The sequence below is a fragment of the Bos indicus genome, chromosome 16 (assembly GCF_029378745.1).
Source record: "Bos indicus isolate NIAB-ARS_2022 breed Sahiwal x Tharparkar chromosome 16, NIAB-ARS_B.indTharparkar_mat_pri_1.0, whole genome shotgun sequence".
Lineage (NCBI taxonomy): Eukaryota > Metazoa > Chordata > Mammalia > Artiodactyla > Bovidae > Bos > Bos indicus.
The window spans coordinates 10287401-10359489 of record NC_091775.1 but is presented as its reverse complement, the minus strand read 5'-3'; the positions used below and the strand labels follow the sequence as shown (position 1 = coordinate 10359489).

At 36.3% G+C, this 72089-nt stretch overlaps 1 pseudogene; it reads left to right on the top strand.

Annotated features, from left to right (window-relative positions):
* Nucleotides 1-16095: 16095 nt before the first annotated feature.
* Nucleotides 16096-52723, top strand: LOC109570111 (large ribosomal subunit protein uL24 pseudogene; annotated as a pseudogene).
* The last annotated feature ends 19366 nt before the right edge of the window (nucleotides 52724-72089 follow it).

The following is a 72089-nucleotide window of genomic DNA, read 5'->3' as shown; positions in this document are numbered from 1 at the left end:
GGCTCTCACAGATAGAATATATGGCTTTGACTGCTTTCCACCCAAGCCATTTCTTGGAATTTGCAAAGAACCTTGAGGAAGGAAGTAATGTCTCTTTCTAGAGCAAAGAGCAGTTCACATGCTGTTTAGTAATGAAAGACAGAGTATTCCAAGCTCAGCAATGTTCTCATATAATATAGCCCACTGGGTGTGCAGACATCCGTCATGTCCACACAGGGCACAAATAGTACCAATGCAGATGTGACAGTCATGGTGCTTCCTTTCCTCTTAGTAACAAAGTCATCTGACTCTCACCCATAAGTTTTGGGTCTTCTGCTGCCACGGATGACACAGCAAGAGGCTAACTTGATGCCTTTTGTGTGGGATAAAATCAAAATTCACATTCAACACAATACTATTCAAAAGTAATTTCAAACATTTGATCATTGGGACATAAATACACAGTCTGCATTTAATTAATGATTTAATAATTAGTGTGTAAAATAATTGGGAAACGATTATTACATGTCCTAAAAATACTTGATAAAGTTAAGAAAGGTCCTTAATCTTACAGAGCTTGCCTGCTGCCCAGACCCCCTCATAGCTTCATCTCCTCCATCTGCTACATCTCCTTGTTTGGGCCTTTCTCCCCAGTATTTGATAAATCAGCTTTAACCACTGCAGCTTTTATTCTACCACTTCATGTTAGGTTCTCATTATGTTTCCAATTACTATCTTACTAGACTTTTTCTGACTAGACTATCTGCTCATTATGGTTCTACATACAACTACATCTGCAGGCTCTCTCCTAGAGTCATTTTCTTAAAATTAAAGCTTGTCTGTGTTTACTAACAGAGGATAACACCCAAAGAAATATTATGATTTCAATCTGATCACTTTTATGTCTCAAGTGATGGCTACAATTTTGACAAAAAATGACGAGAAGACATCAGCAGATAATACACGAAACTGAAAGTTCCCTTAATGTAATAATATTGATAATTGATAACAGTAGTAATATCTAACATATCTTGTTTAGTCTGCATAATTCCTGTTCTAAGCATTTTTAATGATTAAGATATTTATATCTTAAAATCATTCTGCACAGTATTATTTGTAGTAGTAGAAGTGGTGGTGGTGATAGTAATTTTATTTCCTAGAAGAAAAATACTGAGAAGCAATGTGATTTATATGGGTAAATGGTTACATTGTTCAGTAGACACAGTATATTCTTTGTTGGAGGCAAATTTTCCTTTGCCTTAAATTCATTCCACAGCCCACAGACACACTGAGGGGGATGAGAACTCCATTGGGTGTTTATAAGAACCCCCAACCCCATAGTCTTAAAACCTTGGACAGGAGGGACTTTGTGTTCCCCGGACTATTCCTGTGAGAGTCTTTAGGGATTCTCACTGCTCACTAGCCCCTGTGAGGATGTGTGAGGATGACCTTAATAAGGGTCATCATCAGGTCATGATCATCATCATGAGGTCATTATCAGGAGCCTGATTCTCCATCACAAGTGCATCGTGCCCTGTGGACATTCACATCTATCATTCTAGTGTGAATGATCATCCACACCAGTCCCAGGTTACTCAAAAGCAAAGGCTTCAGCCTGGAATGCTGCAGGTCATCTCAAAATGTCCACCAGGGATCTGACATCTTAAAACCAGGAGGGCCCTCAACCTGCCTGATATTCTTATTCCCACAGAACTGAAGTCTTGTCCAGGTGCACCACTCTGAGGCTTCCTCCAACTCTCCTGAGCTTCCCCAGCAAAGGCAGAACCATCATGGTGTGTATTTAAATTCCCTGCTCTTCATTTGGACTTCTGTCTCCTCTTGTCTCCCTAAGAGAGATCTAATTATATTAAGAAGATAGTGCATCCATAATGAGTCAGGCAATTCCTTCTTTGTCTTCCCATAGAATGTTTTCTTTTTAATTAATCATGCCCTTTAACATGATGAATTGTAATTAGTACTTCAAGTGTCTTTCTCAAGAACTCAAATAGAATCTCTCCCAGGCAATGGTGATTTCTAATTGGTCTTAGTCCTCTTAATTCTTAGTAGAGCTTCTGGCATATTTTAACTTTTTCCTAAATATTTGACTAGTCATTTCATTAATGGATTATTAAACATGATAGAAAATCTGCTAATTATAAATTCAACCATCATGAGCCAGAATATAATTCTGTACATTTTGGCTGAGATTTGGAGGGTTTTTATTTTTTGTTTTTTGTTTTAACCATATTTGTGCCTATATGATTTTTATGATGGTAAAGAGAATTATCAGCAGTGAGGAATCTGCCTACCAATGTAGGAGATGTAGGTTTGATCCCTGGGTCAGAAAGATCCCCTGGAGAAGGAAATGACAACCTGCTCCAGGATTTTTGCCTGGGAAATCCCATGGTCAGAGTATTCTGACAGATAACAGTCCATGAGATTGCAAAGAGTCAGATACAACTTAGCAACAAAACAATAGCAAAAGATAATTAAATAAAAGAAAATTTTAATAAATTATAAAGTATAAATAAACAACATAATTAAAAATATAATGCCTTTAAATGTAGTATGCATTATTTAAAATTACTTAATCTGTGGAAAGTTGGTTGCAGTTTTAAATTTTTTAAGTAAAACAGTTAACCTTAAAAATGTAGGAAGAGAGCATTCCTGACTGTGACTTAAATCGGTTTGACTCTAGATCCATTCATCCTGACAGCATAAAGTTTCATAAGTATAAATATCCTTTGAAAATTAAAAATTTGTGCAACAACTTCTGTTATAAACCTCTAATCATATTGGATAACAAAGTCTATCAGGAATATTTTCCTATTTTAATCAACCTCTTCCCCTGAATTTTTTCTCACACCAGTCTCAAGATAATATATCTAACTAAAGTCATCTTATCTATTTGGAAAGAGAGGAATTTGAAAGATTAACTGGAGTGGCTGGAATTTGACACAGGATTGGATGGAAATTAGTTTACTTTTAAAAAGATGCCATCGGGGGGTCTGTTTCTGAATAACAGATCTAAACACTGCTCTCTGAATTATGTTAGGTGTTTCAGCCTGCCTGTTCTGACATGATAACTTCATAGCATTAGAAAGTACCCTTTTGATCAGGATTAGTAGTTTAACATCCATGGAGTACCTGACCTGATTGGAGAAGGGGTATGATTCAATGGTTAAGAACTTGGGCTCAGGCATAACATAAATTGAGTTCAAATACTGAGCTCTGAAGAACCTTTTGAAAGATACATATTTCTGTAAATGTTTTCCTATTTGCAGAAACAATATTCTTCTTAGTATTTTATTAGCAATGGTGATTAATATTAATTGAGGACTAATTGAATCTCAATTTCATTTTAATCATGTGAAGTTGGCACTATTAGAGTTTTGCCAACAGAACACACTGGTCATTGCAAACACCCTTTTCCAATAACACAAAAGAAGACTCTACACATGAATATCAACAGGTGGTCATACCAAAATCAGATTGATTGTATTCTTTGCAGCCAAAGATGGAGAAGTTCTGTATAGTCAGCAAAGAAAAAAAGACAGGGAACTGACTGTGGCTCAGATCATGAGCTCCTTATTGCCAAATTCAGACTTAAATAGAAGAAAGTAGGGAAAAACACTAGACCATTCATGTATGGCCTAAATCAAACCCTTACAATTAAACAGTGAAGGTGACAAATAGATTCAAGGGATTAGATCTGATAGACGAGCGCTGGAAGAACTATGGATGAAGGTTCGTGACACTGTAAAAGAGGTAGTGATCAAGACCACCCCAAGAAAAAGAAATACAAGAAGACAAAATGATTGTCTGAGGAGGCCTTACAAATAGCTATGAAAAGAAGAGAAGCAAAAGGCAAAGGAGAAAAGGAAAGATATACCCACTTGAATGCAGAGTTCCAAAGAATAGCAAGGATAGATAAGAAAGCCTTCCTCAGTGATCAGTGCAAAGATATAGTGGAAAACAATAGAATGGGAATGACTAGAGATCTCTTCAAGAAAGCATTGGGATGATCCAGAGGGATGGGATGAGGAAGGAGGTGGGAGGGAGGTTCAGGATGGGGAACACACGTAAACCCATGGCTTATTCATGTCAATGTATGGCAAAAGCCACTACAATATTGTAAAGTAATTAGCCTCCAATTAAAATAAACAAATTAAAAAAAATAGAGATACCAAGGGAAATTTTCATGCAAAGATGGGCATAATAATAGACAGAAATGGTATGGACCTAATAGAAGCAGAAGATATTAAGAAGAGGTGGCAAGAATACACAGAAGAACTGTACAAAAAAGATCTTCATGACCCAGATAATGGTGTGGTCACTCACCTAGAGCCAGACATCCTGGAATGCAAAGTCAAGTGGGTCTTAGAAAGCATCACTGCGAACAAAGCTAGTGAAAGTGATGGAATTCCAGTTGAGGTACTTCAAATCCTAAAAGATGATGCTGTGAAAGTGCTGCACTCAATATGCCAGCAAATTTGGAAAAGTCAGCAGTGGCCACAGGACTGGAAAAGGTCAGTTTTCACTCCAATCCCAAAGAAGGCAATGCCAAAGAAAGCTCAAACTACCTCACAATTGCACTCATCTCACAAGCTAGCAAAGTAATGCTCAAAATTCTTCAAGCCAGGTTTCAACAGTATATGAACTGTAAACTTCCGGATGCTCAAACTAGATTTAGAAAAGGCAGAGGAACCAGAGATCAAATTGCCAACATCTATCGGTTTATCAAATAAGCAAGAGAGTTCCAGAAAAATGTCTATTTCTGCTTTATTGACTTTGTCAACACTTTTGACTATGTAGATCACAGCAAATTGTGGAAAATTCTTCCAGAGATGGGAATACCAGACCACCTGACATGCCTCCTGAGAAATCTGTATGCAGGTCAAGAAGCAACAGTTAGAACTGGACATGGAACAACAGGCTGGTTCCAAATTGGGAAAGGAGTATGTCAAGGCTGTATATTGTCACCCTACTTATTTAACTTATATGTAGAATACATTATGAGAAATGCTGGTCTGGATGGAGCACAAGCTGGAATCAAGATTGCAGGGAGAAATATCAATAACCTTAGATATGCAGATGGCATCACCCTTATGGCAGAAAGTGAAGAAGCACTAACGAGCCTCTTGATGAAAGTGAAAGAGGAGAGTGAAGAAGTTGGCTTTAAGCTCAACATTCAGAAAACTAAGATCATGTCATCTAGTCCCATCACTTCATGGCAATAGATGGGGAAACAGTGGCGGACTTTATTTTGGGGGGGCTCTAAGGCAATGGCACCCCACTCCAGTTCTCTCGCCTGGAAAATCCCACGGACAGAGGAGCCTGGTGGGCTGCAGTCCATGGGGTCGCACAGAGTCGGACACGACTGAGCGACTTCACTTTGACTTTTCCTTTCATGCATTGGAGAAGGAAATGGCAACCCACTCCAGTGTTCTTGCCTGGAGAATCCCAGGGACGGGGGAGCCTGGTGGGCTGCCATCTATGGAGTCACACAGAGTCGGACACGACTGAAGTGACTTAGCAGCAGCAGCGGCAGCAGCAAAATCAATACAGGTGGTGACTACAGCCATGAAATTAAAAGATGCTTGCTCCTTAGAAAAAAAGTTATGACCAAACTTTAGACAGCATATTAAAAGGCAGAGACATTACATTGCCAACAAAGTCTGTCTAGTCAAAGCTATGTTTTTCCCAGTAATCATGTACACATTTCAAAGTTGGACCATAAAGAAACCTGAGTGTTGAGGAATTAATGCTTTTTAACTGTAGCATTGGAGAAGACTCTTGAGAGTCCCTTGGACAACAAGGAGATCCAACCAGTCCTTCCTAAAGGAAATCAATCCTGAATATTCATTTGAAGGACTGATGCTGAAGCTGAAACTCCAATCCTTTGACCACCAGATGCAAAGAATTGACTCATTTGAAAAGACCCTGATGCTATGAAAGATTGAAGGTGGGAGGAGAAGGAGGACGTCAGAGAATGAGATGGTGGGATGTCATCACCGCCTCAGTGGACTTGAGTTGGAGTAAACTCCAGGAGTTGGTGACAGACAGGGACGCCTGGTGTGCCGCAGTCCATGGTGTCCCACAGAGTTGGACATGACTGAACAACTGAACTGAACTATTGGCATTATTAATATTCTCATTTAGAGAAGAGTAAGCTGAGGAATTTATACATTTAAAGCCATCTGTTTAAGGTTATGTAACTGATAACAAAATGAATGGGATGGGAACCTAGAGCATTTGCATATAACACATTTTAAAAATTGAAGACATTTGTCTAGTAAGCATTCAAAGTAATATATTTTTTACTTAGTATTTGGCTTCCATTATAGCTCAGATGGTAATGAATCTACCTGAGATGCAAAAGACCCAGGTTCAATCCCTGGGTCAGGAATATCTCCTGGAGAAGGGAATGGGAACTCACTCCAGTATTCTTGTCTGGAGAATCCGATGGACAAAGGAGCCAGGCAGACTACAGTTCATGGGGTTACACAAAGTTGGACACAACTGAACATGCATGCATAATTCATGTCTATTGTTCTCGTGTTACTCCAGTAACCAGTCTGTTTAAATTGACTAAACTCAGTAAGACAAAATATAAAGCGATCTTTCTTTCCTACTACTGTTTTCAGTTTTGGGACAGAGGCACTTGGCCACTTCATAGACGATCTCTGCTCTGGCATCTGTGTCTCAAAAAGGCTACCTGTGACCAGATCCAGCACATGACACCGTGCTGTGGCCAGAACTCTTTTAAGCCTTGTCTGGCAGACAGGCTGCAGGAGACACTCTGGATTCGAATTCCTCCTCCTAGCACACTGAGAGCCAACAAATATTGTCAACACCACTTGAGATGCTCTGAGCTCAAACCATGTTTGCATTCAATCTGTGTCTCCATCAGTTTTAAAAGTCTACCATGAAGAAGTAAAACTCACTGTTTGCAGATGACATGATCCTCTCCATACAAAACCCTGAAGACTCCACCAAAAAATTACTAGAGCTAATCAATGAATATAGTAAATAATGAGAAAATAGAGAAATTAAGGAAGCAATTCCATTCACCATTGCAATGCAAGGAATAAAATACTTAGGAATATGTCTACCTAAAGAAACTAAAGACCTATATATAGAAAACTATAAACCACTGGTGAAAGAAATCAAAGAGAACACTAATAGATGGAGAAATATGCCATGTTCATGGATCAGAAGAATCAATATAGTGAAAATGAATATACTACCCAAAGCAATCTATAGATTCAATGCAATCTCTATCAAGCTACCAACGGTATTTTTCACAGAGCTAGAACAAATAACTTCACAATTTGTATGGAAATAGAAAAAAAAGTCAAATAGCCAAAGCAATCTTGAGAAAGAAGAATGGAACTGGAGGAATCAACCTGCCTGACTTCAGGCTCTACTACAAAACCACCATCATCAAGACAGTATAGTACTGGCACAAAGACAGAAATATAGATCAATGGAACAAAATAGAAAGCCTAGAGATAAGTCCACACACCTATGGACACCTTATCTTTCACAAAGGAGGCAAGAATATACAATGGAGAAAATACAATCTCTTTAACAAGTGGTGCTGGGAAAACTGGTCAGCCACTTGTAAAAGAATGAAACTAGAACACTTTCTAACACCATACACAAAAATAAACTCAAAATGGATTAAAGAGCTAAATGTAAGACCGGAAACTATAAAACTCCTAGAGGAGAACATAGGCAAAACACTCTCCAACATACATCACAGCAGGATCCTCTATGACCCACCTCACAAAATATTGTAAATAAAAGCAAAAATAAACAAATGTGACCTAAGCTTCTCCACAACAAAGGAAACTATAAGCAAGGTGAAAATACAGCCTTCAGAATGGGAGAAAATAAGAGCAAGTGAAGCAACTGACAAAGAATTAATCTTTGTCAGCTCAATTCCAGAAAAATAAACGACTCAGTCAAAAAAATGGGCCAAAGAACTAAACAGACATTTCTCCAAAGAAGACATACAGATGGCTAACAAACACATGAAAAGATGCTAAACATCACTCATTATCAGAGAAATGCAAATCAAAACCACAGTGAGGTACCATTTCACGCCAGTCAGATGGCTGCTATCCAAAAATCTACAAGCAATAAATGCTGGAGAGGGTGTGGAGAAAAGGGAACCTTCTTATACTGTTTGTGGGAATGCAAACTAGTACAGCCACTATAGAGAACAGTGTGGAGTTTTCTTAAAAAATTGAAAATAGAACTGCCTTATAACCCAGCAATCCCACTACTGGGCATACACACCAAGGAAACCAGAATTGAAAGAGACACATGTACCCCAATGTTCATCACAGCACTGTTTATAATAGCCAGGACATGGAAGCAACCTAGATGTCCATCAGCAGATGAATGGATAAGAAAGCAGTGGTACATATACACAATGGAATATTACTCAGCCATTAAAAAGAATACATTTGAATCAGTTCTAATGAGGTGGATGAAACTGGAGCCTATTATACAGAGTGAAGTAAGCCAGAAAGAAAAACACCAATACAGTATAATAACACATATATATGGAATTAAGAAAGATGGTAACAATAACCTTGTATGTGAGACAGCAAAAGTGACACAGATGTATAGAACAGTCTTTTGGACTCTGTGGGAGACAGAGAGGGTGGGATGATTTGGGAGAATGGCATTGAAACATGTATATTATCATATGTGAAATGAATCGCCAGTCCAGTTTCAATGCATGATACAGGGTTCTTGGGGCAGGTGCAATGGGATGACCCAGAGGGATGAGATGGGGAGGGAGGTAGGAGGGGGTTCAGGATGGGGAACACATGTACACCCATGGTGGAGTTATGTCAATGTATGGCAAAAACCACTATAATATTGTAAAGTAATTAGCCTCCAATTAAAATAAATAAATTTATATTTAAATAAAAAGTCCACCATGCAAAGAAGCATCTTTACTGAAGCTATAGATACCAAATGAAAGCAAGAATTCATATAGGGAGGGAAGTAGAGATAGATGCAGAGATGAGAGAGAGATCGAGATCGATCTGGACCTCTGTCAAAGAGAAGTAAATCAAAATGAAGTTCTACAGGAAGCTATGAAGATTTCTCTAGGACTATGCAACTTGTAGCTGATAGATTCCATTATTACCCATACTCGGTCTCCAAGTCATTGGGTTTGAAAACATCCCAGTGGAAGATGGTAATAAAAAGATGGTGTATCTGTTATCCTGTTTCCATCAGTTACTCACTCGTTAGTAGTTACTGCTCAAATTGGGTCAACTTGAGCTTGAAAGCAAGTCTCAAACACACATAGTTCTTTCTTCCAACGGACATTCTAGCATTAGTCTTTGCCCTAGTGATTTTTTATTTCAAATCTTTGAAACAGATGTCACAGGGGTCCTTGTTCCTAAGGCTCAAAAATCTGGTGTCTGACAAGGTTGAAGTGTTGGCACAACAGCTTTAGTGAGCTCTTTGCTTACATTTTCTGAGATGATTTTTGAAAAATGTGTGTTTGGGTTGGTGGGATATGTATCACCAAATCTATATATACTCTTGAAAGTAATGACATCCCTGTGGCTTGAAAATAGAAGCAACTGATTCAGTTTTATTGGGTCATTTTCATTTGTCACATGATACAAGATATTATATCAAAGTATTTAATATGAAAATAATAAAGAAAAGAACAAAGCACAGTTCTCTAGGAATATAGTTTGTTGTTAGGATGGAAGAAGTGGATCAGAATTTTGAAGTGAGAAAACAGCTGAGTTCCATTGGCCAATGAAACTTCTACCAGCTTGTTTGCCTACATAGTCATGTCACAGTATTTACAGACTCACTGGTTATACTGCAAGAACCACTTCTGGGATCCACAAGAAATATATGATACTTCCCTATACTTTGCCATGGGGCTTCCCAGGTGGCCCAGTGGTAAAGAATCTGCCTGATAATGCAGGAAACACAAAGGATGCAAGTTCAATCCCCAGATGAGGAAGATCCCTTGGAGAAGGAAATGGATACCCATCCCAGTATTCTTCCCTGGGAAATCTTATGGACATAGAAGCCTAGTAGGGTATGAGTTTGCATCAGATTGCAAGAGTCAGACATGACTGAGCACAAACACGCTATTCTTTGCCAGAGTAGAAATTACACTAAATCATCAAGAAAGCCTCCTTCAGATATTTATCTCTATCCTTATGTAATTTTTCCATGGATGAAAAGATACAGGGCAAAATAATCTTTATTTTACAACTTTATTTTTAATTGTGGATTTTTAATTGTGGATTTTGAGAAGAGCATATTATTATTTATTTATTTAAAATATTTGTCAAATTTTGCCAAGTTTTTCTGCATCTACTGAGATTATCATATGACTTATTCCTCGATTTGTTGGTATAGTGTATCACATTAATTGATTTGAAGGTTTTGAAAAATCCTTGCCTCACTAAGATAAATCCCACTTGACCATGGTATATGACCCTTTAATGTATTGTTGGATTCTGTTTGCTATAATTTTGTTGAGGATTTTTGCATTTATGCTCATCAATGATATTTTCCTGTACTTTATATTTTTGTGCTACCTTTGTCTGGCATTGTTATCAGGGTGATGGTGGCTTCATAGAATAGACTAGGAAGTGTTCCTTACTCAGCAATTTTTGGAATAGTTTCAGAAATATAGGATTAATTTTCAAAATATATAATGACTCATTCAACTAAATATAAAAACAGACATCCCAAACAAAAATGGGCAGATCTAAATAGACATTTCTCCAAAGAAGACATACAGATGGCCAACTGGCACATAAAAAGATGCTCAACATTGCTAATTACCAGAAAAGTGAAAATCAAAACTGCAATGGGGTAGAGTTATATTTAATATGCTATTTAGACTATTATTAACAAAAAACTGTGTTCTAGTTTATTTTGTCTATATCTTATTCAAACAATTGCTTAAATATGTAATGAATTACTGCTGTGTACTCTGTAGCAAATAAAAAAAAAGTCTGTCATTAATTTACATCATGCAATTTGTAATTTGCATTTGCATCCCTGCAAATTCAGTGGCTGTTAAAACTGTGCCAAAATGTCTTGTACTTACACATAAAATAACATTTTATTATACTGGTCTGGAAGGTTCCCTGAGTAGTTGCCAGTTATTTAAATATTATGTGGGAACTACAACAAATCTTTGATTTGGAGAGAGTTTCCATAGCTTGGAAATTTTCTAGCTTCCCTATACACAGATGTGTAAACCAAGAGATGTCTCCCAAAAATATCTATACAAATTTCTGAAGTGTTTGTTATAAGGCAGTTTTCTGCTGAGGTCCATTATGCTGTAGAATATCTACTTCTCTTCTAATCATGATGGTTGCTTATGTTCTGTAAACACATTTTACTAGAAAATGTTCCTAATCAGAGCCTCAGGTCTGTCAATTCACCTCCAGGTTTCACGATCAAAAAAAGGAAGCTGCTTCTGGTGATATGAGATACCCCAGATAATCAGTAGTTTCTGGAGATCCCACTAAGTATAGGTTTTCACGTATAATCTTTCTTTCTGCATACGTTCAATTTGCTCTAAGTTTGAAATTTGGGGTTATTTCAACATTTTAGGTGAAGTCAAATATAGGTTACTTTCAGGAGAAACTTTATTTTTGTAAATAATGCATAAGCTTTATTTACTCTCCCTGCATGCTCCCTCCACACACACACCAAGATCCTTCACCCCAGAAGTAACCCTAAAGTGCCTCTAATTTTCTGAGACTGTGTAGACAAACTTGTCTCTTGTCAGAAACCAGTAGTATTGTAGGGTGTTGGGGCAGATTGGATTTACTACTATGTATGTACGTATATATAACTAAAATTTTGATATAAGGAGAATTTAGGATTCTATTAAAATTTCTCCAACTATTTGGTAGAACATTAGCAGTTCTGTGCAATGTCTTCATCTTTTCAAAAGAAAATCAGAGCACTATGACGTGGTTTTGCTCTAAAATTTAGAATATTTTACAATTACACATACAGTGAATTTTTACACCACTGGAGATTCATATTTGTAATTTAAGGGTTCTTAGTAGTAACTAGGAGAAGGAAATGGCAACCCACTCCAGGTTGTTCTTGCCTGGAGAATCCCAGGGATGGGGGAGCCTTGTGGGCTGCCATCTATGGGGTCGCACAGAGTCGGATACGACTGAAGCGACTTAGCAGCAGCGCCAGAAGCAGTAGTAACTTAGCATGTTTAAAATAAAACTTATTTTCATAAACTAGAAGATCATAAAATACAATTTAGGTCATACACCATTAATATTTTACTTAACCTATAGAGAAAGATGTTTAGAGGTCAAATATAATTTCTAAAGAGAATTGACTCATTCCCAACATATAACTTGTTAATAATGGAAACTAAAGGTTGTGATTTCCTGAAAGGAAGATTTTTTTTTTTTTTTTTGCACAATTGAAAAGCAGAATTGTTTTCATGTATCTTGTTGCCTCTTTGTGATTCTACTGTGAAAATAATATAATATACTGGTTCACAGGTATATATTCATGTAAGTACTTTCATTAAAAGTAAAGTTATCTTCAAATAAATGAGGTAATTGTACAACTAGTGTATTCTGTTGGTAAACCACTTTACCGATTGTTATGTATGCTTGGTATTGGAGAAGGAAATGGCAACCCACTCCAGTGTTCTTGCCTAGAGAATCCCAGGGATGAGGGAGCCTGGTGGGCTGCCGTCTACGGGGTCAGACAGAGTCGGACACTACTGAAGCGATTTAGCAGCAGCAGCAGCAGCAGCAGATATATGGAACCAAATTTATTTATGCTAAGAATAACCTTGGTTTTTTAAATCATTTTATATCTTAACAAGTATTTGACTTACAGTAATGAATGTAGTATGTTAGATTTACATTTAATATATTTAAGGTGAAATAGTCAAATTAGTGGTTAAACACAGTAATATACTTTAATAATTTCCTCAATTCAAATGTCTTTAATTGATTTGCATGTTAAACATCCAATGTAAATATAATAATACAAAATAGTAAAGCTATTTATATAATTGCTGATTTAAACTAAAATCCACCTAAAATAATACATAAATAAAAATTATTTCAATAATCCTGTAAATATAAAAAATGCCTGAAGTTACTTATTTTCCTAAAAACAATGCATCACACCTAAAATGAATTCATGTTGTGACAATAGATACATGAAGAATTGCAAAAAGATAAAATGTTTTTTCTTTTCTAATTTCTGCTTCCATTCATTTTATTTAGAATGACCAAAATAACTCATTACTTGAGAGGGTGGTGTCTTTCGCCTCAGCTCATTCACTCCGTCATGTCTGACTCTGATCCCATGGACTGCAGCGTGCCAGGCTTCATTCACTCCGTCATGACTGACTCTGATCCCATGGACTGCAGCATGCCAGGCTTCCCTGTCCATCACCACTCCCTCAGCTTGCTCAAACTCACGTCCATCGAGTTGGTGATGTCATCCAACCATCTCATCCTCTTTCATCCCCTTTTCCTCTTGCCTTCAATCTTCCCAGCATCAGGATCTTTTCCAAAGTGTCAGTTCTTCTCATCAGGTGGCCAAAATATTGGAGTTTCAGCTTCAGCATCAGTCCTTCCAATGAATATTCAGGACTGATTTCATTTAGAACTGACTGGTTCGATCTCCTTGCAGTCCAAGGGACTCTCAAGAGTTTTCTCCAACACCATAGTTCAAAAGCATCAATTCTTCGGTGCTCAGTTAAGGTCCAACTCTCACATCCATTCATGACTACTGGAAAAACCATACCTTTGAGTGGACGGACCTTTGTTGGCAAAGTAATGTCTCTGCTTTTTAACATGCTGTCTAGGTTTGTCATAGCCTTTCTTCCAAAGAGCAAGCATGTTTTAATTTCATGGCTGCAGTCACCATCTGCATTGATTTTGGAGCCCCCCAAAGTAAAGTCTGTCACAGTTTCCATTGTTTCCCCATCTATTTGCCATGAAGTGACGGGACTGGATGCCATGATCTTAGTTTTCTGAATGTTGAGTTTTAAGCCAGCTTCTTCACTATCCTCTTTCACTTCAAGAGACTTCACTTCAAGAGACTCTTTAGTTCTTCTTTGCTTTCTTCCATAAGGGTGGTGTCATATTGTGCCACTATAAAGGCGGTCTCTCTCCTAGAGGGGTTTATTAATATTTTTTATAACACAGTGGCTGAAAGTGCAAGAGAATTTATATATCAACTACTGTTGTGAAACCTGAACAAGTTATTTAAACTCTATGGGGTTTCCACTTTATTCACACTGTCATTGATGTGGATTTTATCAGTGAATATCAAAAATATATCCACTGACACAATAACAGGTTTCTTGTGCTGAAAACATGAGACAAATTACCAAATTTTGTTGAAATTACCAACAGAAAACAACAGAAAAAGGTGAAGCACTGGCACTAAGAAGTTTGAAGAAAGAAAGTTTGCTTATAGTATAAGGGATAAAGGAGAAATGTATCATTTTCAGCCTTGGCTGGTAAGGTGTACTTAGGGCAGCTCAGAGATTTTGTCCATCTGTGCATGTCCAAGAATAACCCTGGAGACACTCCAAGTGTTGATTTGGTTTTACAAATAAATTTTAACAAATAGATGAATTTGCAAATATGTAATCTTCAAATAATTAAGATCCATTGTTTTTTTTTGTAGGAGCACGAGGCTTAATATTAATATATACATATGTCTAAGTTACCCTAATCTAAAAAATAAGAAAGTAGAAAAATAACTAGAAAGATTGTTCCTAGTATTATTTTATCTGCTATCTACACTTATTAATTTTCTAGTTGATGGTAATAAATCCCAATTCTGAGTTTTAGTTCTATATAGGCGCCACTCTTCTGGAGGCAAAGTTCATTGGAAACAGTATTACCTTTATGTCTTTTAACCGAAGATGCAACCAAGAACATTGGAATCTTCACTAGATGCTGCTGCTGCTGAGTTACTTCCATCATGTCTGACTCTGTGTGAACCTACAGACTGTAGGCCACCAGGCTTCTCTATCTATGGGATTCTCTAGGCATGAGTTCTAGAGTGGGTTGCCATTCCCTCCTCTAGGGGATCTTCCCACCCAGGGATCAAACCTGTGTATCCTGCATTACAGGCAGATTCTTCACTGCTGAGCCACCAGGGAATCCCCAGTCTTCACTAGAAGGCCCCTCACACCATTATAAATTGACCAAACTTCCCCTGAGCCTTTGGAAAAAGTTAATGTTGACATTGTCTGCTTATGAGGATATTTTGCACTCTGTGACAGTTGAGCAAAACTAGACCTGTGGGAGCACAGAATCTTTTTCACCTTCAAGTATGGGATGTTACTTCAATAAAAAATTTGTTTTCTTGGTTTCTTAAATGAATAATGAATTTGCCTTTTTTTTTTTTTTTCTTATTTAACTTAATGGAAGAAAAACAGGCATTCCAAAATAAGACAGCACTGAATATTTGTAGTTGGAGAAAAATAGTAGAAGCTTCAACAAAACAATTAATTTAGTTTTGTACTTTAGGGCTTCCCAGGTGGTAAAGAATCTGCCTGCAATGCAGGAAACCCAGGTTGATCCCTGGGTTGGGAAGATCCCCTATAGAAGGGCGTGGCAACCCACTCCAGTATTCTTGCATGGAGAATTTCATGGACAGAGGGGCCTAATGGACTACAGTCCATGGGGTCGCAAAGAGACACAACTGAGCAACTAACATTTTCACTTTCAATGAGATTTTAAGTGTGGCCTAATCCATAGGAAAAAAAAATGATGTTGAAATTTTGAAAGACTCTATTAAGAGAAAGATGCAGGTGACATTGGTTGAACCCCTAGGTTGGGAAGATCTCCTGGAAGAGGAAATGGCAACCCACTCCAGTGCTCTTGTTTGCCTGGAAATCCCATAGACAGAGGAGCCTATGGGCTCGCAAAGAGCTGGACATGATTGAGTGACTGATCAGAGAGCACATTAATAGAAAGGAAAGATGCAACCTAGGTAAAAATATTTGCAAGATGCCCATTTGGTAAAGAGGTAGTATTCAAAGTATTCACCAGCACCACAAGTGGCTGAGGCACTGAGACGATGGGTGTGGTGGAGCTGGGAATGTTGATAGCTGAAGATGAAGGTGGTGGCTGTTGGGATTTCAAGAGGCTTGCTGGGGCCAATCTTCCCTTTGGCACTGTCTGCCGGTAACAGGCCTGTGGAGCTCCAGGGGATGATGTTAACCTGGGTAGGTAGCTGGGTCCAGGCAGTATTGCCTGAATGGTCATCTGGTTTCTGGATCTTTCCCTCACTGCACTTCTTCCAGTTGGCTATCTCCTCTACACCAAAGATGCTCAAAAAACTGTCTCAAGCTGCTCTCAGTTTCTGGACCTGGTTCTTATATGTCATCATTCCTCTTGTCAAGGATGGAGCAGTCTCGCTGCTACAGCCAGAGGGGATCTGGAGCCCAGAGATCATTAATTTCTGCATTTTGCTGCTGGAATCTTCTCCCTCATGATGGGGACACAGTTTTTTCATCCAGAGCAGAGGCTGGAGGCAGGGGCTTGGAAGGTTTTCATTTTTCAATATTAAAAAGGCTCTGTGTACATGGTGGGCTATTCTTTTTAGTGTATGCACTTTATGTTATAATATTTCTCTCAAGACTGCTTTACCCTTGTCTCTTTGATATATTTACACTACCTTTTATTTCAAAGCATTTCATGCATAATTAATTAGTTGGTCAGTCATGTCCAAATCTTTGCAACCCCATGGACTGTAGCCTCCCAGGCTCCTCTGTCCATAGGATTCTCCAGGCAAGAATACTGGAGTGGGTAGCCATTCCCTCCTCCAGGGGATCTTCCTGACCCAGGGATCAAACCTGAGTCTCCTGAATTGCAGGTGGATTCTTTATCATCTAAGCCACCAGGAAAACCCCTAACATACTTCCCTAAATACTTTCTCTTTGATACATGAATGGATTAAGCCTGTTGTTTAGTGTTTGATATTTTCTTATTATCTTTTTGTTATGGATTAGTAACTAATTCAACTATAGGTAGAGAACACATTTTGTATGATTTCAATTTTTGTACATGTTTTGAAGTTATGTCCCAGAATACAGTGTATATCCTGTTTTAAGTTTGTCAAAACTTGAATACATCTACTGCTCCTTTTCATGGAGGGTTGTATGAATTTTGACTGAATCCTGGAGACAAATGTTCTTCTTGAGTTCTTCTGTACTTACTGAATCTCTCTCTAGTTGTCGTACCAATTTTTTGAAATAAGTATCAAAATCTTTCAGTTCAGTGCAGTTCAGGTGCTCAGTCGTGTCCTACTCTTGTGACCCCATGAATCTCAACACGCCAGGCCTCCCTGTCCATCACCAACTCCCCGAGTCTACCCAAAACCATGTCCATTGTGTCAGTGATGCCATCCAACCATCTCATTCTCTGTCATCCCCTTCTCCTCCTGCCCTCAATCTTTCCCAACATCAGAGTATTTTCAGAGGAGTCAGCTATCCACATCAGGTGGCCAAAGTATTGGAGTTTCAGCTTCAACATCAGTACCACCAATGAACACCCAAGACTAATCTCCTTTAGGATGGACTGGTTAGATCTTGCAGTCCAAGAGACTCTCAAGAGTCTTCTCCAGTACCACAGTTCAAAAGCATCAATTATTTGGCACTCAGATTTCTTTATAGTCCAACTCTCACATCCATACATGACTACTGGAAAATCCATATCCTTGACTATATAGACTTTTGTTGGCATAGTAATGTCTCTGCTTTTTAATATGCTGTCTAGGTTGGTCATAACTTTCCTTCCAAGGAGTAAGTGTCTTTTAATTTCATGGCTGCAATCACCATCTGCAGTGATTTTGGAGCCCAGAAAAATAAAGTTAGTCACTGTTTCCACTGTTTCTCCATCTATTTGCCATGAAGTGATGGGACTGGATGCCATGATCTTAGTTTTCTGAATGTTGAGTTTTAAGCCAACATTTTCATTCTCCTCTTTCAATCTCACCAAGAGGCTCTTTAGTTCTTCTTCACTTTCTGACATAAGGGCTGTGTCATCTGCATGTCTGAGGTTATTGATATTTCTCCTGGCAATCTTGATTCCAGCTTGTGCTTCTTCCAGTCCAGTGTTTCTCATGATGTACTCTGCATATAGGTTAAATAAGCAGGGTGATAATATACAGCCTTGACATACTCCTTTTCCCATTTGGAACCAGTTTGTTGTTCCATATCCAGTTCTAACTGTTGCTTCCTGACCTGCATAAAGGTTTCTCAAGAGGAAGGTCAGGTGGTGTGGTATTCCCATCTCTTTCAGAATTGTCCACAATTTATTGTGATCCACACAGTCAAAGGCTTTAGCATAGTCAATAAAGCAGAAGTAGATGTTTTTCTGGAACTCTCTTGCTTTTTTGATGATCCATCAGATGTTGGCAATTTGATCTCTGGTTCTTCTGCCTTTTCTAAAAACAGCTTGAACATCTGGAATTTCATGGTTCACATATTGCTAAAGCCTGGCTTGGAGAATTTTGAATATTACTTCACTAGTGTGTGAGATGAGTGCAATTGTGTGGTAGTTTGAGCATTCTTTGGCATTACCTTTCTTTGGGATTGGAATGAAAACTGACTTTCCTGTGGCCACTGCTGAGTTTTCCAAATTTGCTGACGTATTGAGTGCAGCAGTTTCAGAGTATCATCTTTTAAAATTTGAAATAGCTCAACTGGAATTCCATCACTTCCACTAGCTTTGTTCGTAGTGATGCTTCCTAAGGCCCACTTGACTTCACATTCCAGGATGTCCTGCTGTAGGTGAGTGTGAGTGATCACACCTTCAAGATGATCTGGGTCGTTAAGATTCTTTTATCTTTGTACTGTTCTTCTGTGTATTCTTGCCACCTCTTCTTAATATCTTCTGCTTCTGTTAGGTCCATACCATTTCTGTCCTTTATTGAGCCCATCTTTGTATGATATGTTCCCTTGGTATCTCTAATCTAAAGTTAATCAAATCTAAATCAAATCTAATCTTAAGTTAATCAAAATTTTAACTTTAACCAAATATGGATATCTGTATTTCTCCTTCAGTTTGATTAGATTTTACTTTGTATATTTTTCATCTCTATGGCTAAGTGCATGCCCACGTATGTGTTCTCTGTTTTAAGATGGATTGAGAGTTACGATGCAATCTCTCTCCCTACCTAGTGACTTTCTTTGCTCTGAAGTTGAATTTATTTGATATTAATATAGTCACTTTGGCTTTCCTTTGATTAATATTTGCATAAGATTTTTTCATTATCTTATTTCAACCTCCTATATAATTATATTTGAAGAGAGTTACTTGCCACTGTCATATTATTGGGTCATATTTTTTGATCCACCTTATTAATAGCTGTATTCTATCTGATACATTCAGATCATTTTCCATTTGATGTGATTGTTGATAAATTAGAACTTAATTCTGCATTTTTTTACATATATACAATATAATATATATAATATGTATATATATAATAACTTCTGTTATTCCTCTCTAGGCTTTCTTTTTCCTAACTTTGAACTACTTACTTGAACCAATTTTTAGAATTCTATTTTGATTTATCTATAGTGCTTCTGAGTGTTTTTCTTTGTACAGCTTTATTGATGATTTTTTATGTATTACACTATTTATATACTTCAATTTTCACAGTCTATTGCTGTCATTTCATCAGCTTGTTTGAAAAGTTGAAGGCTTTCTTCCATTTATGGGCTTTTACTCTCCTTTAAAAAAAATAATTTTCTTAACTGTATCCTGTGTATATACATAGAATCACACCAGTCAGTATTGTAATTTTTACTTCTGCCACCAAAAATAATTTAGAAGACTTATGAGAAAGTTTTCTATTGTATTCATTACTCTTTTGCTAACTGTCTTTCTCCTTTCCTGATATCCCAGTTTCTTTTTTATCATTCTTTTCCTGTTAGAAAACTTCCAGCCATTCTTTTAGGGTAAGTTTGTTGGTAACTAATTCTCTTAGTTTTCCTTATCTGAGAATATCTTGATTTCCCCTCTAGTCCAAAAGGATATTTTCACTATGCATGAGATTGTTGACAGTTCTATTATTTCAGCACTTAAATACTTTTCTTCTGGCCTCAATGTTTGGAGATGAGAAATCTACTGTCTTCTAATTTAATTCTCATTTAGGCAAAATGTCATTTTTCTTTGACTATATTCAAGACTGTTTTTCTCTTTAGTTGTTGGGAGCTTAATTATAAAGGATCTTGTTAAGTATGTTTTAGGTTTATTCTGTTTGGAATAACATAATTCATTCAACTTCTTAAACTTGTAGGTTTATAAAATTTTTTTCCCCCCAAATTGGAAAGTTTTCTTCCATTATTATTTGCAATCCTTTATTATTGCCTTTTTTCTCCTTTTCATTTGGAATATATGAAGTAAAAAGAAAACTCAGAGAACTCATCATCATGTTATTCTGTAGATCCTCAAGTTTTTTGCACCTTTTAGAGTAGTCTTATGCTTGATTTCTATATAACTGTTCAAGACTTTTCATTGTACTTATGAAGAAAGGTATAACATTTCATCTTTTCAGAAGTAGAAGTTCATCTCTTTACTTTTAGTCTATTTTAGTCTTTATATTTTAAATTAGTTTTTTTATAGACCTCACAAAGTTGTTTATATAAATTCAATCTCTTTCTTTTATTTTTTTTTCTTCTAATTTTATTTTATTTTTAAACTTTACATAATTGTATTAGTTTTGCCAAATATCTTTTAATTAGTATCTTTAGGCCATTCATATTTAATGTTGGATAAACATAAATATGTTTGTAATTGTTTTATATTTATTGACAGAGGCATTTTTTGCTCTTTTATCTAGTTTTAATTGAGCATTTTATAGGATTCCATTTAGCTCCTTTCTAGCATATCAGTTGCCTAGACTTTACAATATTCATTTTCATTTTTTAACTAATGTAACATTATTTCCTGTGTAATTGAGATACTTTACAACAGAATGTTCCCAATCTTTCCCTCCCATTCTTTGAGTCATTGTTGTCATTCATTTTATTAATACTTTCCATGTGCTATAATCACCAATTGTTTCTATTTATGATTTAGAATAATATTGTATTCATTGGAATACCTACTTAGAATCAACAGGATTTTTTGTTTGTTTGTCTGTTTGTTTTTTTACTACCTAAGCTTTGGAAATGTTCCTCCAAATTATTTTTGAATTTTATTTTGATAAGTGTTTGGGGATATTATTGACCTTTGACAAATACTATAATTGTTAATGATTTTGTTTTTATCATGCAAACTCTGAATAATTTGGGTAGTTTCTGTTGGTTCTCTCTCCTATCATTTATCCAGGAAGAATATCAACTTCATTGTTTGATCACTGTGCATGAACACAAGGATGGCAATTTATTAGCAAGATGCTATAGTTCTTAGTCTTCACTGTGGTCTCACAAATTATTTGTTAGTCACTCAGCTGCATCCGGCTCCCATGAACTGTAGCCTGCCAGGGTCCTCTATCCCTGGGATTCTCCAGACAAGAGTATTGGAGTGGGTTTCCATTCCCTTCTTCAAATTATAATCCTTAACAGAACATCTTCCTAAGGACTTCAAGCCTAAAAAGATGATTCCCCTGCAGAATCTAATGATCTGTCAATCATGGTCATTCTGCTGGCTGAGTAACACAGGAGAAAGGGAAGATGAGTGGACACTCCGAGTGCCATCTCCTCCATACCACTTTTAAAACACGTTTATTAGTAAAGATTTGTGTAAATCAAAATTATATTTGAAAGGTGAAAATTATTTATAATTTATAAAATTTCAGATACATAATTATATTCAATCATGTAATGTGTAAGTGGCATTGAAAATAATCCTCTAGTTTTATCTTCAAAGTATTTATTTTCATGTTTAAAAAGAGCCAGTTATTTGAGAGAAATTATTTAAAAAACTAATTTCATGACAGGAGAAACTATCCTAGTTATAGTATATCCTCTAATTTTGCGAGAAATCAGCCTTCAGATTTTCATTCCCTTTAGGCAATCAGGATCTCATTATTGAGACCACCTATGGATGGTGTGATTGAAATTTTGCATCTGTGCATAATCACCTCATTATGTTGATCTTTCGATGTAAATCTCTAGACCATCATGGACATTAAAAAAGCTTAGGAAGTTCTATTTTAGCCCTGAATTGTTCATATTTCGTTTTAGCCCCAAATAAATCTGAAACACTACTAAGATATCTATTTTCTCTCAAAGTTTAAAATATTGTACTCTGAAGTTCCTATGATTGACACATGAAGCTAGAGTATCAGGTAATGTCATACTTGGAAAATTTTGGTTTTAAATAATGTGTTATCTTGCTTATTGATTTTAAGGTCTTAACATTTTGCAGTTCATACCATCCTATGTTATTTTGTCAGTGTGTCATTAGTTTGCAAATTAGTGGGATTTTTCTTCATTACCCTCTGAGATGAGAATATTATTGAACATAAGAATTCAGTTTTATATCAAACAAAATTAGTTTTATAGTCAAAGAATTGAGTTCCACCACTTAACATGCTAAAATATTGTATTAAATGAGGAAAATCATCTTTAAAGGGCACCATAACTACTCTCTCATTTGTTGTAATTTCATTTAATTATTATAGATAGTATTGTAAATTTTTATATTTACATTTTTAAAAATTACTTTTAAAACAATCATCAAACCTTGGTTTGTTAAGAAGCATTTTTTAAATTGGCAATTAGATATACAAAAGATATAACTTCCCTGAACAAAAGTTCATGGAAGTTGCATTATAAGTTTAATTACATTTCAATTAAAACTCAGAATTGTTTACTATAATAAAGTCTATATTATAAATATAACATTAGTGATAGCAGTTTTAAAAATAATTATTAAGATAAAATAACTAACTCAATTTAATAAATACCTTTCCTGTTGGCTCAGTGGTAAACAATCCTCCTCCCAGTGCAGGAGAGTTGGCTTTGATCTCTGGGTTGGGAAGATCCCAAATAGTAGTAACTGCTGTTCTTCCCTAGGAATTCCCAGTATTCTTCCCTAGGAAATCCCATGGACTGAGGAGCGTACAATGTACGTGAACTGAGAACTTTCAGATGTACAAGCTGCATTTAGAAAAGGCAGGGGAAACAGAGATCAAATTCCCAACATCTGTCAGATAACACAAAAAGCAAGAGAATTCCAGAAAAAAGCATCTACTCTGCTTCACTGACTATATTAAAGCCTTTGACTGTATGGATCATAACAAACTGTGGAAAATTCTTCAAGAAATTGGAATAACAGACCACCTTTCCTGCCTCCTGAGAAAACTGGTCAAGAAGCAATAGTTAGTACCAGACAAGGAACAACAGATTGGTCCAAAATTGGGAAAGGAGTATGTCAAGGCTGTATATTGTCATCCTGCTTACTTAATTTCTGTGTAGAGTACATCATGCCAAATGCAGGGCTTGATGAAGCACAAGCTGGAATCAAGATTGCCAGGAGATATATCAGTAGGCTCAAATATGCAGAGGACACCACCCTTATGACAGAAAGCTAAGAGGCAGTAAAGAACCCTTTTGATGAAGGTGAAAAAGGAGAGTGAAAAATCTGGCTTAAAACTCCACATTCAAAAAAATAAGATCGTGACATCTAATCCCATCATTTCATTGTAATTAGATGAGGAAACAATGGAAACTGTGACAGACTTTATTTTCTTGGGATCCAAAATCACTATAGACAGTGACTGCAGCCATGAAAATAAAAGACACTTGCTCCTTGGGAAAAAAGTTATGACAAACATAGACAGGGCATTGCAAAGCAGAAACATCGCTTTGCCAACAAAGATCCATTTAGTTAAAGCTATGGTTTTTCCAGGAGTCATTATGGATGTGAAAGTTGGACCATAAAAAAGCCTGAGCACCGAAGAATGTATGCTTTGGAACTGTGGTCCTGGAAAAGACTCTTGAGAGTCCCTTGAACAGCATGAAGATCAAACCAGTCAATGCTAAAGGAAATCAGTCCAAGTGTTCATGGAAAGGACTGATGCTGAAACTGAAGCTCCAATACTTTGGCCACCTGACTCATTGGAAAATACCCTGATGCTAGGAAAAATTGAGGGCAGGAGGAGAAGGGGGGCAACAAAGTATAAAATGGTTGGATGGCATCAACAATTTAATGCACAGAAGTTTGAGCAAATTCTGGGAGATAGTTAATGAAGGACAGGGAAGCCTGATTTGCTGCAGCTCTTGGGGTCACAAAGTATGGGACACAACTGAACAACCGCAACAACATGTGAGGACTTAGCTCCCTGACCAGGGATGGAATCTACACTACTGCGTTGGAAAGGGAAGGCTTAACCACTGGAACACCAGAGAAGCCCCCATTTTGAGTTAATTTTTTGTGAAAGGCATAAGGTCTGTTTCTAAATTCATTGCTTTTCATGTGGATATCAAGTTGTCCCAATTTAAAGAAACTTTCTTTGCTCCATTTTATTGCCTTTGAAATGAAAGTGAAAGTATTACTCGCTTAGTACTGACTCTTACAGACCCCATGGACTGTAGCTCACCAAGCTCCTCTGTCCATGGAATTCTCTAGGCAAGAATATTGGAATGGGTAGCCATTCCCTTCTCCACAGGAGTTTCCTAACACAGCGACTGAACTCAAGTCTCCTATATTACAGGCAGATTCTTTACCATCTGAGCCACCAGTAAAAGATCAGTAGTCTATATTTATCAGGGTTTATTTCTGTACTTCCTATTCTGTATCATTGATCTGTTAGTCCTTTCTATTGCCAGTACCACACTGTCTTGATTACTGTAGCTTTATATTAATCCTGAAATTGGTTAGTGTCACACTTCCAACTTTATCCTTCTTTAATATTGCGTTGGCTAATCTTGGTCTTTTGCCTCTCCATACACATGTTGGTGGAGCAGTGGTAAGGAACCCACCTGCCAATGCAGGAGACACAAAAGACACTTCTATCCCTGGGCCAGAAAGATTCCCTGGAATAGGAAATGGCAACCCAGTCCAGTGTTCTGGCCCAAAAAATTCCACAGACAGGAGACTGGCAGGCTATAGTCCATGAGGTCTCAAAGAGTCAGACATGACTGAGCATGAGCACATATGTGCTATAAGTGGTATTGGACTTTTACTTAAAATTCCACTTGATGAAACATAGAAAACCATTGACTTTTGTATATTAATCTTTATTCTGCCATGTTGCTATAACTGCTTATTAGTTTCTGAAATTTTCTGTCATCCTTTCAGTTATTCTAAATCGACAATTATGTCATCTGTGACCAAAGACAGTTTTACTTCCTCCTTCCCAATCACAAAAATATTTTTTCTTCTTGTTTTATTATAATATCTAGGACTTCCATATGATGTTAAAAAGGAGTGGTGAGAAGGCAAATCCTTATCTTTATACTTGATCATATTAGAGAACTTCAAGTATCTCATGATTAAGCATGATATTAGCTATATATTTTTTGCAAATAATCTTTATCAGGTTGACAAAGTATTCCTGAATTCCTAGCTTGCTGAATGTTTTTATCATAAGTGGTGTTTGATTTTTTTTCAAATTCTTTTTTTCATCTATTATATAAGAATTTTTCTTTCTCAGCTTATTGATATAAGAGGTTATATTAATTAATATTTAAAAATGGAATTAGCCTTTAATACCTGGGATGAATCCCACTTGGTCATGGTGTATAATTATTTTTATACATCATTAGACTCTATTTCACATAGGACATTTGACACAGAGCATTGACATGAAACCACCCTTATGGCAGAAAGTGAAGAGCAACTAAAGAGCCTGTTGATAAAAGTGAAAGAGAAGAGTGAAGAAGCTGGCTTAAAACTCAACATTCAAAAAACTATGATTATGGCATCCAATCCCATCTCATCAAATCAATGGGGAAACAATGGAAACTGTGACAGACTTTATTTTCTTGGGCCCCAAAATCACTGCACATGGTGACTGCAGCCATGAAATGAAAACACCCTTGCTCCTTGGAAGAAAAGGCATGACAAACCTAAACAGCATATTAAAAAGCAGAGACATTACTTTGCCATTAAAGGTCCATATAGTCAAAGCTATGGTTTTTCTAGTAGTCATGTATATATGTGAGAGTTGGACTACTGTCACCCTGCTTATTTAACTTATATGCAGAGTACATCATGAGAAACGCTGGGCTGGAAGAAACACAAGCTGGAGTCAAGATTGCCGGGAGAAATATCAATAACCTCAGCTATGCAGATGACACCACCCTTATGGCAGAAAGTGAAGAGGAACTCAAAAGCCTCTTGATGGAAATGAAAGTGGAGAGTGAAAAAGTTGGCTTAAAACTCAACATTCAGAAAAGGAAGATCATGGCATCCGGTCCCACCACTTCATGGGAAATAGATGGGGAAACAGTGAAAACAGAGTCAGACTTTATTTTTCTGGGCTCCAAAATCACTACAGATGGTGACTGCAGCCATGAAATTAAAAGATGCTTACTCCTTGGAAGGAAAGTTATGACCAACCTAGATAGCATATTGAAAAGGAGAGACATTACTTTGCCAACAAAGGTTCATTTAGTCAAGGCTATGGTTTTTCCTGTGGTCATGTATGGATGTGAGAGTTGGACTGTGAAGAAGGCTGACTGCCGAAGAATTGATACTTTTGAACTGTGGTGTTGGAGAAGACTCTTGAGAGTCCCTTGGACTGCAAGGAGATCCAACCAGTCCATTCTGACGGAGATCAGCCCTGGGATTTCTTTGGAAGGAATGATGCTAAAGCTGAACCTCCAGTACTTTGGCCACCTCATACGAAGAGTTGATTCATTGGAAAAGACCCTGATGCTGGGAGGGATTGGGGGCAGGAGGAGAAGGGGACGACAGAGGATGACATGGCTGGATGGCATCACTGGCTTGATGGACGTGAGTCTGAGTGAACTCCGGGAGTTGGTGATGGACAGGGAGGCCTGGCGTTCTGCAACGCATGAGGTTGCAAAGAGTCGGACACGACTGAGCGACTGATCTGATCTGATCTGGACTATAAAGAAAGCTGAGCACCAAGAATTGACACTTTTGAACTGTGGTGTTGGAGAAGACTCCTGAGAGTCCCTTGGATTGCACGGAGAAAATAGTCAATCCAAAGGAAATCAACCCTGAATATTCATTGGAAGGACTGATGCTAAAGCTGAAGCTCCAACACTTTGGCCACCTGATATGAAGAGCAGATTTGTTCGAAAAGACCCTGATGCTGGAAATGACTGAAGGGAGGAGGAGAAGCGGAGGACAGGATGAGATGGTTGAAAGGCATCACCAACTCAATGGACATGAGTTTGAGCAAGCTCCAGAAGATGGCGAAGGATAGGGAAGCCTGGTGAGCTGCATTCCATGGGGTCTCAAAGAGTTGGACACAACTGAGCAATGGAACAACAGTAACAACAGATTCTATTTGCTGACAGTTGTGTTTAGAATTTTACATCTATGTTCATGAAAGACACTGGTCTGTATTTCTCTGGTAAAATTTGTAATTTTAGTGTAATGCTGACCTCATAGAATGTGCTAAAAGTAGTTTTTATGTTTCTATCCTCTGAAAAAAATGAGGTAGAATTGCTATAATTTCTTCCTTAAGTGTTTAATAGAATTCATCAATGAATCCAATTGTTTTTTGTGATCTCTGTTTTGTAAGGTTGTTAATTACCGATTCATTTTAAATGATTTAGGCCTAATTCAACACATCTACATATTCTTGGGTGTGTTATGGCAGATTGTCTTTCTAGGAATTAGTCCATTTCATCCATATTATCAACTATGTGGGCATAGTTATTTCATTTCTTTATTATCCTTTTCATTTCCATGGTATCTGCAGTAAATTTCCTTCTTTCACTTTTGATATTATCAATAGCAGTTTGTGTCTGCTTTCTTTTTTTCTTTGTTATCCTAGTTAAAAGCTAAGTTGCTTCAGTTGTGTCCGACTCTTTGCGACCCTATGGGACAGTAGCCTGCCAGGCCCCTCTGTCTATGGGATTTTCTAAGCAAAAATACTGAAATGGGTTGCCATTTCCCTCTCCAGGTTAAAAGATTATTAATTTTATCAGTTTTTTTCAAAGTATCACCTTTTTGTTCTGATGATTTTCTGTACTGATTTTTTTGTTTTCAACTTATGCTTATTTTGAATTTATTTATTTTTTAAAATTTTATTTTATTTTTTAACTTTACAATATTGTATTGGTTTTGCCATATATCAACATGAATCCACCACAGGTATACACATGTTCCCCATCCTGAACCCTCCTCCCTCCCCATTTAATTTGCTCTTATTTTGCCATGTTTTTATGGTGGAAAATGCTTCTATTGTTGGAATTTAGATCTTTCGTCTTTTATACTATGTACATTTAATGCTATAAAAGTTCCTCTAGCACTTCTTTTGCTGTATTCCTCAAATTCTGATAAATTGCTTTTACTTTTTCATTCAAAAGTATATATATTTTTAATTTTTCTTGAAATTTTATTTGACCCATGTGTCATTTGGAAGTGTGTTGTTTAATCTCCTTGTATTTGGGACTTTTCCAGTTATCTTCATATAACTATTTATTTTTGGTTTAATTTCTTGTAGTTTGAGAGCAGACATTGCATTATTTCTATTCTTTTAAATTTGCTGTGTTCTGTGGCTCACAGTGTGGTCTATCTTTGTGAATGTCTCATGTGTGCTTGAGAAAAATGTGCATTCTGCTATAGTTGGATGAAGTGCTTTCTAGATGTCAATTTTATCCATTTAATTGAGAGTGTTTGTTGTGTTAGTTTTTGCTGTACAACAAAGTGAGTCAGGTGTATGTATACATATATCCCCTCTTTTTTTTGGATTTCCATCCCATTCGGGTCACCACAGGGCATTGAATATAATTCCCTATGCTATACAATAGGCCCTCATTAGTTATCTATTTTATACTTAGTATCAATAGTGTATAGTGTTTGGTGGTTTCAGCTGTATCTTACTGATTTTCTGGCTGCTAGATCTGTGCATCTGGCAGAGGGGTGTTAACGTTTCTAACTATGACAGTGGGTTCATCTGTTTCTCTGTAAGTCCTACCTGGTTTTCACTCACATTGTTTGATACTCTGTTGTTAGGCATATGCATGTTAAGAATTGTCATGTCTTAAAAATTAATCCCTTTATCATTATGTAAGTCCTGTGTCTCTGAATTTCCTTGGTGTCAGTTCTGTCTGAAATTATAACTGAATATATAACTGAAAGCATAACTACTCTTGCTTTCTCTTTATTTGTGTTGTAGCTCAGTCGTGTCAGACTCTGTGACCCCATGGACTGCATTACGCCAGGCTTCCCTGCCCTTCACCATCTCCCGGAGTTTGCTCAAACTCATGTCCATTGAGTCAGTGTTGCCATGCAACCATCTCATCCTTTGTCATCCCTTCTCCTTCTGCCTTCAATCTTTCCCAGCATCAGCATCTTTTCTAGTGAGTGGCTCCTCACAGCAGGTGATCAGAGTATTGGGCTTCAGCATCAGTCCTTCCAATAAATATTCAGAATGGATTTCCTTTAGGATTGACTGGTTTGATCTCCTTTCATTTGTGTTAGTATGGTATTTTTTCTCCATCCATTTGCTCTTAATCTATGTATATCTGCATTTAAAGTGTGTTTCCTATAGATGACATATGGTTGAGTCATGGTTTTTGATCCTCTGTGGCAATATCTGTCTTAACTGGTACAGTTAGGCCATTGACATTCAAAGTGATTATTAACAGAGCTGGATAATACTAATTATTAACAGAGCTGGATAATACTAATACCTACTGTATTAGTCCCTGTTTCCTCTTTGTTCCCTTGTTCTTTGTCACTTTGTTCGTCACTCCTTTTGGGCCTTTTGTGATTTTATATGATTCCATTTCTCTCCTAGGGCTTCCCTGATAGCTCAGTTGGTAAAGAACCTGCCTGCAATTAAACCAAAATGTTGTCTCCTTAGTCACCTGTATTTTTGAGCATGTAATATGATTCTATTTTCTCTTTTTAGTATTTCAGTTATATTTGTTTTTTCACTTTCTTAGTGGTTGTTTTAGAGTTTTCAGGATACATTTATGACATCCCAATCTACTTTCAACTAGGACTGTACAACTTCCCAGGTAATGTGCACATCTTTTGAGACTAACCTAATTTCCTTTCATTCCTTATACCATTGTTGTCATCATTTCACTTATAATAAGGATAAATTACCATATATATGACATATACATAAGCATACATAGTTGAATATCATATTGCTGTTTTTATTTTCAACAGACTGTTATCTATGAAATCAATTAAAAATAAGAAAAATGAAAGTCTTTTTTTTTTTTAATTTTATCTTCATATATATTCCTCTTTCATGCTCTTCCTGTATGTAGATCCGGGGTTATAACTTATTTTCCTTCTTTCTTTTGAACTTATTTTAACTTTTCTCTCAAGGCAAGTCCACTAGGAACAAATTCTTTCAACTTTTGTTGGTCAGAGAAAGTCTGTTTTTCCTTCACCTTTGAAAGATAATTGCCTAGCATACAGAATCTAATTTGGTGGTTGTTGTCTACCAACACCATAAATATGTCTGTTTATTCTCTTCTTGTTTTCATGTTTTCCAAAGAGAAGTTGTATGTTATTCTTTGTTCTTCTCTAGGGAAAGTGCATTTTTCCTCTACCTTGTTTTAGAAGATTTTTGTTTGTTTTTGATTTTGTATAATTTGAAAAATATGTGCTGTGCTGAGGTTGTAATTTATTTTATTATTATTTTTAAATTTACCCTTCTTAGTATTCTCTTGTTACTGAATTGAGCCTAAGGGACCTTATTCTCAGGTCTAGCCCAGCCTCTGAGTGGGAAAGTTCTTTTCTCATTCTAGTTTGAGGAGGTAAATAACAAAACAAAAACTGAGATCAATACAGTACAAACTTTATTCAGTGGTCAAAGAATGGAGAAGTAGAAACTAAGTTCACAGATAGACTTCTCCCACCTGGAGAGAGAAATTTAATTATAAAGAGTAGAGACAAAGGGTGGAAGAGTAAGAGTGAAGCTAATGATGGGGAGACATGATAATTAGTCTGTGCGGAAGGGGCAGGGCTTTTTCTAGGAACAGGGTGTCCCTCAGTTTTTGCCTTTTTGTGGTACTTAGTGTCTGGTCCTGGCTACTGGTATGTGTGTCATTTAATATGCAAATATAGTAGCACCGTGTATAAAGAGACTCAGGATCTGTTGCAGGTCTGATTTGTTGCCATCTTGGTCCCAGCTGGTCCTATATGGTGTGGGCTTTTTGTAGATACCTTTCTTGTTTGTGTACCCCTTACTTAAAGATTTATGTTAAACTCTGGAGAAGGGTGGGGTTTTAAGCAAATAATTGGAGAAGTTCTGGCAACACTGTGAGCTTCTTGGATCTTTGGTCTTGTGTCAGATGTTAATTTGGAGAAATTATCAATTTTTGTTTCAAATATTTCTTCTGTTTTTCTTTTTGTTTTCCCCTTTTCTTCTCTTCCTGGAGTTTACATGCATATCTGTTGTAGTTGTCCCACAATCCTTGGAGTCTCTCGTCAGTTTTGTCAGTCATTGTTCTCTTTGCTGTTCAGTTTCTGAGGAGCCTAGTGATACATTCTCAAGCTCAGAGAGTCTATCCTCACCCATGCACAGTCACTGAACGAGCCCATCATAGACAGTCTTTATTTCTGTTCCCCTCTTTTTTTCTATCTCTGTCATTTATTTTGGGTCTGTTCTTATAATTTCCATTCCCCTGCTTATATATATATTTTTTTTTTATTATTTTTTTTTATTCAATTTTAATTTAAAAAATTAAATTTGTTCCCCATCCTGAACCCTCCTCCCTCCTCCCTCCCCATACCATCCCTCTGGGTCGTCCCAGTGCACCAGCCCCAAGCATCCAGCATCGTGCATTGAACCTGGACTGGCATCTCGTTTCATACATGACATTTCACATGTTTCAATGCCATTCTCCCAAATCTTCCCACCCTCTCCCTCTCCCACAGAGTCCATAAACCTGTTCTATACATCAGTGTCTCTTTTGCTGTCTCGTATACAGGGTTATCATTACCATCTTTCTAAATTCCATATATATGCATTAGTATACTGTATTGGTGTTTGTCCTTCTGGCTTACTTCACTCTGTATAATAGGCTCCAGTTTCATCCACCTCATTAGAACTGATTCAAATGAATTCTTTTTAATGGCTGAGTAATACTCCATTGTGTATATGTACCACTACTTTCTTATCCATTCATCTGCTGATGGACATCCAGGTTGTTTCCATATCCTGGCTATTATAAACAGTGCTGCGATGAACATTGGGGTACACGTGTCTCTTTCCCTTCTGGTTTCCTCAGTGTGTATGCCCAGCAGTGGGATTGCTGGATCATAAGGCAGTTCTATTTCCAGTTTTTTAAGGAATCGCCACACTGTTCTCCATAGTGGCTGTACTAGTTTGCATTCCCACCAACAGTGTAAGAGGGTTCCCTTTTCTCCACACCCTCTCCAGCATTTATTATTTGTAGACTTTTGGATCGTAGCCATTCTGACTGGTGTGAAATGGTATCTCATAGTGGTTTTGATTTGCATTTCTCTGATAATGAGTGATGTTGAGCATCTTTTCATGTGTTTGTTAGCCATCTGTATGTCTTCTTTGGAGAAATGTCTATTTAGATCTTTGGCCCATTTTTTGATTTGGTCATTTATTTTTCTAGAGTTGAGCTGTAGGAGTTGCTTGTATATTTTTGAGATTAGTTGTTTGTCAGTTGCTTCATTTGCTATTATTTTCTCCCTTTTATCTGTTTTTGCATGCATCTGCTCTATCCATTAGAGTGTTTAGCATATTCACAGTCTAATCATATCAGTACCCCTGCCATGCCTGGTTCTGATGCTTGCTCTGTCTCTTTAATTTTTTTTTTTGCCTTTTAATATGTATTGTATTTTTTTCATGATAGCCAGATGTGATGTACTGGTCAAAAGAAACTTCTGTAAATAGACCTTTAGTAAAGTGGTAATGAGGTATGAGAGGAGAGAAAGCATCCTGTAGTCCTAGTTAGTAAGTCGTGTCCGATTCTTTTTGACCCCATGGACTATAGCCTGCAGGGCTGCTTGATCCATGTGATTTCCCAGGCAAGAATACTGGACTGGGTTGCCATTTCCTTCTCTGGGGGGTCTTCCCCACCCAGAGATTGAATCTATGTCTCTAGTATTGGCAGGTGGATTCTTTACTGCTAAACCACCAGGAAAGACCCTCCAAATCAGTTTAGGTCTGATCAAACTCTCAGAGGATTAGGCTCTGGTTAACTAGTTTCTCCTGCAAACAGGCCTTATTAACCAGACAGAATGTTCTGGCATCTCTCAAAATGGTTCCTTTCCTCAGCTTCATGACAGAAACTGGAAAGGATTTTTCTCTGATACTTGCAATGAGAACCTGGCTAAGCTCCTGGAGGTAAATTTCACCATCTTGTGCTGTTTGTAGCTCTGAGACTTGTCTGCAGTCAGCCTCCAGCAATTCACCAATTACAGTACAGATTTTCCTATGTTGGCTCTGATTCCTGCAGTGGTTCATCTCCCTAGATTCTGCTCTAGTAAGACGTGCCTCATGCCTGCCTCTGTTCATTTGCCTGTCTGTCTCTCCTGTCCTGAAGGTAGTAGTTTTTCCTGTGTTTGTCTTTTTATCGAAGAAGAGTTGTTGATTTCCAGTCTGTTCAGTATTTTACCTGTTAGGGTAGTGTGATGATTTCCAAGCTATTTATAGCAGAACTGGAAACTGAAAGTCCATCTGTTGTTCTTGAAAAAAAAAAAAAATCTGTGCAACAATTGAAAAATTAATTCCATTAACGGTGTACTTCGAATGAGTTTGGGGAAAAGTAAGTATTTTTCTTAATTTATCATAGAAAACTGTCTGTAACGACAACAAAAAAAGCTTTTATTTCTTACATTGGAAACCAAAAAGACATATATACATTGACATAAAAATAGATATGGTGTTTCAAACAAGTTTACAAGAATAATAATAAATGATAATTTACTTTCAGTAGAACAAATTATGAAATTTTCTGTAAACTTCTAAGTCAAGCATAGCCAAAATGGAATAGGGAAAATGCATTGGGGATAATATTTTTTGAAGCTTATTATCCTGTTGGATTATAAACCAGAACCTCTTTAGCTAATTAAAAATTAATAATTTAATATTCAAAACACCTTGAGAGTACATGCTTTTATTTGAATTATAGGCTATGTAACAAAGGCATGATAAATTCACAGTTTATTAATATAATGTGATACAGTATCTTATCCCAGATGGTCTGATTTGAAGAGGGAAACTTTACAAAATATAAACATATTTATGAGACATGCTCCTAATAATTACTTTGCAAAACAAATATTTGTAAGTATTATTTCAGAAGATGTTAAGCCTGAATAGAGGCAGGTAGCTAGCAGTATTTCTATCACTGTATGCAAAATGAAATATATCTTTGACATCATTGACAAATATATGCTTGAGATCCAAGCATTAATTAATATTTGTTGACTTTTTTGTCCTTTAGCAAGGCTTTAATTTTCTATTCTATTATTTTGTTTTCTCAATGTGGTGTATGTATGCACTGTTAGTTTCAAATCCTTGAGCAGATATGAGTAGACCAAAATTTCCTTCTGTTTTAATATTTAATCCAGTGGACTAATATTTGAATTTTTGTAACAGTATATCACGTACAAGCATGTCCAACTCTTTGTAACCCATGGACTGTAGCCACCAGTCTCCACTGTCCATAGGGATTCTCCAGGCAAGAATATTGGAGTGGGTGGCCATGTTCTCCTCCAAGGGATCTTCCCAACCCAGGGATCGAACCCAGGTCTCCCACATTGCAGGCAGATTCTTTATTGTCTGAGCCACTAGGGAAGACCAAGAATACTGGAGTGGGTATTCTATCCCTTCACCATGGGAACTTCCCAACCCAGGATTCAAACTGGGGTCTCCTGTATTTCAGGTGGATTCTTTACCAGCTAAGCCACCCAAGAAGCCCCAACAGTATATCATAAACCATACATGACTCTCAGTTCAGTGTTTCTGACTAACGCTTACATGAAAGCATTTATATTTTGTCTCATTGTATTAATGAAATATTAATATTAACTATGTATGGACAAAAACTCTAGAATTGTATTCTAAATTCTGTTGATAACAACTGATAATTGTATGGAGCTATTTGAGAAACTAATTGTGTATCCTCAAAGGTTTGTCTGTCTTGGATGTTGTTGACTTTAAGAAAAGCATCACAGTATCATACTCTGTGTCATGATTTTTGCAACTGTGTGTATCAGAATGTATCTCCACCTTGCCTCCTATATTTAATCCATACTTTTGTCTGTGTATAGTGAGTATCACAAGACTCAAATGTGCTGAATAAAATTGTGGAGAAGAGAAAAATTAAGAGAGAAATGTAATAAATACACAAAGCAGTTGTTAAGAGCATATTGATACTAGAGAAAGCACAGTAGATTGCTTTTTGGATATACGTGTGTCTGTTTGCCTCTTTGCTATTTTAGTTGTCTTTTGGGGAAACAGATTGGAGATTTGGTGTCAGTGTTAAAATTACCTAATTTACAGAAAGTATTCTAATTAGTATTTTTATATATAAATCTGAATTGTCAGGAGCAGTTTGCTGGTGTTCATCAGGAAATGCCTGCTATGTTATTTTTAGAATCCCAGTGGGCCAGTATCTTTCTTTTTGGCTTATATTCCTCTCTTTTTTTTCAGACTAATTCATAAAAAAAATACTGTTGTTCTCTAACATCCTGTGAAATGAAATTGGTAAGTGGATAATTTGGCAATTCTATTATTTTTAAAGTGGTAAATATTTTCATATTTTTGGACCTATAGTCTATCAAATTGTCAGTGTTTACCAAAATGACTCATGCATCCCTTCATTTTTATCTATACTTGGATAGTAAAATAGTGTTTTACTTTATCATGATAAGGATAACAAGAATTAAAAAGATCTCAAAACTGATACATAAAGATATTAAATTTAATATTTGTAAGGGAATGACCTTCAAAGTCTTGCAGTCTTGTATTGTTATGTGTGTATATTTGTGTGGGGGATTTAGTATGGTATGGGCATTATAGTATAATCAATATTCTAGAAGATGACTTAGATTTTCTTATAAAGCCAAAAATATTAATAGAATGCATTGTCTTGAAATGACTATAATTTAAGTCTTTTCATGGGACTGAAATAGGCTGAAATATACTCAGCTATATTTTTTTAAAATTCATTGAAACAATTCTATATGTTGATTTTGACAAACATCTTCTGTATAATATTAAGAAAGTTTTCTATTACTACTGGGAAAAATATGCATAAATGTGTTAAGGAAAAATATATATGTTATTGCAAACAAATGCACACACGTATAGGTTTGCAGTGCTAAATGTAACTTCTGGTTTGGAAGTTTGTTGTGTTATATTTTGGTTTTATGAATTTTCATCACACTTGAGACTCAGTTCTGACTTCACATTTGTGCAATGTATGTTGACTGTTTAAACTATTAGCTTTTTTTTCTCACAACTTTTGATTATGGTACTTGAGAATAAAAAGCAACACAGTCATCTTATTTTTCTTCTTTTAGTATTGTAATTGAAAGAGTTTCACTGTAAATGTATTATCATTTTGAGATAAAGTATTTAATTATTTTTATTAGAGCATTTAAAAAGTTTTTTATATTATCTGCTATAATTCTTAATTTAATATCTGATGATATTTATTTTGCATGCTTTGTGATTTTTCTTTGGTTCAAATATTGTCAAGGTGACGAAAGTCAAAAAAGAAGTGAAAAGAATTATTTAAAAGTTATTTAGATCAAAATTTTAAAGAAGATGCCAAAGTCCAAAACTGTAATTAAAAATAAAAGTAATTTAGACTCACCAGGTGCCAAATAGAACAAGCCAAGATCACATTAAAATTTTATGTAAAGGGAAAGAAATGCATGTGGATGTTTTACATAACTCTACATGAGTTTGACTTGTCAATGAAATAAGGAAAATGAGATAATATACAGAAGAATGAAATTATGTGAAATACTAAATGGTTAATGTGTTCACATATTTAAGTGTTTTGACCACTGTTTTATTTCCTTATTCTGAAACTAGTGTTATGCCTTCTCAATTACTGACTTTTTATAATAACTCCTTTTGTAAAATACATCAATATTTTAACAGTATTGAAAATCTTGCTCTTGTGTAAGTTCCTAACCAAGTGGTGTCGTGTAAGATGATACATGGTAGACTTTGGAAGCATTCTACCCCTTCTCTAGTTCCTGCTGCTAATTTCAGTTATTCATTTAAGCCTTCCTTGACTGTTTATATACTGAAACATAGTAAAGGAAAAAAATTAGCCAAAGTTATCTAGGAGGTAGTCTGGGTAAAAGAAAAGGTAATGGTTGAAATGTGATTAACATTCAAAGATTAAGAAAACCTATCTAGTGGTTTAAGTAGGCAATCTTTCCTCATTACAGTTAATCCATGATTATTAAAAGATACAGATGTAAGATTTTGGTTTACAACTTGAACTCTGTGCAGCCCTTCTCAAAATTTGCTGTGAGACATATTGGAATGTACTCTACTTGTAGAACATAAAACTGACACAATCCGGTCTTCTCCTTGGTGTTGATAAACTTTAAAAAATGGTGGTTTAAAGACTTGGACTCTTTTCAAGGTGGTCTTAATTTTAGTTTACTACCCATTAGAGAACATGCCTGGGACTTACTTAACCCTTTTCATTCTTTAACATGAAAATATGTAACTGTGGTATAGTAGTAAATATCTTAAATGGTATGGCCCTAAGTTACTTTATGGTCTCTCATTTGGTCAGTGATATACAAAATTAAGCTTGCAAGTCTAGACTCTTCTGATTTGATAAAATGACTGATTCTGCATAGTTCAAACTGATTGACTGGTATTAGACTTAACTCTATAGGAAAATCTAAAAACTAGGAGATGATTAAAGTCTCATATAACCTAAATTCTTATAACTTATCATATGATTTTGAGCTGATTTGGGGGAGGCGAGTTGACTTTTAAGGTCGAAATACCTGTTCATATACTAGATTGTTTCTAGAGGCACATTTAAAAATTTGCTACATTCATTGATATTTATTGTATTCTAGAAGTTTTGTGAAAGTGTAAATGTACTTTGAAGAAGTCCAGGATATAGAAAATAAAGACTTTTTTTTTTTGGTGCCTGTGGTTGGTACCAAGAGTTCATAGCATTAATGTAGAAAAAAGGTCTTTTCTTTAATTCACATTAACTTTTGGAAATAATACGTACAAACCAAGAGCTCTAGGTACCAGAGACCCTAAACACCCTAAGATTGTTTCAACCTCTGTTATTGTGATGCCTTGAAACGATCTCCAGAAAACAAATGGGCCCCTGGCATCTATTTCCAACATTTAGCTACCAAAATAGCAAACAATACTAGAGATAAAATACATGTGGGTGATGTCAGTATCTATGAGTATGTTTAAATAATTTTATATTTTGGGTTAGTGAGAAAACTTGAAGAAAGTTCCTATAAAATATATTGCTCAAGTAATATCACTTGTCAGTTACATTAATGCCTAGTAAATACACAACATACATACATAAATAAAAATCAAAATTTAATACTAGAAGTATAAAATATAAGACACAATAATAAGTTAATAAAAGAAATGTACAAAATATATAACAAATAATGTTTAAATCAAAATTGAAACCTAAAGCTATGCTCAGAGATGAAGAGACCTAGTTTGTTAAATAGTCCACAAATTTTTTTTAAGTTAACTAATAATTTGCTTCAAATAAATAAAAGAAATATAGTTAAATTATATATGGAAATTAATACACAAAAAGAAAGCAAATAAAATCTGTAAAATGGATTAAATAATTCAGGAACCAATAGCTTTAAAAAAGATGAAATGATTACTGATAAATCTATACAACGTTGAAAAGAGAAAAAGAATAACTAAAATGGAATAGCTAAAATGTATGTGTGCAACTGTGGGTGTACATGTGTTCGTATGTGTATGACTAGATGTGTGATGGTGAGTCAATGAATTTGAAAGCCTTATAAGAAATTATACTCAAGCAGAGCCAGAATTTCATAAAATTAATCCAATTAAGTACAGATAACTTAATGACTCAATATTCAGAGTAAATAGTCATCAAATCAAAAATTAAGAAAACAAAAGCACAAATAATGGTTTCTAAAAGTTAGTAAAATTCAAATTAAGTTTATGGACTCTTCCTTATTTCTATGATAAATAACAATTTTTCATTTTATAAAGCAGACACATCATGGAAAAATATAGGCTGCATTAAGTTTCAGTTCAGTTCAGCCACTCAGCTGTGTCCAACCCTTTGGGACCCAGTGGACTTCAGCATGCCAGGCTTTCCTGTCCATCACCAACACTTGGAGCTTGCTCAAACTCATGTCCATAGAGTCAGTGATGTCATCCAACCATTTCATCCTCTGTCATCCCCTACTCCTCCTGCCTTCAATCTTTCCCAACATCAGGGTCTTTTCCATACAGTCAGTTCTTTGCATCAGGTGGCCAAAGTATTGGAGTTTCAGCTTCAGCATCAGTCCCAATGAATATTCAGGATTAATTTTCTTTAGGGTTGACTCGTTTGATCTCCTTGCAGTCCAAGGGACTCCCAAGAGTCTTCTCCAACATGACAGTTCAAAAGCATCAATTTTTTGGTGCTCAGCTTTTTTATGGTCCAACTCTCACATCCATACCTCACTACTAGAAAAAACAGCATTGACTAGATGGACCTTTGTTGGCAAAGTAATGTCTCTGCTTTTTAATATGCTATCTAGTTTGGTCATAGGTTTTCTTCCAAGAAGCAAGTGTCTTAATTTCATGGCTTTAGTCACCATCTGCAGTGACTTCGGAGCCCAAGAAAGTAAAGTCTGTCACAGTTTCCAATGTTTCCCCATCTATTTTTCATGATGTGATAGGACCAGATGACATGATCTTCTTTTTTTGAATGTTGAGTTTTAAACCAGCTTTTTCCCCTCATTTTTCCCTTTCATCAAGAGATTCTTTAGTTCTCTGCTTTCTGCCATAAGGGCAATGTCATCTGCATATCTGAGGTTATTGATATTTCTACGGACAATCTTGATTCCAGCTTGTGCTTCATCCAGCCTGGCATTTCACATGATGTAATCTTCATATAAGTTAAATGAGCAGGGTGACAATATACATCATTGACATACTCCTTTCCCAATTTGGAACCAGGCTGTTTTTCCATGTCCGGTTCTACCTGTTGCTTCTTGACGTGCATACAGATTTCTCAGGAGGCAGGTAAGGTGGTCTGATTTTCCCATCTTTTGAAGAATTTTCCACAGTTTGTTGTGATCCACGCAGTCAAAGGCTTTGGCATAGCCAATAAAGCAGAAGTAGATGTTTTTCTGGAACTCTATTGCTTTCTCTATGGTCCAGTGGATGTTAGCAATTTGATCTCTGGTTTTTCTGCCTTTTCTAAGTCCAGCTTGAACATTTGGAAAATCTCAGTTTACAGAATATTAAAGCCTAGCTTGGAGAATTTTGACATTACTTTGCTAGCATGTGAGATTAGTGCAATTGTGCGATAGTTTGAATATTCTTTGCCATTGCCTTTCTTTGGGACTGGAATGAAACCTCACCTTTTCCAGTCTTGTCACTGCTGAGTTTTGCAAATTTTCTGGCATATTGAGTGCAACACTTTCACAGCACCATCTTCTAGGATTTGAAACAGCTTAGCTTGAATTCCATAACCGCCACTAGCTTTGTTCATAGTGATGTTTCCTAAGGCCCACTTGACTTTGCACTCCAGGATGTCTGGCTCTAGGTGAGTGATCACATCATCATGGTTATCTGGGTCATGAAGATATTTTTTGTATAGTATTTCTGTGCATTCTTGCCACCTCTTCTTAATATCTTCTACTTCTGTTAGGTCCATACTGTTTCTATCATTTATTGTGCCCATCTTTGCATGAAATATTCCCTTCGTAACTCTAATTTTCTTGAAAAGATCTCTAGTCTTTCCCATTCTATTGTTTCCCTCTATTTCTTTGCATTGATCACTGAGGAAGTCTTTCCTATCTCTCCTTATTCTTTGAAACTCTTCATTCAGATGGGTATATCTTTCCTTTTCTCCTCTGCCTTTAGGTTCTCTTTTCTCAGATATTTTTTAAGGCCTCCTCAGACAACCATTTTGCCTTTTTGCATTTCTTTTTCTTGTGGATTGTCTTAATCACTGCCTCCTATACAATATCCTGAACCTCCATCCATAGGTCTTCAGGCACTCTGTCTATCAGATCTAATCCCTTGAATCTGTTTGTCACTTCCACTATGTTATCTCCAAGGGATTTGATTTAGGTCACACATGAATAATCTAGTGTTTTCCCCTACTTTCTTCAATTTAAGTCTGAAATTTGCAGTAAGGAGTTCATGATTTGAGTCAGAGTCAGCCCCTGGTCTTGTTTTTGCTGACAGCGTAGAGCTTCTCCATCTTTGACTGCAAATAATATAATCAATCTGATTTTGTTATTAACTATCTGGTGATGTCCATGTGTAGAGTTGTCTCTTGTGTGAAGAGGGTGCTTGCTGCGACCAGTGCATTCTCTTGGCAAAATTCTGTTAGCCTTTGACCTGCTTCATTTTGTACTCCAAGGCCAAACATGCCTGTTACACCAGGTATGCCTTATATTTCTATGTTTGCATTCCAGGCCCCTATGATGAAAAGGACATCTTATTTTTGGTTTTAGTTATGGAAGATCTTGCAGGTCATCATAGAACCGTTCAACTTCAGCTTCTTTGGCATTTATGGTTTTGCCATAGACTTGGATTAGTGTGATATTTAATGGTTTGCTTTGGAACTGAACAGAGATCATTCTGTAATTTTTGTGCTTGCACCCAAGTTCTGCACTTTGAACTCTTTTGTTGACTATGAGGGCTACTCCATTTCTTCTAAGGGATTCTTGCCCACTGTAATAGATATAATGATTATCTCAACTAAATTTTTTCTCCAGTGCATTTTATTTCACTGATTCCTAAAATGTTGATATTCACTCTCACCATCTCCTGTTTGACCACTTCCAACATACCTTGATTCATGGACCTAACATTTCAGGTACCTATGCTGTGTTGTTCTTTGCAGCATTAATTTTAAGCAATCTTAATTCTAAGCTGAATAACTCTAAAATAATTAAACTAAGTCATATTTATGAATATATATATTGTCTTACAAAATATTAGCAAGCAAATTTCAGATGGCTATAAGAGAATTATGACCTATATTCATGTTTTCTTTAAAATGGAATAAATTTGATGTTAATACTGTTCATAATTCCAATAAGTTAAAGCTATACATTTGGATTGAAACTTTCATGAAAAAAATTTACACAAAATTTCACTTGATTAAATCAACCAACCAACCTCTTAAAAGTTTTTAATTATATTAATAAGGAATTTATGTATGGCATACATATTAACCATAAAGATATACATATTATCCATACCAGGACTAAGGAAAAAATGCATACAAATGCCACAGACTGACTTACACAAGAGAAATGTATTTTCTCATAATTCTGGAAGCTGGAAATCTAAGATTAAGGTGCTGGCAATATTGATTTCTGATACCACTTCTCGCCTTGGCTTAAAGACACTTTTTACTGTATTGACATATAGCCTTTGCTAAGTGTGTGCTCATGATGTCTCTCTCCCTCTTCTTATATGACACCAATGCTATTAGATTAGGGGCTCCACCCTTTGACCTCTTTCATTTAATTACTACCTTCAAGGCATTATGTCCAAATACAATCATAATGGGAGACAGGGCTTCAGCATATAAATTTTTGTTTTGGGCACACTCTCTACAAAATGTTCAGCCACAGCACTTTTATTTCATTTGGTTTGCTTGTATTTAAAATACTAAGAAATGTAACAGAAAAAAAATGTTTATATTTATCACTCAAAAATATTTATATTTTCAAACAATTGATATGGATAAAATATAAAGCATTGACTGACGGGAATTTCAAAATTCAAAACTCAAAACTTGCAATTCTCGAGTATCTTTTTGTTATTAGATACATATATACTTGTCATATATTTTTGATAAATTGACACCTTTATAAATGTATGTTGTCCTTCTTTGTCCCTTGTAGTATTATTTAACTTAAATTCTACTTCTTATGATACTAGTATAGCCTGTCTGGCTCTCATTCAGTTACTATTTGTATGTAATATTGTTTTTCAACCTTTCACTTTCCATTTATTTTGTGTCTTTAAATAAAATATGGGTCATTTGAACACAGAAAATAGTCAGGCCATGCTTATTTTGTTTTTTAATCCATTTCAATAATCTCTGCCTTATATTGGAGATTTTTATCCTTTACATTTAATCACTGATATGGAAATACTTCTGCCCTTTTGCTATTGGTTTTCTATATATATCATATAATTTGTTGCTTTCCAATTCCTTAATTATTTTATCCTTTTGTGTTTATTTGTGTAGTGTACAATTTTGTTTTTCATTTCCTTTCATATATATATTAAAATTATTTTCTAGTGGCTATGTTAGAGATTACAATTATCTTCTTACATTTATAATAAATTATTTGGTTTAATAGCACCCTAGCTTCAGTGGTATATGAAAACTGAACTTTTATACAAATGCATGATTCTTGACTTTTTTTTGTCATCATGAATTACATATTTATACATTATATACCCATTAAAATAAGTTTATATCTATTTTATCCATTGGTCCTTTAAATCATATAGGTACAAGTGGAGCGATTTTAAACAAGAAATATTATAATGATTGATTTTGACTTAGTTATGTAATTTTCTCTGCCAGTATTCTTTACTTCTTTGTATGGCTTCAAGTTACCATAAAGTGTACTTGTATTTATACCCTAAAGGCTCCCTTTTGCATTCTTGTATGATAGGTCTGCTGCTGCTGCTGCTGCTATGTCACTTCAGTTGTGTCCGACTCTGTGCAACCCCATAGACAGCAGCCCACCATGATAGGTCTACAAACAACTAATTCTTTAAACTTTTGTTATCTGGAATTTTTTTTTTTAAATCTTTTATTTATTTATTTTTTCAATTTTATTTTATTTTTAAACTTTACAATATTGTATTAGTTTTGCCAAATATCAAAATGAATCCGCCACAGGTATACATGTGTTCCCCATCCTGAACCCTCCTCCCTCTCCATATCATCCCTCTGGGTCGTCCCAGTGCACTAGCCCCAAGCATCCAGTATCGTGCATCGAACCTAGACTGGCAAGTGATGTCTGAGGAGGGTTTATAAAAAATGGAGAAAAGAAGAGAGGGTAAAGGTAAAGGATAAAAAGAAAGATATACCCATCTGAATGTAGAGTTTCAAAGAACAGCAAGGAGAGAGAAGAAAGATCAATTCCTCAGTGATCAATGCAAAGAAATAGAGGGAAAAAATAGAATGGGAAAGAGTAGAGATCTCTCAAGAAAATCAGAGATACCAAGGGAACATTTCATACAAAGATGGGCACAATAAAGGACAGAAATGGAATGGACCTAACAGAAGCAGAAAGTATCAAGAAGAGGTGGCAAGAACATAGAAGGACTATACAAAAAGATCTTAATGACCCAGATAACCATGATGGTGTAATCACTCACCTACAGCCAGACATCCTGGAGTCAGAAGTCAGCTGGGCCTTAAGAAGTGGCTAGTGGAGGTGATGGAATTTGAGCTGACCTATTTCAAGTCCTAAAAGATGATGCTGTGAAAGGGCTGCACTCAATATGCCAGCAAATTTGGAAAACTCAGCAGTGGCCACAGGACTAGAAAAGGTCAGTTTTCATTCCAACCCCAAAGACAGGCAATGCCAATGAATGTTCAAACTACTGCACAATTGTACTCATCTCCCAAGCTAGGAAACTAGTGTTCAAAATTCTCCAAGCAAGGCTTCAACAGTTCATGAACTGAGAAATTCCAGATATTCAAGCTGGATTTAGAAAAGGCAGAGGAACCAGAAATCAAATCGCCACATCTGTTAGATCATAGACAAAGCAAGAGAGTTCCAGAAAAACATCTATTTCTGCTTTATCGACTCTGCCAAAGCCTTTGACTGTGTGGATCACAACAAACTGTGGAAAATTCTTCAAGAGATAGGAATACCAGACCACCTTGCCTGCCTCCTGAGAAATCTGTATCCAGGTCAAGAAGCAACAGTTAGAACTGGACATAGAACAACAGACTGGTTCAAAATTGGGAAAAAAGTATGTCACCCCACATATTTAACTATACACAGAGTGCATCATGCGAAATGCTGGGCTGGATGTAGCACAAGCTGGAATCAAGATTGCTGGGGGAAATATCAGTAACCTCAGATATGCAGATATGACACCACCCTTATGACAGAAAGTGAAGAAGAACTAAAGAGCCTCTTGATGAAAGTGAAAGAGGAGAGTGGAAAAGCTGGCTTAAAACTCGACAGTCAAAAAACAAAACTCGTGGCATCCAGTCCCATCATTTTATGGCAAATAGATGGGGAAACAGTGACAGACTTTATTTTCTTAGGCTCCAAAATCACTGCAGATGGTGACTAAAGCCATGAAATTAAAAGATTCCTTCTTGCTCCTTGGAAGAAAAGCTATGACCAACCTAGACAGCCTATTAAAAAATAGAGACATTACTTTGCCAACAAAGGTCCATCTAGTCAAAGCTATGGTTTTTCCAGTACTCACGTATGGGTGTGAGAGTTGGACCATAACAAAAGCTGAATACCAAAGAACTGATGCTTTGAACTGTGATGTTGGAGACGACTCTTAAGAGTCCCTTGGACTGCAAGGAGATCAAGCTAGTTAATTCTAAAGTAAATCAGTCCTGAATAGTCTTTGGAAGGATTGATGCTGAAGGTGAATCTACAGTACTTTGGCTACATGATGAGAAGAGCTGACTCTGGAAAAGATCCTGATGCTGGGAAAGATTGAAGGCAGGAGGAGAAGGGAGTGACAGAGGATGAGATGATTGGACGGCATCACCAACTATATGGGCATGAGTTTGAGCAAGCTCCGGGAGTTGGTGTTGCGCAGGGAATCCTGCTCTGCTGCAGTCCATGGAGTCACACAGAATCAGACATAACTGAGTGACTGAATCGAACTGATATATATATATCCAGGCTCCTCGGTCCATGGGATTTTCTAGGCATGATTACCGGATTGGATTGCTGTTTCCTTTTCCAGAGGATCTTCCTGACCCAGGGATCAAACCCAGGGCTCCTGCAGATGCTTTACTGTCTGAGCTACCAAGGAAGCCCATATATAGATATATACATATATATGTATATATGTATATATAAATATATATATTCTTTTTCAGATTATTTTTCACAACAAGTGATTGCAAGATATTAAGTATAGTTCCATATGCTATAAACTGTTTTAATTTCTTGTTGATTTTTAAATTTTGTTCATCAGATATGGAATTCATTCAGCTATTTTGTTGTTATTGTTAGTTTTCCACAGTTTAGGAATGCCACCCCACAACTTTCTTGGCTCCGTAATTTTTGCTAAGAAATTTACACTTAATGTTGGCAACAAATTTTTTAATAATAAGTAGCTTCTCTTCTTTTGATTTCAGGATGCTCTCTTTTTCTTTAGACAGTTCAATTATCATGTATCTCATTGTGGATACTGTTTTATTCATTTTTCTTGGAAATCATCACGTATCCTTTTTGTGTAAAATCATGTCTTCCATCACATTTGGGAAGTTTTCAGCTATTGTATCTTCACATACTCTGTCAGTTTCTCCTCTCCCACTGAGACTCCTACTTTTCATATATCAGTAAATTTGATGATGTCTTACAGGCCTTTTATTGCTCTGTGTGTATGTGTGTGTGTATGTTTTTTACTCCATACATCTCACCTTTTTCTTTCTTTCTTTTTTTTAAATCTCTATTAGTTTCTGTTTCTGCTCCTATGACTGGATAGCTTCAATTGATCTCTCTTATATATAAACTTTTGTGTTACTTAAATCTCCTGTTGAAATTCTCTAGTGATTTTTATTTTACTAAATAATATTTCAAAGTGCTCCAACTATTTTTAAGTTTCCTTCTTGATTTGATATTTATTTGATTACTATAAGCCTTTGACTTTTTTCAAGAGTTAAAAAATTCTGATACTTTTTGTTTCCTATTACTTTGTAGAGAGAAAAACCTATGCCACCATTTTGTACATTTTATTCTTTACAGCTGCAGATTTTTGGTTCAGTTCGTTTTTTATAGTTTCTGTGTCTTTATTGATGTCATATGATTCCTGCGGAATTGCATGATATCCTTTAGCTGTGTGCATAGCTCCATTTAAGTTTGTGACTGACACAGTAGAGACTTAGAGTCCGTTTCTAGTAAATCCAATGTCTATGCTTCCCACAGAGACAATTTTGGTTAAATTTCCTGTGTGTGGGGCATACTTTTTTTTTTACATGCTTCATTATTTTTTTTGTTGAAACCTGAACACTGTAAATAGTATGACTTGTGAATTCTGGAGATTAGATTCTTCTGCCACCTTAAAATTTCTTGTTCTTGCTTTTTCTGCTTTGTAATTGGTTGGATTTTTAGTGAGTTTTCTAGTGTATGATTGTAAAGAATGTATTCATTGATATGTGTGGCCTGCAGTCTCTCTTCTTTTATCTTCTGATTTGACAGATGCCTTTGAATGTTTAGAGACAAAAATAAAACCCCAAATTCTCTTAGTCTTTGCAGATTGGCTCTGTGTTGCAACACTCCTTTAACACTTAGATGGCCAGTTACAAACCTTGCTTAGTCTTCATTTCATTTGTGCAGAGCCTGAGCTAAAAGTTTATGGTCTTCCCAGGTTCTTTTGTTTTTTTGTTTTTAACAAAAACCTTCCCCTGGGTTTGCACTTGGCTTTCCTATGCACTTGGCTTCCTATATTCCCCAATACTCATGTGATATTTTCAATTCTATAATTCTTCAAAGACCCTTTCTCCACAGATTTTCCTCTCAGGCTTTTGGCAGTCTTTTATTGTCCCTCAAATTGCAATCATGTGCTCTAGGCAGCAGTGGGTTCTTTACTTGCCTTCCATGGTTTTTGAGAAATACCCTCTGTGTAGCCACTTTTCTGCCCTGAGAAAGTTCTTGATCAGGTGAAGCAGAGGCAAGTGCTTTCACCATTCCTACAAGTAAGTGTTAGACTAAAACAGATAAAAATAACTATTTGAGAACAAGATCAGCTTTCCTTCCTCCAGAGTAAGGGACCAGAATGCCAAACTGGAATACTGGTTGTCATTTTAAGACCATCTTGGAGACAGGAGAGAGGTAGGACAAAGGCAAGTACTTCAAAACTCCCCAACTTGGCTGCTATACATCTTTGTTGCTTCCCTGGTGGCTCAGTGGTAAAGAATCTGCCTGCAATTGGAGAGGCAGGTTTGATCCTTCAGATGGAAAGATCCCCTGGAGAAGGAAATGGCAACCCATTCCAGTATTCTTGCCTGGGAAATCTCATGGACAGAGGACCCTGGTGGGCTATAGTCCACAGGGTTGCAAAAGAGTCAGACATTACTTAGTGACTAACAACAAAAATAAGCCTTTGACTTCTTCTTCTTCTTCTTTTTTTTTTATTAAGACTTAAAAAAAAGTAACTGACAGTTTTCATTCACTTTGATTGTGTTTGTAGAGGGACAACCCCTTTGGAACTACCTACTCCTCCATATTCACTCACATCAAACACAAACTGCTAGCATATTTTTACATTAGAAATAAATCTAATATTATTTGAATGAAACTCTAATACATTCTCTAATATTTATGTGAGATGTATGTGTGTGTCTGTTTGTATATGTGTGTTATCAGGTTTCTTTTTCAGTCTTCATTTTCTAATGTATTCCTAGAGAATTATTTTACTTAGACATATTTCTTTCCTGAAAGTAACTATATCAAAGAATAAATAGAATGTCAGATTATATAATTTTTCTTTATTAATTTTTATTAGAGTATAGTTGATTTACAATGTTGTATAAGTTTCTGCTGTACAGCAAAGTGAATCAATTATATATATATATATATATATATATATATATATATATCCACTTTTTAAAGATAACTTTTCCCATATAGGTCATTACCAAGTATTGAACAGAGTTCCCTGTACTATAGAGTAGGTTCTTATTAGTTGTCAATTCTATATATAGTAGTGTGTGCATGTCAATCCCAATCTCCCAATTTATCCCTCCTTCTTCCTTTTGCCCTTGGTAATCATATTTGCTTTCTACACCTGTGAATCTCTTTCTGTTTTGTAAACAAATTCATTTGTAACATATTTTTAGATTCTACATATATGTGATATCATAGGACATTTACTTTTCTCTGTCTGACTTATTTCACTCAGTATGACAATCTCTAGATCCCTCCATGTCACTGCAAATGACACTATTTTGTTCTTTTTTATGGCTTAGTAATATGCCATTATATATAACATGTACGTCTTTATCCATTCATCCGTCAATGGCCATTTTTGCTGCTTTCATGTTCTGGTTATTGTAAATAGTGCCTCAGTGAACAATTAGGGTACATTTAAATTATTTCTGGAACAATATATTTATAATCTCACATTTTCACTTGAGCATAGGTTTGTTCAACATAGAACCGAATTTTCATAAAGTTTACTTTGCTTCACATTCTATGCCAAAGTCTAGATAATTAAAATAAAGAAATAGGTATAAGAAAAGAGGATGTTCACTTTTTTTTAAATTAATTTTATTTTATTTTTTAACTTTACAATATTGTATTGGTTTTGCCATACATCAACATGAATCCGCCACAGGTATACCTGTGTTCCCCATCATGAACCCTCCTCCCTCCTCCCTCCTCCCTCCCCATACCATTCATCTGGGTCGTCCCAGTGCACCAGCCCCAAGCATCCAGTATCGTGCGTCGAACCTGGACTTGGTGACTCGTTTCATATATGATAATATACATGTTTCAATGCCATTCTCCCAAATCATCCCACCCACTCCCTCTCCCACAGAGTCTGAAAGACTGTTCTATACATCATTGTATCTTTTGCTGTCTCGTACACAGGGTTATTTTTACCATCTTTCTAAATTCCATATATATGCATTAGTATACTGTATTGGTGTTTTTCTTTATGGCTTACTTCACTCTGTATAATAGGCTCCAGTTTCATCCACCTCATTAGAACTGATTCAAATGTATTCTTTTTAATGGCTGAGTAAATACTCCATTGTGTATATGTACCACAGCTTTCTTATCCATTCATCTGCTGATGGACATCTAGGTTGCTTCCATGTCCTGGCTATTAATATCTGAGGAATTCCATAATTTGAAATTCTAAGTCCCAGTTTTATTTTCTTGTTTATCTTTCCTGGCTTATTTTCAAATATACCAATTTATTTCTTGCAATTTTCCTAAGGTAGCCAGACTGTTGAGGACAAAATACAAAACTAATACAATTTGTAAAGTTTAAAAATAAAATAAAATTTAAAAAAATAAAAAATAAATAAAAATAAATAAGTAAATATAAAAAATATAGAATGTAATAATTTGCAATGTCTATTATTATGAAATTCAAATGTAGGGGGAAAGCACACAAAGAGATTTATTTCCATATAGTATTGTGAGCAATACAGATAGATATATGTACAGGATTCTATGGAACCACAGATCAACACTTTACATAACATGATATTTAAAGCAATAGTGATTAATAGAGTACTTTAAAGGTGATAACTTGGATTATTGAAATGTCCTTATAGGCAATGGCATGAGAAAAGGCATAGAGGTACAAATAAAATTAATTTTATATAAAAAGAAACTATCATTGAGAGAGAATCAAAAGTGGACCATTGCTAGTGGGTATAAAAAGAATGAGAACTGTATAGATAGTAGAACTTCCCAGATAGCACAGTGGTTAAGAATCTCCCTGCCAATACAGGAGACACAGGAGACTCAAGTTCGATCTCTGGATGGGGAAGATTCTCTGGAGGAGGAAATAGCAACCCGCTCCAGTATTCTTGCCTGGATAACCCCATGGACAGAGGTTCCTGGCAGACTACAGTCCCTGCATTTGCAAAGAGTCAGACACAACTGAGTGACTAAGCATGCATGCTTGTCCTCTAGACAGTTATTATCAGAGGAAAAAGAATACTTCAGAAAGATTCTTTATGTTTTCCTAAATCAACCTTGTTTATCTGTTACTTGAAGTGCAGATTCAGAATGGTAATTATTGAGAAATGAGAACTGAGACATAAAGGTCATTGTCTGCTTTAATTTTAACACGACATGCTCACTAGAGCTCTGGATAAAGATAACTTCCTCATCAGGATTTGCTAGAGAATTACTGCAATTATGTGTCTGAGGAGGCACAATTGAGTGGCAGCTTTGGTCATTGACACAGAGTGAGAGCATGAGAGCTCATTACTGTGTGTTATCATATGTGTGATTCTATCTTTCTTTCCATTTGTTTAAGAAAAAAAAAATGATTCATTTTTACTTTTGGATTTTTACTTTGAGATCTTTGGTATAATTTCACTTAAATTTCCCCTTTAAATTACTGAAGATAACACAGGAGTAAAATACAATATTGAATGTGTATAAGAGGACAAAAAGACATATAATGAAAAATAAAACATTTTATCAACTACATTTCTTATAATAACTTACAATTAAGAATAATACCTTTATCTTACAATTATTCCTGGTGATTTTCATTCTATTTCTTGTGGATATTCTATATTTTGAACCATGTATGTGAGAATAAAAAAGTACATGACTGGCTGGCCAGCAGGTAAGAATTTGCTGAGACAAGGCATACAATCCACAGCCATCCATTCAGGCCATGTTGCCTCTTGACCCCAGTGCCCCAGTACTGTTTTGGTAGCCACAGAGGGGCCAGGGTGGTCTTGGCCTTTCTTCTAGCACCACCAGCCAGAGGTAAGAGGGTTTTGACACTTGGAAATCTGAGATGAGCTGAAGGGGAGGGAAGTCTGTGGCGATGGAATCTAGTCTGGGCAGAGTAGTTTCTTAAAGAATGGTCTTGGCGTACTTTCTTGGTAAAACTTTCAGGCCTCACTGGCCACTGGAAGATTTTTTGGACCCAAGTTCTGTGCATTTTCTGGGTTCTAGATATAGGGCCCGATTTCATTCATTTTGAAGGAGGTTTACTCTGTTCACGCTCCATTTCATAGATTCAAATGGTCAGAAGAGTCAAATCTCTTTGTGATTTCTGACCTAAGCAAGAACCAAAAAACACATTTCAATGCGCCTTCCCACATTCACAGGAAAATTATGTCTTCTCCTCTTTCTAAAGAGCTGAGACAGAAGTACAAGGTTCAGTCCTTGCCCATCTAAAAGGATAATGAAGTTCAGAAAGTACAAGTTGTAGGAGGGCACTACAAATGGCAGCAAATTAGCAAAGCAGTCCAGGTTTACACGAAGAAATGTGTCAACTACACTGAAGAAATGCAGCAGGAAAAGGCTAATGGTACAACTCTCTATGTGGGCATTCACCCCAGCAAGGTGGTTAACACTAGACTAAAACCAAAGACTGCATAAAGATCCTGGAAGGGAGAGCCAAATCTGACCAAGTAGGAAAAGAAAAGGGCAAATATAAGGAAGAAACAATTGAGAAGATGCAGGAATAAAGTCATCTTGTCAACAGCTTTCATTAAAAACTGTTAAAATTATTTAAAAACATACATGACTGTCCTTTTCATTAGAAATAATTAAATTTTAGTTCAGTTCAGTCACTCAGTCATATGCAACTATTTGCATCATAATGGATGGCAGCACGCCAGGCTTTCCTGTCCATCACCAACGACTGGAGCTTTCTCAGACTCATGTCCATTGAGTTAGTAATGCCATCCAACATCTCATCCTCTGTTGTCCCCTTCTCTACCTGCCTTAAATCTTTCCCAGCATCAGTGTGTTTTCCGAAGAGTCAGATCTTTGCGTTAGGGGGCCAAAGCATTGGAGCTTCAGCTTCAGCATCAGTCCTTCCAATGAATATTCAGGACTGATTTCCTTTAGGATGGACTGGTTAGATCTTCTTGCAGTCCAAGGGACTCCCAAGACTCTTCAACAACACAGTTCAAAAGCATCAATTTTTTGGATTTCTTTATGGTCCAACTCTCACATCCATACATGACTATGGTAAAAACCATAGCTTTGACTAGACAGACATTTCTTGGCAAAATAATGTCTCTGCTTTTTAATAAGGTGTCAAGGCTGGTCATAACTTTTCTTTCAAGGAACAAGCACCTTTAATTTGATTGCTGCAGTCACCATTTGCAGTGACTTTGGAGCCAAACAAAAATAAAATAAAGTCTCTCACTGTTTCCATTGTTTCTCCATCTATTTGCCATGAAGTGAGGGGACCAGATACCATGATTTAGTTTTCTGAATATTGAGTTTTAAGCCAACTTTTTCACTCTCCTCTTTCACTTTCATCAAGAGGCTCTTTAGTTCTTCTTCACTTTCTGTCATAAGGGTGGTGTCATCTGCATATCTGAGGTTATTGATATTTCTCCTGGCCATCTTGATTCCAGCTTGTACTTCCTCCAGCCCGGCATTTCACATGATGTAATCTGCATATAAGTTAAATAAACAGGGTGACAATATACAGCCTTGATATACTCCTTTTCCTATTAGGAATCAGTCTGTTGTTCCATGATCAGTTTATCTGTTGCTTCTTGACCTGCATACAGATTTCTCAGGAGGCAGGTAAGGTGGTCTGATATTCCCATTTCTTGGAGAATTTTCCACAGTTTGTTGTGATCCACCCAGTCAAAGGCTTTGGTATAGTCAATAAAGCAGAAATAGATGATTTTCTGGAACTCTTTCTTTGCCTGTGATCCAGAAGTTGTTGGCAATTTGACATCTGGTTCCTCTGCCTTTTCTAAATCTACCTTGAACATCTGGAAGTGCACAGTTCACGTACTGTTGAAGCCTGGCTTGGAGAATTTTGAGCATTACTTTGATAGCATGTGAGATGAGTGCAATTGTGTGGTAGTTTGAGCATTCTTTGGCATTGCCTTTCTTTGGGATTGGAATGAAAACTGACCTTTTCCAGCTCTGTGGCCACTGCTGATTGGCCACAATTTGCTGGCATATTGAGTGCAGCACTTTTACAGCATCATCTTTTAGGATTTGAAATAGTTCAACTGGAATTCCATCACCTCCACTAGTTTTGTTTGTACTGATGCTTCTTAAGGCCCATTTGACTTTGCATTTCAGGATGTCTGATTGTAGATGAGTGATCACTCCATCATGGTTGTCTGGGTCATTAAGATATTTTTTGTATAGTTCTTCTCTATTCTTGCCACCATTTCTTAATATCTTCTGCTTCTGTCATTTCCATACTGTTTCTGTCCTTTATTGTGCCCATCTTTGCATGGAATGTTCCCTTGCTATCTCTAATTTTCTTGAAGAGATCTTTAGTCTTTCCCATTCTAGTTTTTTTCTTTATTTCTTGCATTGATCACTGAGGAAGGCTTTTTTTTTTTTTTTTTTTTTAATCTCTCCTTGCTATTCTTTGGAACTCTGCTCTCAAATAGGTATGTCTTTCCTTTTCTCCTTTGCCTTCACTTCTCTTCTTTTGTCAGTTATTTGTAAGGCCTTCTCAGACAACCATTTTGCCTTTTTACATTTTTCACTCCTTGGAGATGGTCTTGATCACTGCATCTGGTACAATATCTGAAACTCCATCCATAGTTCTTCAGGCAGTCTGTCTGTGAGATCTAATCCTTTGAATCTGTCACTTCCACTGTATAATCATAAGGGATTTGATGTGGGTCATATCTTAATGGTCTAGTGGTTTTCCCTACTTTCTTCAATTTCAGTCTGTATTTTGCAATAAGGAGTTCATGATCTGAGTTACAGTCAGCCCATGGTCTTTTTTTTTTTTTTTTCCTGACTATATAGAGCTTCTCCACCTTTGGCTGCAAAGAATATGGTCAATCTGATTTCAGTATTGACCCTCTGGTGATGTCCACGTGTAAAGTCTTCTCTCATGATGTTGGAAGAGTATGTTTACTATGACCAGATCATTCTCTTGGCAATACTCTGTTAATATTTGCCCTGTTTCATTTTGTTCTCCAAGGCCAAATTTGTCTGTTACTCCAGGTATCTCTTGACTTCCTACATTTGCATTCGAGTCCCCTATAATGAACAAGATGTGTGTGTGTGTGTGTGTGTGTGTGTGTGTTAGTTCTAGAAGGTCTTGTAGGTATTCATAGAACCATTAAAATTCAGCTTTTTCAGCATTACTGGTTGGAGCATAGATTTGGATTACTGTTATATGAATGGTTTGCCTTGGAAACAGTGATCATTCTGTCACTTTTGAGATTGCATCCAAGTACTGCATTTCAGACTCTTTTGTTGACTATGAGGGCTACTCCATTTCTCCTAAGGGATTTTTGCCCACAGTAGTAGATACAATGGTCATCTGAGTTAAAGTGACCCATCCCAGTCCATTTTAGCTCACTGCTTCCTTAAATGTCATTGTTTACTCTTGCCATCTCTTGTTTGACCACTTTCAACATACCTTGATTCATGGGCCTAACATTCCAGGTTTATATGCAATATTGTTCTTTACAGTACTGGACTTTACTTCCATCACCAGTCACATCCACAACTGGGTGTTGTTTTGCTTTGGCTCCATCTCTTCATTCTTTCTGGAGTTATTTCTCCACTGATCTCTATTAGCATATTGGGCACCTACTGACCTAGGGAGTTCATCTTTCAGTATCCTATCTTTTTGCCATTTCATACTGTTCATGGGGTTCTCAAGGAAAGAATACTGAAGTGGTTTGCCATTCCTTTCTCCAGTGGATCATGTTATTTCAGAACTCTCCACCATGACCTGTATGTCTTGGGTCGCCCTACAGAGCATGTCTCATAGTTTCATTGAGTTAGACAAGGCTGAGGTCCATCCTTGTGATCAGTTTGATTAGTTTTCTGTGATTGTGGTTTTCATTCTGTCAGAATTAAATTTTAACAACCTCAAAATTTTTTGTTTGAATCAGAAAGCACAAAATGGATAAATAATTTATATATCTCAAAGTAAGACCTGAGGACAATTCTATTAATATATTCCATATAAACATGGAATACAAATAAAATATGATTATAATATTTGGATTATATCCACATTATTTATGATTTGGGGGAAAATATGCAATGTATTCTAAAGTATATAGTACATTCTATCAGTACCTATAATCTTAGTGCGAGGAGAAATTCCTCATGATTATTTTGTTTTTACATTTTGTTCTACTGTTCTTTCAATACTTGATATGTTCTTCATCCACTCCTAAAATCTTATAGCCCTTCATTTCTCATTTAATCTTGTCTTCTGCTTTTCACCAAATCCTGTCATGTTCAAATTTTCAGTTATTCCTCAGCATGTGTAGCCTCCTCTTTTTTTTTTTTTTTTTTATCCTAGAGACAGCATTTCACAAATATCAATACTATAAATTTGAAGATTTGGTAGTTCTAATCTGTCACATTTTTATGTACTGGCATGTGTTCTCAAGTTATTCCATGCTGTATCTTGTCTAAATTTGTTAGCTTCTGTATGTGTTAGAATTATGTTAAGTAAATGGATCCAAAAACAACAAAAAATTATCTTAAAAAATAGGTTTACTTTGACTCAGAAGAGGGACAGTCTAGAGTGATGACTGAAGCTGTGACTGGTCAGTGTATCATCTTCAAGCTCTTCCCATAGTTTTATGTTGTCATCTACAACACTGGCTTTATGCTCTAATTCTACTCATAATTATGTGATATTTATTGGGTTGAGATGGGCCCAAGTTTTTCATTCATGGTTTTTAAGATTATTTGTCTTGGTGCATTTAGATTGCTGTAACAAAATATTATAAACTGGGTGAATTATAAACAACAGAAATTTATTTCTCATAGTTCTGGAAGCTGAAAATCCAAGAACAAGATGGGGAAATTTGATAAAATCTACTTCTTGGTTTATACAAGTATGGCAGCTTCCTGCTGTGTCTTGACATGGAAGGAGGGGAAATGGAGCTCTCCTGAGCTTTCTGATAAGGACATCATCGAAATGTGCTAATCATTTTCCAAAGACTTTGCCTCCTAATTCTATGACTTTAAAGGGTAAGATTTTAGCCTGTGAATTTTGGGGGTACATAAATATTCAGACCCTAGCACTATTAATTATTTTAGTATGGAGGAAAGTTTCTTATATCTCATTTACTGTGTTGGACTATATCTATTCATGGACAAGTCTCCGCTGACTGAAGAATATTATTGAAGAGTAATAGTAGGCCCACATTCTTCACAAAGTACAAAACAGAACAAAAAACAAGAAAATAAAAAGAAAGACCTGTCAAGGGATAAATGTCCCTAAGCATCAAAGACCAAACAGATTCTTCAGACACCTGATGTGAAGAGCCAACTCATTGAAAAAGACCCTGATACTGGCAAAGATTGAAGGCAGGAGTAGAAGAGAATAACAGAGGATGAGATGGTTGGATGGCATTACCAACTCAATGGATATGAAGTTCAGCAAACTCTGGGAAATAATGAAGGACAGGGAAGCCTGGCTTGCTGCAGACCATGTGGTCACAAAGAGTTACACATGTTTAGTGACAAAAACAACAGTATGGTGTAAATTTAGGTAATCATCTACAATGTTCTCTTCCACTGCCTCAAATACCAGAGCTGGTTAAGGTGATATGTTGAGCTTTCTTCTAGCTTAACGTTTCCTAATCTTTGAGATACAGTATATATTGCCCAGATAAAACTGCTGAGTTTTGCCAATTCAACATAACATCAATGACCAAAAATTTTTGTGAAAATTAAAAGTATGTAATTATTTAAATGGTAATGATATTTACATTAGAAATACATTATTACAGTAAACTGTATGTTACAAAGGATTGGAAGAGATGTAATCGCTGAACTTTGCCTAAAGCACTATAGAAACTGAATTTGGAAGGGAAACTGCTTTTCTGGAAAAATGACAGAATGAACTTCAGACTACTTCTTGGCTAAAAATAAACCTGATGTGAATGAACACCAGTGGAGAAGGAAATGGCTACCCACTCCAGGGTTCTTACCTGGAAAATCCCATGGACAGAGGAGCCTGGAGAGCTACAGTCCATGGGGTCTCAAAAAGTGAGACATGACTTGGCGACTGAGCATGCAGCATGAATGAACAGCAAAAGCAAAAAGCCAAATGATTATATGTTCTTACTTAAATATGCCCTCATTTAGAACCTGGTTCCTCTATGATTATATTATCTTAATGGTTACATACAAATTAAAGACTGCTCCTTACCTGGTCTTTATTTATCATTAGGGAATTGTGCTGTTTCAGCCTGTTTTATCAGGTGAATGATGGTGCTAGGAGTTGAGGGAGCAGCTTGAACATTCTGGATATATAGAGAAAAAAGAACTGAAAGAGAGCAGGAAGACAACATACTATGTTAAAATGAGAATTAAGAATTTTAGGAGGGTGGTGCAAAACTTTATTTAAAAACCAAAATTTGATAATGTAGCTATTATCATACTATTTTGAGTAACCATGAAGATAATATTTAATATAGTCTCTTTAGTTTGATTCCTCTTCCTAAGTATGCATTGTTGTTCAGTAACTCAGTCATATCTGACCCTGTGGCCCCATAGATTGCAGCATTCCAGACTTCCCTGCCTTTCACCATCTTCTGGAGCTTGTTCAAACTCACATCCATTGAGTCAATGATGCCATACAACCATCTCATCCTCTGTCATCCCCTTCTCCTCCTGCCTTCAAATTTTCCCAGAATCAGGGGCTTTTCTAATGAGTCAGCTCTTTGCATTAGTTGGCCAAAGTATTGGAGTTTCAGCTTCAGCATCAGTCCTTCCAAAGAATATTCAGGATTGATTTCCTTTAGGACTGACTGGTTTGATCTCCTTGTAGTCCAAAAGACTCTGAATCGTCTTCTCCAACACCACAGTTCAAAAACATAAATTCTTCAGTGCTCAGCCTTTTTTATGGTCCATTTCTCACATCTGTACCTGACTACTGGAAAAACCATCACTTTGACTATATGGACTTTTGTCAGTAAAGTGATAGCTCTGCTTTTTAATATGCTATCTAGCATTTTATTTTGCCATAACTTTCCTTCCAAGAAGCAAGCATCTTTTTTTTTAAGAATTATTAATAAGAATTTATTATTTAATAAAATTAAATTTTTATTAAATTAAAAGGATAACATTTAATAAGACATAGATTAGTAATAATTACATTTTCATTAATGAGAAAACTGGAAGTTGGGGTGAATGAAAACTGTGGTTAGTTATTGGACTCACATGGGTTTACTTTTCATAGCATGTCTTCACCTTTACCATTGCAGGGTCTCAAGGGGCATCCAGGACTCCCAGGACTCCAAGGGGAACAAGTAAGTATTCTTCCTTTGTCAGACTTGCATCTTCTCCAGTGAAAAAAATACACAGTGGGAAACTCCACTGAGAGATTATTTTTCCACACTTAACTCTTGCAGTTTTTCTTAATGCTTTTAAGGAAATGCTTTTTTTAATGCTTATTTTTTTCTTAATGCTTTCAATTTTCTTAATGTCTTTTTCCTGTCAATTTTTCTTAATTCTTTGACTCTGTTTAGTACAGGAAAAACTTCTAATTTATTATCTACTAAATTTTGTTGGTTTTTTCTTATCTTAGACTTACTTTCAACTATCTGCCTAACATGCTCTGAAACAGCTGTTTTATACTTTTGTTATTCATAAACTCTTTTATTTTTTTTCTAATTTTATTTTATTTTTAAACTTTACATAATTGTATTAGTTTTGCCAAATATCAAAATGAATCCACCACAGGTATACATGTGTTCCCCATCCCGAACCCTCCTTCCTCCTCCCTCCCCATACCATCCCTCTGGGCCATCCCAGTGCACCAGCCCCAAGCATCCAGCATCGTGCATCGAACCTGGACTGGCAACTCGTTTCCTACATGATATTTTACATGTTTCATTGCCATTCTCCCAAATCTTCCCACCCTCTCCCTCTCCCACAGAGTCCATAAGACTGTTCTATACATCAGTGTCTCTTTTGCTGTCTCGTACACTGGGTTATTGTTACCATCTTTCTAAATTCCATATATATGTGTTAGTATACTGTATTTATGTTTTTCCTTCTGGCTTACCTCACTCTGTATAATAGGCTCCAGTTTCATCCACCTCATTAGAACTGATTCAAATGTATTCTTTTTAATGGCTGAGTAATACTCCATTGTGTATATGTACCACTGCTTTCTTATCCATTCATCTGCTGATGGACATCTAGGTTGCTTCCATGTCTTGGCTATTATAAACAGTGCTGCGATGAACATTGGGGTACACGTGTCTCTTTCCCTTCTGGTTTCCTCAGTGTGTATGCCCAGCAGTGGGACTGCTGGATCATAAGGCAGTTCTATTTCCAGTTTTTTAAGGAATCTCCACACTGTTCTCCATAGTGGCTGTACTAGTTTGCATTCCCACCAACAGTGTAAGAGGGTTCCCTTTTCTCCACACCCTCTCCAGCATTTATTATTTGTAGACTTTTGGATCGCAGCCATTCTGACTGGTGTGAAATGGTACCTCATAGTGGTTTTGATTTGCATTTCTCTGATAATGAGTGATATTGAGCATCTTTTCATGTGTTTGGCTTCAGTCATCATCCACAGTGATTTTAGAGCCCAAGAAGAGAAAATCTGTCACTGGTTTTACTTTTTCCCCTTCTATTTGCCGTGCATTGATGTGACCTGTTGTCACCATTTTAGTTTTTTGAATGCTGAGTTTCAAACAAGCTTTTTCACTTTCCTCTTTCACCATTATCCAGAGGCTCCACTAGTTGCAGAAGACATAGTTATTTACGTAGAAAATACCAAGGAATCTACCAAAAATAATTCTAGAATCCTTGACAAATAAGTAAGTTAGGCAAGGTTTCGGGACACATAGTCAATAACTAAAAGCAGTTTTTTTTCTATATACTGAAAAATACAAGGGAAAACCAAATTTGAAAACACAGCAACTTTAGTCATCACTCACCCTAAAAAATGAAGTATGCAGGGATAAGTATATCCAAACATCTGTAGTAGTTGAATGTTAAAAAATATTAATACCTAGTGAAAAAAATCCAGGAAAATCTAAGTAATTGGAGAGATATAACATGTTTGTGAATTGGAATACTAAACTAGCAAGTGTCAACTCTCCTTAAATTGATCTATATTGATTGATCTATATTTTTAAGCAATTCCTATTAATACAAAGTTACTTGCATACTATGAAACTAAATCATTGGTCATATGTGATTTGCAAATAATTTGCCTCAGTTTGCATTGTCTTTAATCTACTTAACATATTCTTTATGAAGAACAAAACCTTTTATTATTAAGCAAGTTAGTTTATATATTTTAAAATTTTTATTTGTCATGCTTTTGGGGTCTTGAGTAAGAGGTGCCTTTTGTTTGTTTTTTAATTTTACCTTAGGTACCAATGTTTTTTTTTCTTACACTTCTAATTTTTTATTTTGTTTTACATTTAAGTCTACTATGCATTTGGTTAAGTTTTTTTTTTTTTTTTTCTCTTCTTTTAACTTATTTTTTATTAGACTTTTTATTTTGCATGGGCTTTCCGGGTGACTCAGTGGTAAAGAATCACCTGCCAATGCAGAAGACATGGGCTTGATCCTGGTTCAGGAAGATTCCCTAGAGAAGGAAATGGCAACCCACTTTAGGATATTCTTGTCTGGGAAACCTTACGGACAGAGGAGCCTGGTGGGCTACAGTCCGTAGGGTCACAAAAACCTGGGTATGATGTAGCAACTAAACAACAACAATAACAAATAGCTTATTAGCAATGTTGTGATAGTTTTAGGTAGAAAGCAAATTAGCTCAGTCATACACATACATGTACACATTCTCCCCCGAACTCCCCTCCCGTCCAGGCTGCCACATGGCAATGAGCAGTGTTCCCTGTGCTATCCATAGTTCCTTGTTGGTATCCATTTTAAACACAGTAGTGTGTACCTGTCCATCCCAAACTCCTTAACTATCCCATCTGCCCCCCTTTTCCTCCCTGGCAATCAGAAGTCTTTTCTCTAAGTCTGTGAGTGTGTTTCTCTTTTGTAAATAAGTTCATTTGTATCATGTCTTTTTAGATTCTATATATAAAGCATGTCATAAGATAATTCTCCTTCTCTGACTTACTTCATTCATTATGACAGTGTCTAGTTCCATCTATGTTGCTGCAAATGACATTATTTCATTCTTTTTTGGTGACTATGTAATGTTCTATTGAATATATGTACCACATCTTCTTTATCTATTCCTCTGTTGATCAATTTAGGTTTCTTCCATGTCTTGGCTATTGTACAATGAAGATTGGGGTGCATTCTTACTTTGGGGACATGTTTTCCTTGGTTATATGCCCAGGAGCAGGACTGATTGGTAATATGGCAGTTCTATTTTTAGTTTTTTAAAGAGTCTCCATACTGCTCTCCACAGTGGCAGTAGCAATTTCCATTCCTATTAACAATGTAGGAAGGTTCTGTTCTCTTCCCACTCTCTCTAGCATTTACTGTTTGTGCATTTTTTGATGAGAGCCATTTTGACTGCTATGAGGTGATATCTCACTGTAGTTTTGATTTGAATTTCTTTTATAATTAGTGATTAGTGATGTTGAACACCTTTTTTCATGTGCCTTTTGGCCATCTGTATGTCTTTGGAGAAATGTCTGTTTATATCTTCTGCCCATTTTTTAGATTGGACTGTTTGTTTTGATGATATTGAGCTTCATGAGCTGTTTGTATATTTTGGAGACTAATCCTTTGTTGGTCACATCATTTGCAAATATTTTCTCCCAATCTGGAGGTGTCTTTTGTTTTGTTTATTGTTTCCTTTGTTGTGCTGCTGCTGCTGCTGCTGCTAAGTCGCTTCAGTCGTGTCCGACTCTGTGCGATCTCATAGATGGCAGCCCACCAGGATCCCTCGTCCCTGGGATTCTCCAGGCAAGAACACTGGAATGGGTTGCCATTGCCTTCTCCAATGCATGAAAGTGAAAAGTGAAAGTGAAGTCGTTCAGTCGTGTCTGACTCTTAGCGACCCCATGGACTGCAGCCCACCAGGCTCCTCTGTCCATGGGACTCTCCAGGCAAGAGTACTGGAGTGGGGTGCCATTGCCTTCTCCACCTTTGCTGTGCACAAGATTTTAAGTTTAAGTAGGTCCCATTTGTTTATTTTTGGTTTTATTTCCATTTTTCTGGGAGACAAAAAAATGTTGGTATGATTTATGTCAGAGAGTGGTATGCCTATATTTTCCTCTAGGAGGTTTACAGTGTCTGGTCTCACATTTGGGTCTTCAATCTATTTTGAGCTTATTTTTGTGTATCATGTTAAACAATAATCTAATTTCCTTTACACATAGATATACAGTTTTCCCAGAGCCATTTGTTGACGAGACTGTCATTCTAACACTGTGTAGTCTTGCAGTCTTTGTTGAGTAAGCTTTGCATAAGATGTGAGATTTAGGTTGAGTTTTAATTATTTGCTTTGACACACTTGTCGAAAATTAGCTGACTGTTTCTGGGTGGGTCAGTTTCTGGCTTCTTGATTCTGTTCCTTTAATCCATGTGTCCTTAACCCTGCCAATAGTACATATTTTTTTTTTTTAACTTAGCTATATGTTGTCTTAAAATCAGATAGTATAATTCTTTCAATTTTTTTCTTTTTCCAAATTGTTTTGGTTTCCTTGGATTAAGTAACTAAATTAGATACATCTACAAAAAATACTGTTGGGATTTTAGTAGGAATTGTGCTCTACTGCATATGCAAGGAGCAGGAAGTCAGAAAAAAATTTACACTATTTTTTTTTTATTAATACAATCCAAACACTTCAATGTTAAAGTACATTCATCCTGCTTATCTTTTATCCCCCTAAAAATTGGATCATTTCCCCCTAAGATTTAGGAAAAACTTTCTCTTCCCTCATTTGCTTCTTTGAGATCATGTCTTGTCTTGACTTTGAATCTTTCATAAATTGAAATGCTCTAGTCCTTTTTCTGGAGCACTGATGCCTATCATTTGATCTCATATATCAGCACAACCACTAAGTACTTGTTCTGCATCACAAGGAGCATTTAGAAATATTTGACTAGGTATGAAATGTGCAGGGTCAAATACACAAAGCAGTATCATTATTAAAGGTTGCTTGGCACTCAGAATGAATTCTGAGTTTAAAATGTCTGTTGTAATTCTTTCATCTTCCTAGATAGGCCCTGTAAAGTGTCTGAGACTCCTATCTGGCTGCACAGCAGCATCTTCAGGTGGGAGCCCGACCTTGTTATCATCCCTCCCCAGAACCCATGACTTCTGAAGGAGAGAAGTCAGTACTCATGCACCTTTATACTTGAGAGGTCAGATTCACTCTGCACTTCAATCCTTCCTTACGTAGACAGTACATTCTGAGGGACCAGGTTAATATTTCCTTCCTTAGTAACTCAAGAAGGCAAACTCTACAAGGTGAGATTGAATTCAGACTCATCCATTTACTATGTGACCCTATAATTTGTTTTCTTTCTTGATTTCATTGATCTCAGTGGCATCACCTGTAAAAGCATTACTGTTGTTCTTGCTGCAGCAAAACCAAATTCTATCCTCAGTAAATTGCAATTATTCCCTTGATCTTTTCTGGAATCTACCCTGTATATACATGATCTTCTTGACATGGACAAGTGATAACACTGAGTTCTTTTTATGGTAACTCACATTCTTATATGAAAAATAATGTATTAAAAAGCTTATTCAATCTGAATTCCAAATTTTGTCTGGATGACATTTCTTGAAAGGAGAATCTGGACTATTTCTATCCTCATGTGACTCACTGGCGCCTGCATCACCTTTAGTCATCATATTAAGCTTGTTCTTCCAGCATACATATCCCCTTAAGTGTGTGCCATGATAAATAAGGGTAGAGAAAATTAATTCTTCTTCTACTTTAAATTTCTTCTTCACTAAGGGCAACCATTGTGGGAAGGGAGAGATGAGGGCTAGATGGCAGAATCATGTCTTTTGTGTTGCTTTTCCAGAAATATTTCTAATTAGCCACTCCTGAATTGACTAGTTGTAGCTAGGCCAGTTTTGAAAATTGCTTGGATGACTGACATATTGCCTCTATGATCCATGGAATAAGTATGTTTTTATATTCCTGTTAACAAAAGATCCTAAGACTAATAGTACATTGGCTTCTATCTAAATTACCATATGCCCACTTAGATGCTGTCACAAATTCTACCCTAATTTACTGATTTGAGATCATATATAATTCCTATCATACCATTAAACTCATTCACTTCTCTTCCTCCAGTTCCTGGTTAGTTGGCAACATTTCAGCATCCTATAGTAACCACTACTCAAAATCCTTTCTCTAGTTCCCACAAATGTCTCTGGTTTCTCTGCTCTCAACAGAAATTCAACTCTTGCTTGACAGACTGCCACACAGTAAGTAAAATCCATTCAAATGTGCATGCCCTTAACCAAATAACAAATTTGGATAAATCCAGTATTCTGCCTAGCCCACAACTGTGTCAGTACAGCTGTGTGGCTAAAGAATATATATATATTTTTTAATCAGAGTTCTTTCTATTTAAATATGTCACCATGAACATACTGTCCATGGGGTTCTCAAGGCAAGACTACTGAAGTGGTTTGCCATTCCCTTCTCCAGTGGACCACATTTTGTCAGAACTCTCCACCATGACCCGTCTGTCTTGGGTGGCCCTACACAGCATGGCTCATAGTTCCATTGAGTTAGAAAAGACTGTGGTCCATGTGATCAGTTTGGTTAGTTTTCTGTGATTGTGGTTTTCATTCTGTCTGCCCTCTGATATATAAGGATAACAGGCTTATGAAATCTTCCTGATGGGAGAGATTGACTGAGGGGAAAACTGGATCTTGTTCTGATAGGCAGAGCTGTGTTCCCTCCCTATTGTTTGACTGAAAGCCAAAGTATAGTGGAGGTAATGAAGATAATGGTGACCTTCTTCAAAAGGTCCCATAAGTGCACTGCTGTACTCAGTGCCCATGACCCTGCAGCAGGCCACAACTGATCAACACCTTCACCGGAGACTCCTGGACACTCACAGGCAAGTTTGGGTGTCTCTTGTGGGGTCACTGGTCATTTCTTCCAGGTCCTGATGCACACAGGTTTTTTTGTTTGTTTGTTTGTTTTTTGTGCCCTCCAAGAGTCTGTTTCCCAGTCTTGTGTAAGTTCTGGTGGCTCTATGGTAGGCTTAATGGTGACCTCCTCCAAGAGGGCTTATGCCATATCCAGGTCTGCTGCACCCTGAGCCCCTGCCTCTGCAGCAGGTCACTGCTGACTTGTACTTCCAGAGGACACTGAAGCACAGTTCTGGCTCAGTTTCTGTGGAGTTTCTGGGTCCTAGTGGACACAAGGTTTGTTTGAGCCCTCCAAGCATCACTGACAGATATGGGCTATGGGGATTTTTGCCAATTTCATTCAGCAATGTATTCCTAGCACCTGGAAGAGTAGCTGGCACATACCAAGTGCTTAATAATGTATTTTGAATTAACTAACATTATATTATTACCTCTTTTCTCTTCCAGAAAGAACTACAATTTCTTAAAGCTCTAGATTTAGTAATTTTGTCTACAATGCAATTCCAAGAGAAAATTTACTTTATAAAGACTTGCTGTCTCTCATTAAGACACATTACACTGTTTAAAATTGACTTTCTATCTGATCATCTGCTCCCAAGTTCTTAGGCTGTGGTTAGATTGAGCCTAGTGGTTTGGAAGTCCATGAAGAAATGCACTGTTGATTCACTGCTTATATCACTTCAGTGATAACAACTTTATATGATAAGAAAAGGAAAGAAGGTGTTAGTCTCTCAGTTATGTCCGACTCTTTGCAACCTCATGGCCTATAGCCTGCCAGTCTGCTCTATCCATGAAATTCTCCAAGCCAGAATACTGGAGTGGGTTGCCACTCCCTTCTCCAGGGGATCTTCCTGACCCAGGGATTGATCCTAGGTCTTTTGCATTGCAGGCAGATTTTTTTACTGTCTGAGCCACCAGGAAGCCCATATGTCAAAGAAGGTAAATCACTTTGTAACATGTGATTTAGAAGTCTCATGCTCCCTCATAATTAGGTAAACTTGTGCCAAGACAATGATTTCTCAGTATAAAGAGGCTTTTACTCTTTCCAAAGTTTCAGAAAAAATGTGCTATCACATGGCTCTTTTTGAGTCTACATCTCAACAGATCCAGATATGAAACTCTGTCCTCTGTTGGCTAGGAAATATAACCCCACTTTAGATATGAATTTGCTGAAGATGTATGCTATAGTTTTTATTGAAGAGATTTGTTCAATATGACCCACAGGTGACTCTTGCCACCTTTCTGACATCTGGTCTTTCCTCCTATGCAGAACCCCTTTATTCTCTTACTATTTTCCAGAAGTTCTTGCCCCTAACAGGGTGTCATCACTGTGAAGCCCAGATTTTAGAAACATTTAATCCACTCCCAGAATCTGCATTCATGCTCCATGAATGACCATCTCCTGAGTAATCAAAAATGGAAATTCATAAACTCATTTATACTTTGAAAAACATATAAATTAATCAATTAGGAGAAAATATTGAACTATAATTAAACTGTTCAGCTGTATTTTAGTATCCAGTATAAATGTCATTTTCTTGGAAAAGAGATCTCTTGTGTTCTCCTAGCAGAGAAGGAAATGGCAACCCACTTCAGTATTCTTGCCTGGAGAATCCCAGAGACGGAGGAGCCTGATGGGCTGCCATCTATGGGGTCGCACAGAGTCGGACACGACTGAAGTGACTAAGCAGCATCAGCAGCAGCATGTTCTCCTAGAAATTTGTGTCCCTCTTTTGTTCCCCCTCAACAATTTCAATGTTTACTTAAAAAAAAAAAGGTGTGAAATACCATTCTTATAGTTTATTCACTCTGGACCACTAAACATATTCAAGAGTTGGCAAGCCTTGCTTTTTTTACTTATTTGAAAAGGTGAAATTCTTAAGCCAGTCACAGTATAAGGCTGGAATAACCTTCTGGCTTTCCAGTGATTTGTGAAATCCCATTTGGATTGCTGCATGTAAATCACTGAAGCACAGCCCTGGTCCTACGAAAGCTACATCTTCAACTTTAGGAGGCTGAAATATCAATAGAGTCAGATCACCAAAAATCCTCTGAATATTTTATCAGTTATGCTAATATATAATAAGAAAATTATTTCAATAACAGCCCCAGACCTACAGGCCCAGTCCTTTAAGGTATTTTCAAATTGCCAGTAAAGTTGCATGCAAACAAGTTGATTTGATGCATTAATAAACAATAATGAGGTTTAAGACTAGAATAGAAATTGATCGTGTGTACTTCTTATCTACACTTCCATCAAACTTAATGACATGCGACATTTTTATTACTTTAGGAGTTTCACTTGTTTATTTATTATTCTCTGGAATGACAGCTTGCTGATGTTCAGTGATTTGGACTTTATATTTGTGTGGTTAAACATACTGTCTCACATCTTTCTTTAAAAGTGCTTTTTTTTTTTTTTTAAAGGTAAGGCACAGATTTAAAAATCTATTAAAGCAATCTATGGAAGAGAAGTATCTCTTTGTAAAGAGACTAATTCATAGGGAAAGAGGATACAAATACTTTCATTATAAAGCTTAGGTAATACATATAAAAATCTAATTACAATTAAAAGACATGCTCAGTTGTGTCCAACTCTTCGTGATCCCATGGATTATACAGTCCATGGACTCTACATTTCAGGCCAGAATACTGGAATGGGTAGTCTTTCCCTTGTCCAGGGGATCTTCCCAACCCAGGGATCAAACCCAGGTCTCCTGCATGGCAGGCAGATTCTTTAGTGGCTGAGCCACAAGGGAAGGCCAATAAATATAAAAATCTAATTAAAAATAAAAGAATTTATGGATGCCATTTTGATAGTACTCAAGTGTTAGTAGCCAAATGTTTTGGAAAAATAACATCTTTTGAAAATGCTACTGAAAATTTTTACAATATACATTTGAAATAAAATGTTTCATTAATTCATTGAAGCCATGGTTACACAATAGTTAATTTTATTAGGCTATCAATGAAGTATAACATAAAATAATTATATTAATTAGCATATAATCATATCTAATAAAAATTGCTCATTATATACATAAAATAAAAAATAAATTAGAGTTTTCTATTGGTCTACTGAGAAAGACTTGGTTGGCCTACTCAAAATAAATTTCAGGGTAATTTTCTTTTAAATGATTTTCCCATAACCACACTTATGAATCAGTTAATTTGCTGACTTCAGCTTTGGGTAGCTCCATGAAATTTGTGATCTCACAATGCCCAGATGAAGTTTTGTTGAATTTAGAAGCATGCCACTGAATATTTGGCAAAACCAAGTTGTGACAGCAACTTTTAGACCTCTCAGGTCACACTACACACACCTACATCCTTGTGATAAATACTGGAATGTATTCCATAAGTCCACCAAAGTTGCTAGGTTTCATAAGTTGCCATTCTAGCCATCTGATCCGTTTCATAACATTTATTTATGTTCCTCAAAATAGGTATTTTTTTGTCATACGAATTCACCTTTATTTTTTGTTTGCTTGGATTTTTAAATATCTTCTGAGAAATCTTCTACTAGGTCAGGTTTCAGTTGCACAAAACTAAGGATTTTTTTAGAAATTTTATTTTATATTAAAGGGCAGTTGATGAATAATATGTTAGGTTTAGGTATATAGCAAAGTGATTCATTTATACATATATATGAATATGTTATGACAAATTCTTTAAGGCTATGACAGAATTGAGCAGAGTTTCATGTGCTATACAATAGGTCCTTGTTGGTTATCTATTTTAAATATACATTGTGTACATGGGATTTCCCTATAGCTCAGATCATAAGGAAACTGCCTGCAATGCAGAAGACCCGGGTTCAATCCCTGGGTCAGGAAGATCCCCTGGAGAAGGAAGTGGCAACCCACTTCAGTATTCTTGCCTGGAGAATTCCATAGACAGAGGAGCCTGGCAGGCTACAGTCCATGGGGAAGCAGAGTCGGCCACGACTAAGTGACTAACACACACTGTGTACATGTTAAGTCCAAACTCCCAATCTATCCCTCCTGGTAACGATAAGTTTGTTCTCTAAGTCTGTGAGTCTGTTTATGTTTTGTAAACAAATTCATTTGTATCATTTTTTAGATTCTACATGTAAGTGATATATGATATTTGTCTTTCTCTGTCTGACTTACTTCATTTAATATGATGATCTCCAAATACATCCATGTTGCTGAAAATGCATTATTTCATTCTTTCTAATGGCTAAGTAATGTTCCATTGTATGTAATACCACATCTTCTTTATCCAGTCATCAGCTGATGGACATTAGGTTGTTCCCATGTCTTGGCTGTTGTAAATATTTCTGTAGTGATCTTTGGGGTACATGTATCCTTTAAAACTGTGTTTTTCTCCAGATATATGCATAGGAGTGGGGCTGCTGAATCATATGGTAGTTGTATGTTTAGTTTTTAAAGGAATCTCCATGCTGTTCTCTATAGTGGCAGTACCAATTTACATTTCCATCAACAGTGTAGGGCAGTTTCCTTTTCTCTACACCTTCTTCAGTATTTACTGTTTGTAGCTTTTTGATGATGGCTATTCTTATTGCTGTGAGGTGATACCTCATTGTAGTTTTGCCTTGCTTTCCTCTAACAACTAGCAATATTGAGCATCTTTTCATGTGCCTCTTGACCATCTGTATGTCTTCTTTAGAGAAATGTGTTTTTAGGTATTCTGTCTATTTTTTAATTTTTTTTAAAATATTAAGCCACATAAGTTAAATTAAATTGTTTTTAACTTCACTGAAACTAGCACAGCTAGAATCTTCTTTAGGTCTTTTTAATTCACTCTGTTTCCAGCTAGAAAAGAGGCCATGAATGATTCTTGATTGCTTTCCTTCTTGCACCTCCAAATTCTACTTTGTAAAGTCTCCACATTACTATCCTTTACAAATATTTTTTTAAATTTTTTCACACGTCATTTTTTTATAATTATAGTTTATAATTTTTTATACATTTTTCACATGTCAATTATAATAAAATTGCTTTACAGAATTTTGTTTTCTGTCAAACATCAACATGAATCAGCCATTGGTGTACATATGCCCCCTCCCTCTTGACCTTTAAGAATATTTCTAAGTGTTTGCCAATTAAACTGCTGTGATTTCAAAAGTCTCTTCCTAACATCCTGATTTCAATAACTTTTTTCTGAATCTATTTTCCCTACCACTGACAGTGGACTTCTAAAAATGGATTCTGCATTTACTGCAGGAAAGATTTCAATGTTCTCTATCCCCATTCACCATGAAAACCCAACTGTTCTACTCAAAATGTCTTCAAGGTAATATTAAACACTGTAATATAGTTTAAAAGAGTTTGTGTGCTTCCTGAGAAAATATGGCATCATCATATGGAGGATTTGACTCACAGGATCTGTAGTGTTGATAAATTCTTTAAGGAAAAAAAGCCTATTATAAATCTTCAAATTTTCTTTTTATTGAGTTAGAATGAAGGGGGGGGGGGACATTCAGGTAGACATAATGATACAAGGGAAGATTAAATCATCAGGCTTGCTAAAAGGATAAACAAAGGTAATTACATGATTACTTTTACAATTTACACTTTCAACAAATATTTTCAAGATGAAATATTTTATTTTACTGGGGACTTTGTTTCTGTTGTTAAGTCTCTCTGTCAGATTATTTCAAACTAGGAGGAATTCAAAGATAACCTGTAGGAAAATATTATCACACTTTTTTTTTTTTAAAGAAAGAAAGAATGCAAATTTTGTTGATAAAAGTCTGTCAAATCCATCAGGTTTCATGTTACACTCAGGTCCCATTTTGTATTCTGGGTAAAAACATCTTTCAGATGTATAAAAGGATTTTTTCC